Here is a 72,089-nt window from a genome sequence, read left to right on the forward strand (position 1 = left end):
AGCACAGCAGCAGCACCTCACCCCTCTCTCTTACAGCACTACAGCAGCACCTCGCCCCACTTTCTTACAGTGCATCAGCTGTACCTAGTCCCACCCTCTTACAGCACAAAGGGCGTGATGTATTAATATACATCGCCGCCCCTCGCCGCCCAGCCGCCGCGATGCACTAACATATGCGGATAGCATCGGGGTGCGGTGACGGAGACCCCCGCGATACCTGTAATGTTTTGTGAGGGGGTCTCCATCACATCCCGGCGGCTGTCAGTGTCCCCGGCGTCTCCTCCTTCCCCCTGCAGCCGGATGTCCTCCCGGCTGTGACACCTGCTGGTGGAGGACGGGAGGGGGGGTCGTGCGGACGGCAGGCAGTGGGCGGCGATAGAAGCCCATAGGCTTCTATAGGGTATCGCCATCCAGAGGTGGCGATACCCTGCCCGGCGGAGACGGGGTGGACAGGTAATGGTACATAGCTCCCATCCTATGGAATGCCCTTCCACGCACAATAAGACTCTTCGCTAGCCTCCAAACGTTCCAGCGTTCCCTGTAAACTCACCCACATATTTAAATTCTACACGCATAACCCTCTGAGGCACTTATGTATTATATAGCTTCCTTTCTGGACTTGTAACTTGGTGGGACTGCTATGCTATTACTGGTGCCTGTCCTTGTGTTTCCCTCCTATATCCCTATAGATTGTAAGCTTGCAGCAGGGCCCTCTAACCCCCAAGTCTGTCTGTTGTTACCCAGTTTGTTTTATCACTGTCTACTATTGTAAAGTGCAACGGAATCTGCTGCACTATATAAGAAACTGTAAATAAATAAATAAATAAAAACATAGGAAAATGCGTTAAAACCCCCGTTTTACCGCATTTTACCTTTAGTACATCCCGCCCAAAAGCTGAACCTCGCCCCGCTCTCCTACACACTTCAGCTGCACTTAGTCCCTCCCTCCTTTAGAACCCCAGCTCTACCTCACCCCTCTTCTACACGCCCAAGATGCACCTAGTCCCTCCCTTCTACAGCACCCTAGCAGCACCTTGTCTCTCCCCACTAGTATATTTTGGGGGGAAATTTACTAAGATGGGAGTCGTATTTCAAATGGGATGTTGCTATGGGCAACCAACCAGATCCTGTCTATTATCTTCTAGAGGGTTCTAAATAAATAAGAAGTAGATTCTGATTGGTTTCCCATAGCAACATCCCATGTGAAATACAACTCCCATCTTAGTTATACCCCTTTTACACCAAAACGCCTGGTCGCAACCGGCTTTTTTAGACCCAGGTTCAATTTACACCGGGCGGACAGCCCGGCCCGCACCCGCCCCCCCCCCCGTGCTTGGAGATGACAGGATGATGTCATCTCCAAGCGCCAATCACCGCCGCCGCCGGACCGGAACGCTGCTGGGGGCAGCCCAGCACTAAGGTAAGCTGCTAGGCTGCCCCCAGTCCCCGCGCACACTCCCCCCGCCGTCGCACAGGAGGTGAATGGATGCCGCACACAGGCATCCGTTCACCTCCCTCCCCCGCCGCCGCTGCTGTCTGCAGGGTATAGCAGACAGCAGCGCCGGCTGTCAGTGTCAGGCTGACGACCCGTCCAACCTGCGGACGCTGCGGTCCGCAGGTTGGACGTTCCCCATTCATGTAAATGGGAGCCGGGTCATCCGACCCGGCGTTCCTATTTACACCGCCCTCTACCCAGGTCCTAGCCGTGTTCTACCCAGGTCAGGACCTGGGTAGAAGTCCCGTGTACAGGGACACGGCGTTATGGATTTACACCGCGGTACTGACCCGCCGCTGACCCAGATTTTTCGGCGGTGTAAAAGGGGTATAAATTTCCCCCATTATCTTTTTGCTGATATCATTGTAACTATAGTAACCGAATCTGCTTTTATAATATGTTGTTGTTTTGGAGATATATTCTATTTTCACCTATCTAGTTTCCCCACAAACAGTCAGGTATATGAATGCTGTTTTAGTTTCAAAACTCTGAGTGTTCCATTAGCAAGTGCAATATCCTGCCCGTCATGCTCTATTCTCTAAGTCGCCGATTTCTGTGCGTAACTCTGAGGAGCGAACAGTTATAGGGGTTGTGTAATCTACCATTGCATAATATGATGGTCGGATGTCAAATAAGGAACAATTCAGTGATGCAATCCTGAATTAAAGTAAAATACTGTACATGACTAAGGGCGGTATTGAATCCGGGATTATGACCGTTGTAAAGTCCCGACAGTTGAAATCCTGGCCCGGTATTGGCTCTGCAGAACATTTACGTGACAGGCGGAATTCAATGTTCCGCCTGTCGAGTGTCGAAAAGTGGATGTGTCGGTGAAAACGTCCGTGAATATAAATATGAATAAATCGACAGCCGATTCTGACAAAACAGAAACGACTAGTTTTAAAGAAGATCTGTTTTGTCGAAATCCATCTTCAATGTTGTTGGAAACGGCAACATTGAATAGGTGGGGGATTCTATTTCTCCAGTAGGAAATAACAGCCGACATTGAATAACGCCCTAAAAGATCAAAAGGCAAGGAAAATTAAATGGATGTATAATAATAATAATAATAATACCGGTAATAATAATAATGTCTGTAGGAACAATAGGTTAAGACACTGGGATGATCTCCAGCTCATGTGCTACAGTGTCTTAAATCTGGGTGTTACATCTTAGACCCCCATGCATAGTGGAATTGAATACTCTCCCAATCTGCACCTTTAATTCTCCATTTTCAGGGGAGAATTACATTATCATACCACAATCAGATATGGTGATTAAAATCATGAACTGGAATATCAATTACAGATGATGCCCACAGTAGTTACCGTAATGTTTCCAAACTGCAGCCAAAAACAGCATCTGATTCATTAGCAGAGAAATGTGCGTTTTCTTTTTTTTTTTTTACCAGATTTAGAGCCAACCTTTCTGTAACAGATTCTAATCTGGGAAGGAGACCTTGTCCTCTTAGAATAAATATATGAAGGTTTTGCACTGAGCAGATGGTATTAATAAAAGGCTATTTTTCTTGGACTGCGTTTTGTCCTTCATCTGAAATCAATACTTTATGAATCCTAAACTAGACCTAATGGAGCTGAACTGTCCTCCAGCTCAGGGAGGAGGTTTTGCATTCCAGGACATATACTGCATTACATCTGTCTTCCACTAGAGGGCACTGTGCAACTTCCCTTTGTACTGTTCAGTTATGGAGATCACAATGTCATCAGTGGCAGGAGAGCTTGAAGCCTCCATTTATCACACTATCATCATTTGCTGGAAAGAACTCAGGTTTGCTTTTATGTGCGTGGTAAACAACAAGCATAGAACATACCCTTTATTTTGCCCCCACAAAACACTCTCCCACTATTGTAACATCATGCCAGCCCCAGCAGTAACATTTAGCCCTTTTTCCAAGGTTGATCTTTAAATTCAATAGACTATACATTTTTCTATTGAATATTTGTCTATTCAGTATGCCCTGTAAAACATAAATGTCATTCTTATTGCACACAAGTATAAAGCAATAAAAAATAGGATTTACACAATATATTATGTACAGTATAAATCTGTTTATTACCGTTTTGCTATTTAAGTTGTATTGTTTGCATATTACTTTTTATGTATAAACTTTTAGCTGAATAGCATGGAGCATGTGCTTCAGGCGATGGAGATACAACGCAGTATTAGACAGAGGGGGGTATTCAATGTGGGATTCAATGTTCTGCCTGTCGAGTGGCAAAAAGGGGGCGTGTCAATGAAACCGGACGTGGATTGTCGAGAAACGGCCACGAATTTCCGACAAAACAGTCTAACTGGTTTTAAAGTCGGATCTGTTTTGTCTAAATACACCTTCAATGCTGTCGGAAATGGCAACATTGAATAGGCGGCAGGCGCTATTTCCAACAGGGGACATTGAATACCCCCCAGTGTCTCAGTGACCTTTATGTGGCCTACACACTGAGCGATTTTGGGTCATTTTCTAATTGATCTGACTAGATTTGGCTAGATTGCCATAGCGATAGCAATGCACGTCCGGCTCATGCAGTATAAATCTAGTCAGATCGTCAGTGTTCTCACTGGAGAACACTGGCCCTACCAGATCGCTCAGCACACATCACTGGTGCGTCGCTGTGTTCTGATCGACCTTACTCAGATCACTGGCGCACATTGCCCCATGTGTAGGCCCCATAGAGTAGTTTGCCTTCTGTCTACTATAGTGTGCCCATTGCCTAGGCAGACAGCCAGACTGAAGGCCAGATGCACTAAGCTTCAGAAGTGATAAAATGGAGAGTGATAAACAGCCAGCCAATCAGCTCCTATTTTCCATGTAACAGACTGTGATTTTGAAAAATGTCAGGCAGGAGCTGATTGGTTGGCTGTTTATCACTCTCCATTTTATCACTTTTGAAGCTTTATGCATCTGGCCCAGGGTCACATACACTGACTTTGGCTGATGTACATCTAGCTTCCCTCCTGTTCTTCTCATTTCTTTAGCTCCTCCCCCTTCCTGCCCCTCCACTCTTATTCTATACTATGCTCTCCATCCTTGCACTTTACTATCTCCACAGTGCTTCAGGAATCCAGTCTGATATTCAGGAGTCGAGACAGTTTTTACCCCTGTGTTCTAGCCCCTGTCGCCCCTGCTAGCTGAAGCACATGCAGGAGGCAAGCAGGGCCGGTGTAGATGTGTGTGTATCAAGAAATTCACGGACACCTGTGCAGCTTCAATCAGGTGCGTCTTTATTCCGGCTAACACTGACTGCCCGGCCAGCCGTCTGACCGGAAGTGATGTCATCACCTGGGAACTACAAAGACCAAGATGCATCAGATACATCTACAGCCGGCTCTACCATTAGGCAGTTTTAGGCATCTGCCTAGGGCGCCAGGTTCTGCGGGGGCGCCACCAAGTCTGCCTATCAAATAATCAAAGATGTCTATGGGGATCCTTGTACTTAATGCAGGTGGCGGCTGTGGAAATTCTAAGACCTCACCTCCATACTTTCACTTGAGGCGTACTTTCCTACTTTGCTGCCCCCTCCTCCTTGTACTGATTTTTGGGAGCCTCCCTGCCATTCCACAATGTTCCCTGGAGGCAAGCAGTTATCTGTAACACATACAGCATTTTACCCATGCAGATAATATCAGTATGTAATTGGGTTGGTGAGATATTAATGGACTGTAGCGGGAACTAAGCTGGAGGAAGATCTAGGACCTTGTTGGTCTTCCCAGGTGGTGGATGAAATTACTTTTCGCCTTTTTATACTGTAGGCTTCCTCTCCTTTTCCTGATGTTAAATGTTGGATCTATTCATCCAATGCTGTTTTTATTATTATTATTATTATTATTATTATTATTATTATTATTATTATTATTATTGTTATTATTATTTACATAAGTATTATTGAACAATGTTTGTGTGTGTGTGTGTGTGTGTGCCACGATAACAGCGTCCTGCGGTCAGTTTGGAGGTTGGGACAGGGCACATGCAGCCTCCGCTGCTATCTGCTGTACTATGAAGACAGCAGTGGAGCTAAGGAGGAGGTGAATGGATGCACATGTGCGGCATCCTTTCAGCACACTGTCGGAGGCTGGGGGCACACGGGCAGTGGCTGCGTATGCCTTGAGGACCGAGGTTGGGAATGCTTGGGTTAAACCTAATCTGCATGCTGACCACACCTTCTACACATTGACCACGCCCACCCCAATAATATATGTTCCTGATTGAGAGTAAAGATCAATGGCGTTTATGAGTTGGAATAAGGAAGGACACTATTAATATTTCAAGTCCATACTGATGCATTACTTAGCTTCTTATATGAAATATTTATCTTTGAAAAGCATTTCATATATTTTTCAAGAATTAGAATAAACAAATTAAAATACTCAGCGTCAATAATTGTTCAGATCCTGGATTTTGCATCCTTGTTGGCAATGATATTGGGAAAATATGAATATGCTGTACTAAAACTATTTTCCAGCTAATGGCTAGTTTGTCATTGTGGTGTCTTATATAGAAGGCACATTCCTCTTCACAAATGATGAGTGCACCCCAGGAGCTAACACCTCCTGTGCTTAAATCTCTCAGTAAAGACCAATTATGTTAGAGAAGGCATCTGTTTTATTGCTGGATTCAGTCCAGATGACCCACATCGTGTGGGAGTCCACCAGGGATTCCTATAACGTGACTGTCAGACCTACTTTTATATATAAATACTTGGGTTTTTCTTAAGCCATAAATCTTCTCAGAGCACATAGAACCCGCTTTTACTTTTGTAGCTCTGCTTAGATTTGAATGACTCTAATTTTACACCTTGCATTATTCCATATAAGCAAATCTTAGTACTGTCTGTCAACTTACAGTATTATTGGGAACCTTAGTCCAGATCAGCGGTTCTCAAACTATGGGTTCTAGTTACCAATAATTAGTCAAAGATAAAGTGGAGAGAAATAAAGTACAAATCAATCAGCCCCTAACTTCCGTGTTACAGACTGTGTCTAAAAAAGGACAGTTAGGAGTCGGTTGGCTGGTACTTTATCTCTCTCCACTTTATCACTCTTCAAGGCTTAGTACATCTGAACCATAAAGTTTATGAATATAAAGTGCCAGACAATCAGCCCCTAGCTGCCATGTTGCAGGCTGTTTTGTTTTTGCTGGCAGTTAGGAGCTGGTTGGATGGTACTTTGGGCCTGATTCAGACCTGTTCCGTAGGGTGCATATGTTCGCAGCCTAGCGAACAGTAAAACGCAGCCTGCCCACCGGCCAACCAAGTGCCCCTTCCCCCTCCGTCAATCCCTGCATTACACATCCCCTCACATGCGGCTGCACAAGTGAAAAATCATTCACTGATCACTCACAATCCAATTATTATTCACCTGTTTGCAAATAAAATTCGGTCTAGACTGACATTTATTTCCGATGGAGGTGGCCGAATTTGGGGCAGTTACTGATGTCATTTGGCATCAGCTGCCCGTCCTGAGCAGGCATCAACACCCATAAAACGCTGGTCTATGTTATCTTATAGGCGAGAGCCATTGTGACCTTACAATTAAGTTCTAACAATATATCACTCCAACATTTTCACAAATCCCTTTAATCAATGTCTATCATATGTCTGTATAATGTTCTATGCCATAGACAAGTTAAAGCCCCCAGGTGACCTAAGCTGTTTGGAAGCATCAAAAAAAAAAAATGCTGAAAACAGGAGCTGTCTTTCACATTTTCGAAAAATGTCTGTAATCATTGATGTGTACGAACAATCAAATGATTAGCCTCCAAGCATACTGTACTGTATACAGTATGTATGGATAGTGTCATCATACATTGCACGTAAAGGATACTTACAGTACAGTATGTGTGATACTGTACTGTAGTTGTGGGATCCCATTATCAGTCTCTTGCAGATAAGCAGCTCCTCCAGATCACAGTTGGGCTTTCCAGGATATATGAGCAGTGCCAGATAGGTCATGGAATATTAGGTAAGGATGGAGCAGGTGTCAAATCAGAAGATTCAAGATAAAAAGAGCAAAATAAGGCATCTTTAGGGCCCCCATACATTAGGCCGACTTGTCCTAGGGACAAGTTGGACCCAATTTTCCTCTGAGCCACCCGGCAGCTCCCCGGGAGGCTCTCATACAATTTGGCGCTTGATGTGCCATTTTTTACGCGCAGTAAATCACATTCGATTTATCACATGTAAAAAACATGGCGAGCTGCAGTGTGGTGAGGAGCAGCGGGGCAGGCAGCGGCCGTGCCAGTGAGGAGCAGGCAGCAGCAGTAGTGGGGGCGGGCGGTGGCTCTCAAATGAGTCGCCGGCGGGTGCGGCGGTGGGTGCCGGTGATCAGGTCAAGCAGCGGCGATCATGAGTATGTACTACAGCACCACAGCGGGCAGGCAGCGGCGGCTATTTCAGCTTTATACTAATATGTCAAATGACTGTCTGGCTTCTGATTGGCTGAGATAGAGCACTCTCAGCCAATCAGCGGCCTCCTTCCGCTGATTGGCTGAGAGTGCTCTATCTCAGCCAATCAGAAGCCGGATAGTCATTTGACATATTAGTTAAAAGATGTAATAGCCGCCGCAGCCCGTCCGCTGCAGCGCTGCAGTGCACACTGATGATCACCGCCGCCCGCCCCACTGTTCTGATCAGCGGCAGCCGCCAGGCACTCATTTCAAACCTGCTGCTGCCCACCCACTGCAGGAGGGAGCCGTGAGACTAGCAGGGTGGGTGGGGGGGGTTGTTGCAGGGAGCCAGGCAGGGGATGAAGCCTTGCGAGGGACGGCAGTCGACAGTGGGGGCAGGGGAGCGGCACAGGAAGCTGGGCAGTAGAAGATGCTGCTGGGCAGCGGCGGGAGCAAAGCACGTAAAAAAAAAAAAAAAAAGCAATCGGATAGGAAGCCATTAATTGGCTGAGACATCTCTCAAGTTAATCAGCGATTGGCTGAGAGAGGTCTCAGCCAATCAGTGGCTGCCCATTCATTTGTATGGGCTTTTTTTTTAAAGTGCTTTGCTCCCACCGATGCCTGTCAGAGTCTTCTACTGCCCAGCTCCCTGCGCCGCCCCCTCATCTGTTAATGGCTGCCATCCCCCGCAAGGCTTCATCCCCTGCCTGGCTCCCTGCACCACCCCCCCTGCTCCCTCCGCCTGCTGCCGTCCCCGCAAGGCGGAGGGCTGCACATAAGACTTAGCGGTACTTGATTCCTAGAACGGCGCCCATCGCGGGCATCGCATGTACATCGCATGCCATTATAATGGCATGCGATGCGACTGATGCGATGACCGCGATTTTACATAGAAATGCATGGTAAAATGTAAATCGCGTCGGACGCATCGCATGCGGGCAAAAAAATTGCATGCGATGCGACCGACGCGATTACAGATTTTACATAGGGAACAATGTTAAATGGCCCACAGACCCCAAATAGCCACCCTGAAGTGTGAAATGGCCCCCCCCAATTGTTAACGCCACCCCACGATCAACGTCAACCCGAAGCGTGGCGAGTGCAGCGAGCCCGCGAGGGGCGGATAGTGGGGGTGGATAGTGGGGGTATGAAAGTGGATAGTGGGGGTATGAAAAGGTCGGAGGACGCGTACCGCTGCGCTCGCCACGCTTCGGGTTGGCGTTGATCGTGGGGTGGCGTTAACAATTGGGGGGGGCATTTCACACTTCAGGGTGGCTATTTGGGGTCTGTGGGCCATTTAACATTGTTCCCTATGTGAAATCGGGTCAATTGGGGCATTTAACATTGTTCCCTATGTAAAATCACGGTAATCGCGTCGGTCGCATCGCATGCGATTTTTTGGCCGCATGCGATGCGACCGACACAATTTTTTTCCTTGCGATGCCTAAGATCAATATCGTGGGCGCCGTTCTAGGAAACAAGTACCGACTTAGCAAATCTTATGTGCAGCCCGTCCGACCTCCCGACTCCGATCCAATGTTCACGGGAAAGCGCATCGGATCGGACGGGATGTTTACTTGTGCGATTTGGGCCAATTTCACAGCCCGATTCATCAGAATCGGGTTAAATCGTGCCCAAATCAGATAGTGTATGGGGCCTTTAGCTCCACTGCATAATGGCCTCACAACTAGGTGTGTCTGGTGGGCCTGACCAGCATAATGTATCCAAAAATGCTGACCACGGAGGAGGTTGTCTTTAGAGAAGATCAATTTGTCTTGGAAGGTGAACGTTCCTTGAGGTTACAAGAAAGGAAGAATGCCAGCATGTATGACAACACAATATCACTGTTGGCAGAGGTAATCCCTTAGTTTGACATCATAGATCTACTTAATGCACCTGGAAACTCAAACTCCACGACAATTAAATCAGCATCAAGGACACCTACATCTTTGAGACAAGCATATGATAAGGCATCAGCAACATAGAGGTCCTAGCCACTCTTGTACACAATACCCAGGTGGTATTTTTGGTGCTTAAGCTTGAACTGTTGGCAGTCTGTTTCAACCAGCATTGGATGTCTATAGATGAACTCATTAATCGTTTAAAAATCAAACCATCCAACCTGTGTTTTCCCCCAGGCCTAGATAACAAAACATACGTAGAATGGCGGCAGAAGGGTATTTCTGCTATACAAAACATATTTGACCCTGGTGGCACCACCATCCTGCCATTTTCAAAACTCACCACTGAAGAGATATAGGCCCTATTGAGGAATTTAAGATGGGTTTCCTGAAGGGAGGTGGATATATTGAATATATTTTAAAGAGTATGGAAGTTTTTAAAACAGAATCTTACATGTAGGAAGGGTAGGAATATCCAGTCTCCATCTGAGTTCAAGGTGATGCATTAATTTCTCTTGTGGCAAAATTATGAGTTGTTGATAAAGATTTCTAATTCTATATCCTAATATGTTGTGTATGTGATATACATAACTCCCAATTCTTTATGTACCTACAAGCCTGATATTAGGCCCAATCCCAACCAAAACCGTCCCCCACTGTGGTCTCTCCGGACCCGATCCTATCTTTACTGGCCCCACACAACATATTAGGATATAGAATTAGAAATCTTTATCAACAACTCATAATTTTGCCACAAGAGAAATTAATGCATCACCTTGAACTCAGACGGAGACTGGATATTCCTACCCTTCTTACATGTAAGATTTTGTTGAAAAAACTTCCATACTCTTTAAAATATCTTCAATCCGCCTCCCTTCAGGAAACCCATCTTAAATTCCTCAATAGGGCCTATATCTCCCAACAGCAGAGAAGCCATCATTCCTGATGATCTAGGCCTCTGTCCAAAGTGCAAAATGAGGAGTCACCTTCTTCCATAATTTCAATCTTCTGAACACTCTGTTTTTTTTAAAGCTGACATATAACCCACTCCCCTTCCTATTTCTCAACTTTTCTGAATGGGACCTAGGTACCAACAAGAAACGTATCACGCCACTACTTACAATTATATTGGTTTTGGCGAAAAAACTAATCCTGACACATTGGATTCATAGGACCCCCCTTCCCTGACGGAACTGAAAAATTCCCTTCTCAATATTCTATTTTTGGAACGTCAAGCCGCTTTATGTGACATTGAAAAGGGGGTGGCTCGCTTCTACGCAAAATGGGATATCTATATTTTGAACACTTGATACTTCAATACAAACCGCCATACAGAAGATCTTTGAGAACCCAACCTGGTTTCTGATACGTCAAATTGTCCTCCCCTCTAACCCTACCTAACCCCACCATATTCATTTAAAGCTACAAAATAGATCACATGCTCATACATATAGTTTGCTTGGAATGTTTAACAAAGTATGCTAGATTTCATTTTTTGGAGCTATCTCTGGCTAGATGTGTCTTCCCTTCCCTTTCCTCCCCCCCCCCCCTTTCTTCCTTTACTTTGTTGTTAATAATATTAAAGTAGAAGTTTTATGTTGACCTGATGTTCCAATAATAAGTATTCTATTATTGTCTGTCCTCATATTTTATATAGCCAATCATGTGACGTGTTTATATATTGGGACTGTGAAGTTAGCCACAAAGACTATGGGTGACATTCTATGCTCTGCGATTAGCGCGATTTTGCGGTAATTAGACCACAAAATGGCGCTATCGCATTTTCCCATTAAATCATTGATTTAATGGGATGCGCATAGGGGCTGAAATCGCATATTTTGTGCGTAAAGGTCTGGTGAATAAAAATGCGAGATTAATTCGCATTTTTATCGCATCCAGATGTTTGCGCACAGAAAAGTATACAAGTCGCTTATTTAATGCTATGCGCATTTGCACATCGCATTATTTAAGTGACTAATTATCGCACTTAATTCAGACCTGGGTCTGTTAGGCGAATTAGGCAGAACCCTGCACAGATCGCAATGTTCCGTGCAGGGTTCTGCTGTAAAAAATAAAACAAATGGTTAAATTAAAAAAAAAACGAGCGCGGGGTCCCCCGCCCGAGTGTAACCAGCCCCGGGCTCACAGAGCCGGTGCTGGTGGCATAAAATCAGGGTCCCCGACAAATCGGGGTCCCCTTGATTTTATGAAACCAGCACCAGACTCAAGGTCCGGCGCTGGTTCCCAAAATACGGGGGACAAAGTGACTAGGGGTCCCCCGTATTTTAAGAACCAGCACCGGACACAACCAGCCAGCAGGGTAATGCCACAGCCGGGGGGAGACTTTTTATACAAGTCCCCCCGGCCAAAGCATTAACCCCCTGGCTGGTCAGCATGGGCAGGGGTCCTGGGGAAGTGGGGACCCCCCCAATGAAGTGGTACCCCCCCTCCAGGACTTACCAACCCATGCTGATAGTCCGGGGCTGTCCTCCATGCCCCTGGGCTGTGGGCATGGAGCTGATGCTTTGTGTAAATAAAAGAATGATAACTATTGTTTTACACTGGCGAACTATCAGTCCCAGCAAGCCTACCCCGCATGCTGGGACTTGGGGAACCACAAGTCCCAGCATGCGGGGCATTAAAGGGCCCGCTGGCACTTGTAGTTCTGCAGTGTAAAAAATAGTGCACAAAATCATTCTGAATATAGATGCCGACGGAGTAACATCTCAGCGCATCCAGAGCAGAGATGTTACTCCGTCGGCGTCTATATTCAGAATGATTTCTGGCCAATCAGGAGCCGAGTTTCTCGGCTCCTGATTGGCCGAGAAATCATTCTGTTCACAGATGGCGAAGAGGAAACATCTCAGCGCCGGGCAAAGTCCTTCAAGCCGGGTACCAGTCGGGAGCAGCGCTGTCACCGGAGGTCGCCGCCGGGGAGCAGGTGAGTAGGATTTTCCTCCTTAGGTACCCCTCTGGACTACCACGGATCCCGGACCCCGGATTCTTCACGGCAGGAGCCCCGGAACCCCAGGACCAGCCCCGGAACCAGGACCAAGGCCCCGAAACCGGACTCTTCTGCCCTGGAGCCCCGGAGGAAGAATCCAGGATCCAGGGACCGACTTACGGGCTCAAGGTAGGTAAGTATCAGTGTGTTTTGTGTGTATTAAAGTTTTATTTTACAGGGTGTCAGTGTGATTTTGTGCACGATTTTTTACACTGCAGAACTACAAGTGCCAGCGGGCCCTTTAATGCCCCGCATGCTGGGACTTGTGGTTCCCCAAGTCCCAGCATGCGGGGTAGGCTTGCTGGGACTGATAGTTCGCCAGTGTAAAACAATAGTTATCATTCTTTTTTTTACACAAAGCATCAGCTCCATGCCCACAGCCCAGGGGCATGGAGGACAGCCCCGGACTATCAGCATGGGCTGGTAAGTCCTGGAGGGGGGGTACCCCTTCATTGGGGGGGTCCCCACTTCCCCAGGACCCCTGCCCATGCTGACCAGCCAGGGGGTTAATGCTTTGGCCGGGGGGACTTGTATAAAAAGTTTCCCCTCGGCTGTGGCATTACCCTGCTGGCTGGTTGTGTCCGGTGCTGGTTCTTAAAATACGGGGGACCCCTAGTCACTTTGTCCCCCGTATTTTGGGAACCAGCGCCGGACCTTGAGTCTGGTGCTGGTTTCATAAAATCAAGGGGACCCCGATTTGTCGGGGACCCTGATTTAATGTCACCAGCACCGGCTCTGTGAGCCCAGGGCTGGTTACACTCGGGCGGGGGACCCCGCGCTCGTTTTTTTTTTCCAACCTTGCGCTGTCCTGCAAATGTGCGATTTTCAGACATGAAAATCGCACATTTTCAGGACTAAAAACAGCGCACTACATCGCCGCAAATCGCCCCTATTCGCACTTTTCAGCCTCCAATGCGCATCACATTAAATATGCGCATTTAGGCTGAAAAATGCGATTTGAAAATAGGCGATTTGCGGCGATATGGTGTGCGAATTAAACATGCGCAATTAGCGCAGAGCATAGAATGTCACCCTATATATTTTTTTACCGCAAACTATTCTTCTGTAATGTCCTTTTGTCAGTCGTGGCATAGAACCTTACACGATACAGTCTCCCTGTTGAAATTACGTCACAATGTTAATAACCGACAGACAATTCTGTTAATGTAGAACTTCTTTATTTGTATTGTACAACCTCTTTTTTTTGCAAAAATTCATTAATTAAAAAGTCTTTAAAAAAAAAAAAGCAAACTGTTCTTTTCAGTTTAAGCATAACATGATTCAGAAAGGGACATGGAAGCAGGAAGGGAGTACCAAGACCATGCTGAGAGGCATCGGCAGAGATTACAACAGGAAGCACACCCAATAAATTGTAGCACTAGGCTGGAAGTGAACATAGGGGCTGATTCTGGTTCACTCGCAGTGAACCGAAATCGGCCCCTGTCCCTATGGTCGGGGTTTGCGCTTGTGCATTTCTGCAATTTGCAATGTTGCCAGGCCATTCCCATGGAGAGGTGTGGGCCAGGAGTGTGTGGTGGCAGGTTCAGGTGTCACCCATGCAAACGTCCAGCATTTCATGGACGTCCTCATGAAAACATTGGCCATTCCCATGGGATTGCGGGAGGGAAGAGGTGTGTGTGGGGGATGGGCGGCTGATGACATCAGCTGCCCGCAAATATGTCAGTCTCCACTGACTTATATTTGCAAAGGCAGGAGAAAACATTCAATGGTCTTTCGATCTCCTTGCATGTTTGCAAGGGGAAACCATGGTGGGGAAGGCGTGCATTCACAGGGGCGGCATTATTAAGGACTCGGTAAGCTGTGAGCTTTGTGGCTTACCAAAGTCAATTAGAATCACCCCATAGTCTGTTGGCTAGAAATAATAACCACAGTCAATGTCATCTTACAAAATCGGGAAGAGCTGGGCTTTGACCTTATTGTAGTGCGGCTGAAAGTTAGTCAAGTTACAGAACCCTAGAGCCTAGTTCCTACTCACCAGGTAAGTTGGTGCTAGTCTGCTGGGCAGAGTGGTGGCTCTATTGAGGGCAGGGGCCAACCAGTGCCCCCTTTCTCTGGGTGCTGTGTGGACCTCTTGAATCTCCTCTTCCCTCAACACTGCTATAGGTGATTCTCCACCCCATAACTTATGCAGGCAGCTATGACTAAGGGCATCTCCGTTATGGGTATGTTCTTCACTGCTTAAAGTGATAGGTATTCCAGACATGATGCCACAACTGGTGCAAAATTTGAATCTCTTCCCTGTAAAGGAAGCCTCTGGCCAAGGTACTAGGCTCACGTGCCAGGATACTAGGATCACTATCTGATCTCCAGTATACTGTAGGTTCCTGTTTAACTATATTGCTTCTATTGACTTCCTAATTCTGACTTTAGTTATTTTTCGGACATGTTTTTGTTTGCCCTTTGTAACACGTTGGGACAAATTTAATAGGGTGTGAGTATCATCAAGAGAGATTTGGGGAGAGTATTACCATTTTTAAAAAAGCAACAATCATTTACCAAGAAAAACAAGGAGGATTTTCCTCTGTAATTTAAAAAATTGGGAAAACTTGCCCAAATTCTCACTTGTCTCCTTGATTACAATGAGTTTCTGTCCAGTATGATTTAGGGTGAACTATCTTGCTGTGTACCTTCCTACCCAACATCCTGTACATAGGGAAGCATTTAGATGGCCATCATCCTGCATATCGAGCAGTAAAGCACAAACATCTCTACGGAGGCCGATCCCGTGTACGAAAGCTGTTGTATGAAAGCTGCCCAGCAGCCAAATACAGAGAAGCATAAAGCATCGTATGGACCAGTCAAATCTGTTCAATGCTTCTCTGTGTAAAAATATTAAATAAATAGTATTTAAAAAATGGTACGGGGTCCCCCCCACAAGCATAACCAGCCCTGTGCTCATTGAGCTGATCCTGGTTGCAGAAATACAGGGGGAAAAATCAAATGGGGTCCCCTTGTATTTCTATAACCAGCACCAGGCTCTTGGCCTGCTCCTGGTTCCCAAAATATGGAGGACAAAAGTTGTAGGGGTTCCCCATATTTCGGAAACCAGCACCAGGCTCCAACAGCCAGCGTTGCCACGCCATAGCCAGGGGAAACTAAATTTATAGTTCAAAATATGATACCCTGGATGATCAGCCCAGGCCAGGTCCCTGGGGGAGTGTGGACCCCCCATTAGATGGGTCCCCCTTTATAGGGGACTGCCAGCCCAGGTCAAAGCCTGGAGCTGTCCCTGGAGTCCCTGAGTAGTAGAGCTACAGGGCCAGCAAGCCTCCCTTGCATGATGGGACTTGGAGAACCACAAGTCCCAGCATGCAAAGCATTAATGGGCCTGCTGGGACTTGTAGTCCAACTATAGAACCAATACTCAAAGAACATACACACCGATATTAAAGTAAAACTTTATTGCACCCCACATACATCCATACTCACATATAGGGTCCCACATAGGCCTGTCATCTTCTCCAGTAGATAATCCATAGGGTACCTGTGAAAAAAATGTACTCACCATCTTTTCAGTGTAGATCGCGTCCACTTTGGTCAAAATAGCATCCATGGATAAATAATAAAGTACCAATAGCCATTACTGCACTTTTTACAAATAGAGTAAAGTTGAGTTACTGTACAGATTGTGGTGACACCAGGTGCGCCCTTTGTATTAACACCGCTACCCCCTGCTTCACCAGAGGCGTGGCTGCCCAAAAACTTGAAATGGCTTAATTAAAGGGCATGGCCTCAGCACAACCCCATTTTTATCACTCCGGGGGCATGTCCAGCATCCTCGGAGATGGGTATTTATGTGTGACACTAATAAAGTGAGATCTTCTCAGTACTATATCACTTGGCCATGCAAGATTGTGCTAAATGACGTTATGTATGAAGAAACATTTCTGCAACTCCCACACTTCTGGCTCTTGGATCACTGTACAAATCTATTACTGTAAGACTCAAGTCATCAGAAGAGGAGTTAGATCCCAGAGGAAATGACTGTGATGCAAATGTTATCTCATACATGGGATCCCACAGCAGTAAGTGGGCTGCCCGTGTTGTGAACAGCCCCAAGTTCTGGACTTCATCCCATTACAATCTAAGTGAAAAAATAAATAAATAAGAGAAATAATTAGATTAGGTTTTATTACCTCATAACACAATATGGCCATCTTCAGTTTAATATAGTGGGAGCCAAAGTGAGAAATGACTCAGATACTGAATATTCAAGATCACAGTTTTTTACAAATGGTAAATGAAATTACAATATGTACTGTTGTGAATCGTAAAAAGATAGCTAAACAAACATACCTCATCTGTTGTATGCCACATTTAAAGAGTGTTCCCAATAAAAGTGAATATTTTCAGAATATTTTTTTCTGGGAGATAAAGGGAATGGTCCTGATTCTGAGTCGCATGAACTTATTCACAGCTCCGAATGCGCATATTCATGATTTTAGCAGCATACATAAACATGTAGGGCTTTATTTACATTTAAGAACACATTTAGCTAAAGGGAGAATGGCCCTTATTCTGATTGAGTCGGACGGCTCCGTGTGCGGTCAGACGGCCGATGGTTGGTGTTTGCGCATGTGCAGAGGCGTATCTGCGCATGTGGGAAGGCGTCGCACGGCCGAACACGTGATCGGTCAGAACCGTCCGAGCAGGGGGGTGGAGAGGGGCATGAAGGGCTGTTTGGGCTCATTACCATATGCGTACGCCCCGCGTTTCATGGGCGTTCCCATGAAAACGCTGGGCGTATGTATGGTAATGTGGCGCTGATGCACATGTGGGGGGCGGACAACTGACATAGCCAGATGTCAGCTGCCCGCCCATATCCCTGCTCTATCATACGGGAACATGTCCGAGTGGTCTGGAGCACTCGGTGCTGCCTGACCGCTCGGTCCATCATTCGATGGTCGGCGACTATTGGAGGATGGGGGAGGTTCCCACAGATGGAGGAGGTGTTCACACCACGAAACATCCACTCGCGGTCAGTTCGGTCGGCGTCTTACCGCGTTCGGACGGTGTCAGCAATCCGTATGGTAGGCGGGGCTAAGAACACTTGGTTCTTGTCCGAAATAATGCATCCGTCCGAGTCAACTAGAATAAGGGCCAATATTTGATCCTGGATAAATACTGTTTTGCGAAGAAAGCAAACACTTTTTTTTTCAGCATGCAGAAACAACGCTTCCTGTTTTTACATGTAGCAATGAAAGTCTGGGTGTCTTTATTTTAGGACTGCACCCAAGAAGATTGGGCCCATTCTAAATCTGAAGGTGTCTATTTGTCACTTGCAGAATTGTAAGAAATATTCTATTGCTGCAGTGTCATAGTAAAAAATTAATGCTCATCTCACCATGACAATACTGGTGAGGAGAGACTTTCTTAAGCCAGTCCTGGTTGCTTAAGTGCATGTGTGACCTGTCTTTGCCCATTTACAGATTTACACTGCACTGCGATCGCATTCAAGCTCCATGCAGGTTTGCTGTGCTCTTCATGCTGTGGGCTCCATTCTACTCTCCCTCTATGGGGGTCGTGGACCCCCACGAGGGTAAAAAGCCAGTGTGAATTGAAATTCCGACTGTCGGGCTCCTGACAGTCAGAGTTCCGATGTTGGAGAAATGACCGTCAGAATACCATCTGTCGGTGAGTCATCTGGAACCCCTTTATTAAGAAGAATCCCTATTCCCTATGGTGAAAAAAAAAAAACAATGATTTATCTGTCTGCACATTTTACACTTGACACCCCCCTCAGTGCCAAGGTGGAAATTCCACCTTCTAAATCGGTTTACCTATAATAACATTAAAACCATCTTCCTAATATTGTGTATGTACTGTACCACTCATGTCTCCAAATCAGTTCTGACCCATCAAGGCATGGGCTCCACTGATGGTGTCATGTGGTATCTGGCACAGAGAATTTAACCGCAGATCTTTTAAGTATTGTAGGATTCAAGGTGAGGCTTCCAAGGCTCGGGATTGTTTTTCAATGACATTCCAAAGATTCCCAAACAGATTGAGGAATTTGAAGGCCAAGTCAACACCTTGAACACTGTGGCCTGTGCCTCAAACTATTCCTGAACAATTGGGACATGGGTGCACGAGGTGCGACACAGGTGCATGCCAGTGTGTGCACATACCACATTGCCACCACGATGAGAGTGGCTGCATCTGTAACATCCATATGAAAGCCAGGAACCAGGATTTCCCATCAGAATATTACACAACCTCCGCTGGCTTGCTCTATGCCCATAGTTTTTCCCATGTGTCAGGTAAATGACACACGCATACACATTCAGCCATCCACATGATGTAATAAAATGTGATACCATACCAGTATATCAGACCAGTACACCTTATTCCATTGGTCCATGGTCCAGTTCTGATGCTTACTTGCTCACTGTATATGCTTTCAATGGTGGATAGGATACAGCAGGGGCACTGTGACCAGCAAGCTAGGATGCAGGTTACTGTGTTTTCTGACACCCATTATCATAGCTAGGTGCTCTTGGTTCATGGTGGTCACAATGGTAGAAGCAAATACAGTATTGGATTACTGAATAATGAACAAAAGCATGATGAGTGGTTAGTTGGCAGACATAAACCATAGAAGCTCACAGGAACACAAATAACCAAAGACATTAGATGATCCAGCAATTGGTGCTAGATCAGGCAGACATAAATATCAATGTCTCAGGTGTAATCCATGCTGGTAATGAGTGAGTCATAACTACAGCTCAGATTACTGGGTCCCTATACTCATGAGAGTATCCCCCCCCCCCACACACACACACACACACAACCTCCTACAACGTTTATCCGGAATGGGATCATTTGTCAGACTGCAGTTAGGTCTACAGTCATTAGGTCGACCCCACTAGGTCGACTGGCAGGAAGGTCGACCTGACTTAAGGTCGACATGGGCCAAGGTCGACATGACTTAAGGTCGAATTTGCATAAAGGTCGACATGAGGAATGTCGACTGGTCATAAGGTCGACATGGGTTTTTCACTGTTTTTTGATCCGAATGTCGACACAGTCGACATGGACACAGTTGGCAATGAGAATCGGACCCTCGCATCGCTCGCTTCGCTCGCAATGCTTCGGGCACGGTGCCTCGCTGCGCTCGGCACACTATTTTATTCTCCCACCACGCCCTAGTGGATGGTAGGGCATGAAATACCGCCTGTCGGCACATGTCGGCTCAAAAAACAGTGAAAAACCCATGTCGACCTTATGACCAGTCGACCTTCCTCATGTCGACCTTTATGCAAATTTGACCTTAAGTCATGTCGACCTTGGCCCATGTCGACCTTAAGTCAGGTCGACCTTCCTGCCAGTCGACCTAGTGGGGTCGACCTAATGACTGTAGACCTAAGTTCATTCTAATAGATGACCGCATCCCGTTTATCCTTAACAGAAATCATAGTTCGGTCATAAGTTACAGAACAAATGATCTCTTCATGTTGAATGGATCAATTAGTTGAGTCACAGAATTTTGGAGAGGAGCTCGTTTTTTTTTTATCTCATAGATGATTTTTTTAGCAGTGGCAATTGTCAAAATTGAAAGGAAGCACAAACACAAATTGATTGCTGGAGACTTGGAACGTGTAATGGGTATATCATACATAGATGTGGCTCCCTCAGCATAGGATCTTGAGTGTATAGTGAGTGAGAAGGCCCACGCCCAAACTTTTCTTTTTAAGTATGCAAAAAGATAACATTCCTCTTCCATTTCTGGAAGCATTTGGGTATTTTAAGGTAATACAGCAGAGGTGCATTAACCCTTTGAGTGCCAAGGGAGTTTGTCAAAAGAGGTGTCAAAATAATTTTCTTCTCCCAGTGTCCTCCACATTGGTTGTCTGCCAATAACATCTTATCTACTGTTGTTATTCCATTTTACTGAGGCTCTTTAATAAGGGTGTGGTATAGGGTACCGACAGTCGGTTTCCTGACAGTCATTAGCCCGATGTCGGGATCCTGACTCCCCGGACTCAGACAGCATGCCACGCTGCTCCCACCTATTCTATTCTCCCTCGTGGGGGTCATGGACCCCCACGAGGGAGAATAGCGAGTGGCCGTCGGGCACCCGTCTGTCGGAGTTTTGGCAGTCGGGATCCCGACTGTCGTGGACTGCGTCCGGCACCCCTTTAATATGCTCTCTGGACAGTTCTAGCATTTCTCCTAGCTACAAACAATGTAGTTTGCCAATATAAGAACACAAACTATTAATGCCTAAGGAGCATGTAATATCATGGGGGTAAAGCACCCGCCTCGCACCTCTCCAATCCATTCTTAACGCTGCTGCTAGGCTCATCTTCCTCTCCCGCCGCTCTACCTCCGCCTCCCCCTCTGTCTATCTCTTCACTGGCTCCCCATTCCTTTCCGAGTTCTCTTTAAACTCCTCACCACCACCTACAAGCTCTCTCCTCCTCCACCGCTCCTTACCTCTCTTCACTGATCTCTATCCACACTCCCTCCCGTCCTCTTCGCTCCATCATTGACCGCTGAATGACCTCTCACCTAATCACCTCCTCCCACTCCCGTGTCCAAGACTTCTCTCGCGCTGCCCCCTGCACTGGAACAACCTCCCGCCACCCATCAGGCTTTCTGATTCCCTTACCTCCTTCAAGCGCTCCCTCAAAACCCACTTTTTTCGACTAGCCTATCCCTCCTCCTAACCTCTTTGGATCCTCCTATCCTGCCTCCGTTCCCCTCCGTTCCTACTTATTCTATTGTTTTTCGTTCGTCCACCCACCCAATTGCAGACGCAGGGTACAGCGATCTACATGTTTGCAGTTCCACTTGCCCTAGCAGTTCGGGCATGGGCCCATGGGAATGGCCAGTGTTTCATGAGCATTCCCATGAAAACGGTAGGCGTTGCCATGGTAATCACCCAGTGACGCAGGTGTGGGGGCGGGCAGCTGATGTCAGAGGATGCCAGCTGCCCACCTGCTTCCCGCACAGGGTACTTGCAGATTAGAGTCACTATAGGGGTGTCTCTGATCTGTGAGCACTGGGTGGCCTTTGGTGGACTCGCATGGCTGTGAAATTCACAACCTTGCGAGTCAACCAGAATAAGGTCCATTGTGTGTGTGTGTTTTAAACTGATGATTACTGTTACTAAATGGCCATTTCCATATCATCTGATCCTAGCCATTTTCCGGAATATAGACATACAGTAGCATAGCATTAAGCATTGTCAGTGGTAGCACATTAATTTTACAGTGCAGTAAATAATGAATATATTGGCTGCATTTCCAAATGTCAGATGCTTAACAGCTCAACTTCAGAGAACAATAATATTGTGTTATGTGGATCATATTTTTAAAGTAACAAAAATGATATAATGCGCAGTAATGTGTTGTTTTGCCATTGTGACGAGAGCTCTGTCAGACATCGGTTCTAGTCTTATAGAAATCTTATAAAGGTTTATCAAAATGGATTTCTAGCTCTAAATCGACACATAGAAACTTAAGTCTATTTCCCCAGAGTCTTAACATGGATTATTTCATTGTGTACCATCTAAGTAACAAAAGATTTGTAGAGTAAATTTGAGGCCCGCACGACTAATGCCCACGGTGTACAGCTGTTTATATGACGGATCGAAGTGATTGTGAAAAATATTAATCAGCCACCAGCTGCACCCAACAGTAGGATTTAGAACACACAGAGTGTCCTGAGCTTGCTATAGAATACAAATGCATAGAATCATTTGTTACTGGGCTGGTATTACGGCTGGGCTAAGAAGGGATTCCCAAATCTAACATTTGCTTTAACTGACTGAAAACATTTTACAAGTTTAAAGGAGTCCTGTATATCTCATTATTACTATTTGAAACTATTTTGGAATCTGCATGTATTTTCGGGGTTCCTAATCCCTTCTAGTTAAATGCCACTTCTAGTAGAGAGTTACAGTACAGGTCGAGTATCCCGTATCCGAATATCCGTTATCCGAATTATTCCGAAATACGGACATTCCAGAAAGTGAAAAAAAATATTTTTTTTGCTAAAAACTCACTGGGGACATTTGTAACTGCATCACTGGGGACATGATATGTAACTGGCACTATATATGTGCAAGACAATGATTGCTTGGCATTCAAATTCAGTGCTGAGATAGTACACAAATTTTGTTTCACGTTTTGAAACCTTGTTTTTTGAACAATTAAAATATATTTGTGTGTATTTTATGTGGTAATAAAATATATTTGTGTGTATATTATGTGTTTATACAGCATAAATGCAAGATACTTCAAAATACATAATTGAAATATTAAAATATTCCGAAATACGGAATAATCCGTTATCCAAAATTCTCCTGGTCCCGAGCATTTTGGATAAGGGATACTCAACCTGTACTAGCCAAGTAAATGATTCTTTAAACACCCTAACATCTGATGTGTGACCTTTGGCATGTGTACAGTTTTTGCATTCAATAACTTACTTATCTAAACCTGAAATAAAGACTCGGAGACTTAGGTTTGGCAGAAAGTGTTAGCTGAATTTATTTAAAGCACTTTAAGCTAATTAATTGTATTATAATTAATTAATGGTGGCCAAGAAAGAAAGGCCTATTTTCTAAGCTCCACCCCACAATTGACATACGTAACCGAAAATTCCCTAACAACAAGCTGTATCCGCTCAACCTTACACATTGACTGCCCACCCGTCCAGGTGGTGTCGCTGTCCCCGAGCGAGTGATCCAGCGAAGGCCTATAGTTTACGTAGGTGAGCGCTCCGAAAAACAAACCATGTACACAGAATTACCACTTAGGCCCTTATTCTGGTTGGTGCGGTCGAGCCGCATATGCGGCTCCGACCGCACCAGACGAATCCCCGCCCACCATACGGTTCGCCACGGCCGTCCGTACACGGACGGCTGGCGAACCGCACGAAAATGGTGGAGGCGTACGCCTCCACCATGCTGGGAGCTGCCCCCTGCATTCGATGGTCGACGACCATCGAAGGCAGGACCGCACGCCGCGGCAGCTCCCGCAAGCTGAGACCACACGGACAATCGTCCGTGTGGTAGCTTGTATGGGGGCTGAAAGCTGACATCCGGCGACGTCAGCTTTCCGCCCCCATGAGTGGCGTCATGCCCTCATTACCATGCGTACGCCCCGCGTTTGCATGGGAACGCCCATGAAACGCGGGGCGTACACATAGGGAAATGAGGGGATGAAGCCCCTCACGCCCCTATACGCCCCCTTTGCGGCGTCTAAATTTTTACCACAGAGAATTCCCCTGCACATGCGCAGAGTGACCTCTGCGCATGTGCAGAGAGAAAACATCGGCGGTACGGCCGCACGCGGGCCGTACCGAGCCGATTAGAATAAGGGCCTTAATGAAGACCTAAATTAATTAAAATGTCGTTCTTTCCCGCCAATCAGCCAACGCAATTAAACACCCACCCGCCAATTAAGCCAACAAAAGGGGAGGGAGGGCGGGGAAACTTTCAGGATTGAGAGGAAGACTCCTCCTTTTCCTGTCCCTAATATCCCAGCTAACTCTGCCATCCCCTGGTTCCATATTGGACCAGTGTTACATGCTGCCCTAGGTACACACATCCTTGGATGTTTAACCCACTACATATCTATGGCAGTCATTCCGTTATTCATTTGGTTACATAGCAATTTACGGTTATTCGGCCAATTGACGGCAATTTACGGCTGCAGTCTCCCCGTATGTACGGGCTACAGGACATCGATCCCCAAATAATGTTCTCTTGTAAATTTGAAATATTACGGAAATGCCTACTATGTTATATAAATAATTTATAGATAATATCTAATGTTCAATGTCAATATGCTCTTTTTATTCTCTTTAGAAGTAAATACATGGAAGGGTTTTTTAATGAGATTCAGTTCCACCCCAAGCTGTTACAACTCCCCACATGGAGGAGGAATGGACAGAGTCCATAACATCATGATATTCTTGCTTGAATTACTGGGTGCATATGGCTCAGTGACTAAGCATCTTCATTACACATCACACATTTGATGAGCAATAATTCTAAGCTTCTTGCCCACACTTGCTGCTTAATCGGTGTACAGCGTGTATTTTGTATAACCTTATAATATTTTGCAAGCTCTTCATGGGTTAGCTAGAGATTCACAGATGCTATAACCAGGGGCATACGTTTATACCAGGCACCTAGAAGAGGATTCAAAGTTGGTGGTGACCCCCCCTCCCCCAATGGCTCTGGCTTGCTCGTGTTTACTCTAGCGCCAATGGTACATCCGGGAGAGTAAAGATTGCTAGATTAAGCTAATTATGATGATAAGCAATCTTTATTTTAGTGTGCTGGCTGCAAATGATAATAAAACAAAATCCCAGCCAATTAGCTTCTGCCTTACATTTTACAATGTATATGAAATATAACAGAAGCAGATTGGTTGGTACAATATTTCTCACAATTTTATCTCTCTGGAAGCTTTGATAATCTCCCCTCTAAATGTTATTATAGTAAATCCTTTTGGCCCGATTCAGACTTGCTTGCTACTGTAGGTTTCGTATATTCGCTGCCCCCGCCTGCCGGATCCCCTCGGTATGCTGTGAGCAGCTTACACATCCTCTTGCATGCGTCAGCACAGAGGAAAAATCATTTGATGGTTACTCACCATTTTTCCTTTGTTCACAGGACTTATTTTTAAAATGAACGGTCTTTGAGGGCGGGCGCCACTGGAAGATTGGGTTGGAAAACCAGCCTGGGAAATTTCTGGAACCAGCCCTAATCAGGGGGTGGGGTCTGATGAAGGGCAGGATCTGATGAGGAGGGAGAATGCACTCTGCTCAAAAGCAGTCAAAATTCCCATGGAATGAGCCAACACAGAAGGGACATAGGGACAGAGAGAGTGACAGTGGGGATGCAGGGACAGAAAGAAGGACATGGACAGAGACAGCGGGGACAAAGAGAGTGACAGTGGGAACAGAGAGAGTGAAAGTGGGGACACAGGGACAGAGAGTGACAGCGGGGACACAGGGACAGAGAGAATGATAGCAGTGATGCAGGGACAGAGAGAGGAACAGAGAGAGGGACAGCAGTGACATAGGGATAGCTAGAGGGACAGCAGTGACATAGGGACAGCACAAAGTGAATTTATTTATAATGTGTAATAACTTTTTTTTCTGATGACATCACTTCCTGTTTTGTTGATTGGCTGCTCTGCATTTAAAGAGAGAGTGACAGCAGGGACACAGGGACAGAGAGAGTGACAGCGGGTATGCAGTGACGGAAAGAGTGACAGCGGGGACAGAGAGTGACAGTGGGACAAAGAGAGTGACAGCAGGGACAGAGAGAGTGACAGCATGGACAAAGAAAATGATAGCAGTGATGCAGGGATAGAGAGAGGGACAGAAAGAGAGAGAGCAGGGACATAGGGACAGGAAGAGTGACAGCAGGGACAGGGAGAGTGACAGTGTGGATGCAGGGACAGAGAGACTGACAGCAGGGACATATGGACAGAGAGAGTGACAGCAGGGACATAGGGACAGAGAGAGTGACAGTGGGGATGCAGGGACAAAGAGTGAAAGCAGGGACATTGGGACAGAGAGAGTGATGACAGGAAGAGTGACAGTAGTGATAGAGAGTGACAGCAGGAACATACAGGTGTGAGAGAGAATGGCAGCAGGGTAAGAATACCTTACCTTAGGTTGTGATCAGAAGTGCAGAGGAGGAGGCTGAATCGACAATCTAAATCCGGTGGAGGCAGCCAGCAAAGGCGGGTACTGGGGAGGCGGGAGGAAGGGATAAAAGCTGAACATCAGCAGACACAAGAGATGGACACTCCACTCGAATAAAAAAAAAATTATAATTCCCGGTCAGTGAAAACAAAGTGCTGCTGAATATTGGCCCACTTCCACACCAAAGATATCCCCAAATATATATATATATATATATATATATATATATATATATATATATATATATATATCTCCTATATATTTGGCTACATCTGTCACTCAAAGTGGGTGTCTGTGTCTATAACGCTCTGTTCCTGGACTTTCCTCTTAATGTGTGATTGCCTTCATCTGTGCTGAACACCTTTCTGAGAAATTAACCTGTTTAAAACAGGTGATGGCAATCATACATTAAGGGGAAGTCTAGAAACAGAGCATTGTGTCCCTCCTGGAGAGGGTCATGTTGGGAGGTATGTGACAGAGAACCAGCCCAGTGAGCCCACAGACAGTGCCAGACACCCACTGCCTTCCCATGTTGCCCAGCACTGCTACTCCACAGCCACCAGGTGAGCGCCCCCCTCCCGCAATTCGCGGCAAAAACACCCGCTCCCCCGCGACCCCCCCTACCGCGATTCGCAGCAAAAACACCCCCGCGACCCCCCCTCCCGCGATTTGCTGCAAAAAGAACCCCCCACGACCCCTCCCGCAATTCGCGGCATAACCACCACCCCGCGACCCCCCCCTCCCGCGAATCGCGGCAAACCCTCCCCCGTGACCCACCCCCCGATTCGCGGAAAAAACACCCCCCGCGACCTCCCTCCCGCGATTCGCGGCAAAAAGAACCCCCCCGCGACCCCCCCTTGCACGATTGGCGGCAACCCCCCTGCGACCCCCCTCCCGCGATTCGCGGCACCCCCCCCGCAATTCGCAGCAGCCCCAGGATTAAATGGCACATGCAAAACACTGACATGGCTATGGTCGACAATGAAAAAGGTTGACATGAGTTTTTGAAGATTTATTTTTAATTTTTTTAATTTTTTCATATTCATTGTCATGTGTCGACATGGACACCAATGAAATGGCACACTTATGTCAACATTTACATGTGTTGACCTTTCTGTGTTGATTTTTCTTGTGGCGATTCGCGTCACACCCCCCCGCAACCCCCCCTCCCGCGATTCGCGGCACCCCCGTGACCCCCCACCTCCCGCAATTCGCGACAACCCCCCATCGGAACCCCTGTGAACCCCGCCCTCCCGCGATTCGCGGCACCCACCCCCGCGACCCCCCCTCCCGCAATTCGCGGCACCCCCCCGTGATTCGCGGCAGCTCCAGAATTAAATTGCACATGGAAAACACTGACATGGCTATGGTCGACAATGAAAAAGGTTGACATGAGTTTTTGAAGTTTTTTTGTCATTTTTTGAATATTTTCATATTCATTCTCATGTGTCGACATGGACACCAATGAAGTGCCACACTTATGTCAACATTTACATGTGTTGACCTTTCTGTGTTGATTTTTTTCTTGTGGCGATTTGCGTCACACCCCCCCTCCCCCCCAACCCCCACTCCCGCGATTCACGGCACACACACACACACCTCCCCCGCGATTCTCGGCACCCCACCCCGTGACCCCCCCTCCCGTGATTCACGGCACACCCCCGCGACACTTATGTCAACATTTACATGTGTTGACCTTTCTGTGTTGATTTTTTCTTGTGGTGATTCGCGTCACACCCCCCCTACACCCCCCACCCCCCCCCGCAACCCCCACTCCCGCGATTCACGGCACACACACACACCCCCGCGATTCTCGGCACCCCACCCCGTGACCCCCCCTCCTGTGATTCACGGCACACCCCCCGCGACCCCCCTACCATGATTCGCCGCAACCCCCGCCCCCGTAACCCCCTCCCGCGATTTGCGGCAACCCACCCCGCGACCCCCCTCCCGCGATTCTCTGCAATCCCTCCCCTCCCGCAATTCACAGCATCCACCCCCCCACAACCCCCCCTCCTGCAATTCGCGGCACCCCCCGCGACCCCCCCTCCTGCAATTCGCGGCACCCTCCGTGACCCCCCCTCCCGCGATTCGCGGACACCCAAGTTGCAATACAGGGCATCTTTCATACAATTCTAACCATATTTCTCATATACAAACGTTCACAAATTAAGGGGGCGCAGCCCCTTACGACGGTGTGAAGAGCGCCCGTAGGGCGCGATGAATCACCTAGTATATATATATATATATATATATATATATATATATATATATATTATATATATATATACATAAACACGACAGAAGAGACTGCACATTCGACGAAAAATGCTTGCAAAAGAGACAGTGCCTTAAATGGAAATGTCACAGCGGGAGTCCAAATACATAAATATGGTAAAAGCGGCACTCGATAATAAAGCAGACTAGACACGAACGTTATAGCAACATTTAAATGTTTTAATCACATCGCCATCAGGTAAGCTTGACGACTATGTGAATAAAACATCAAAACATGTCTATGCTGCTTTATTATCGAGTGTTGCTTATAACATAGCAAAGGTTCGGCACTCCAAATAGCGGCGCTCACAATTTAATGTGAATAAACAGTAGAGGGTGCGGTACTTGGATAATTATGTAGATAACAACAATGTCTAACAACGTCTTTTAGTTATTTATAAACTCTTTTCAATTTCAAAACAGTTTCTACAGAACTGAGGCATTGTTGTTATTCAGAGTTATCATCTACATAATTATCCAACTGCCACACCCATTGCTAATATATATATATATATATGCACAAAAGTAATCTCAGTAATTGCGCTATGGGGTTGTAAGCTGCACCTCCAATAAGTCCCTCCTGTTAGTAAGGGACAGTGAGAGTATTGAAAAAAAAAAGGAGTGATATCGGAGTGCGCTAATTGTATTACACCACTCAACAGTACAATGTAGTATACAATTCTTATGTTAAAATGCAATTTCAATCTTCATGTATCTTATGTCCAGACATGTTCGGAATGAAATACATGTATTTCACGTATTACACGTATTTTATTCATATACAAAGGTTGTTTATTGAAGAAGATACCCAACGCGTTTCGTCAGATTGAATTCATCAGGGACATAAACAATAGGATTGTGGAAAACGAAATTGCATCTCTACACCATTAAGGTATTACCCTCTGCCCTCTGCACAATTCCATTACGCCATTTGCGTCTTATAAGCTTAAACGTAACTACCAGGGACGGACGTGAAACATTAATGGTTAATTCTTAAAACTATGTTCCCTTTGTCTTTCTCTGTTTGCGTGAACCTCCCTGAATAAACCCCAAATGTTGTTCTGATTTAACATCACAATTGCCGTCAACAGTCGCAAAGGTCAGTTTGGTGAAACAATTACTAAACATGACCTTACTGATACCTAGTCTGTGTTGTATGATGAACCAGTGTGCTTAAGAAACAATGGCTATAATTCCATCTCATACCAGTTCCCTGTTCCACCTCACCCCAAGAACAAAGACAAAGAATCCAGCATGGTCTGACGATATTCCCATTTACAGGAAGACGTCCCCGTGAAGCTGAGAGCCAATGAAGAGTTGCCCAGGCCCCTTTCTTGTACCCAATGATCATCCAACCTGACCCCACTCCCCTTTGCTTTAAAGGCCTAAGCGCGGGATCCAAGAGATATAAATGTGCGGTACTTGTGTAGTTTCACGGCGCCACTAGATAGGATACGATTTAGTATGCTATTTGACATAAGATATCGCATAAGATATAGTATAAGATTTACTATCCATTTCATTACCCCACTATCCAAGTGGGCATAGAGTTGATTTTATATAGCGTGGCGAGCGCAGCGAGGACACGGATGTTGTTTCAAAGCAAGTCACCAATTGATTTTATATAGCGTGGCGAGCGCAGCGAGGACACGGATGTTGTTTCAAAGCAAGTCACCAATATCGCATGCCATTTGCATGCAATTCCATAAAATACATTCCGTGTCCGCTCGCCACGTTTCGGGCTCGGTGGCTCGCTGAGCTCGCCACGCTATATAAAATCAACTCTATGCCCACTTGGATAGTGGGGTAATGAAATAGATAGTAAATCTTATACTATATCTTATGCGATATCTTATGTCAAATCGCATACTAAATCGTATCCTATCTAGTATCCTATCTATCCTATCTAGTGGCGCCATGAAACTACACAAGTACCAAATGTGCTCTAACCAGAACACATACCCAGGATCCTGGGATTTGTATCCGGCCGTGGTATCTGCATCCCTTGACGGTAATTGCTGTTCCTTATTTGTGCCTGTTCTTGTGTGTTCGCGGTACTTGCAGTTAAATCTATTGTAATACTGTTTCTATTCCATGTATAAGCTGTACTGTACTATTCTATAGTATATATATATATATATATATATATATATATATATATATATATATATATATGTATTGTGTGTTACTATGTACCCCCCCTTGTGTTCACTATGGACATCAATAATATAATGCATGGGGTCAGATCCGTGATCTCCATTTAACCAATGTCTGCGAGTATTATTTCTTTATAATCAACACTAGCGTTTCGGATGTATTATCAGCTGTAAGTGTAATCAGTGTGTGATATGATAGATGGAATTGGTGAGCTGATCGTGTACTTAAGGTTATAAAGTCGCAGACGCTTCTGCATAGCACGTTTTACTTAGCTGTGCGGCTGCATTGATCACACAGTATACAGTGTAAAAGCTTATATCTTGTACTGCAGTGAAATGGTTAATCTTATAAGGAAATCTGTACCTGGAGTCAGCAGTGTTTATTCATATGCTATTGTGGTTTACAACCATTCCCGTTGTCTGTGAATGAAAGAGCTTTTATACACTGAACTAACCATTGCTGAAATCACAGTGGCAACCAGCCATTGCTAGGGGTAACGGGTTGAATGGTTTAAATGGTAATGCATACAGTATAATTATTTTCCTATCCACTGGTTTATTAAATTATCATTTTTAATAGGATCATATAATCTGATTCCAAACATCAATTAGACAGTAAAAAGTTAAAATCAATTTAGGATTGACAAAGGAGATATATGGTGGTCTACGTTAGTCCCACTGGAATTCACCTCCACACATTTGAAATGTCAATCAGAAAATATATAGGACCACAGTCCAGTAAAACCAGCCTTCCCATTCTCGACTCTCTTTCTGTGGATGAGAGACGTTTTTTTGTGGACGCACCCATGAAACACAGAATGCCCTCTACCTGTCAATCAGGCAGCGAACACCGTGGTGAAAGAAAAATTTGCAAACCCCCACCATCAGGACGGTGACAAATTCAGACAGGTGTTAATCTGCCCCTATTTACAGTATATACTATTTTTTGGTACAGCAGACATAGAAAATGTATAATAGAATTGTCAAGAATGAAGCAGGCTACAACAACAATAACAACGTAATAAGCAGTAAAAATTACTTGACAAAAGAGCAATATACAGAGCTGTCAATTCACATTTTTGAATAGAAATATATAAATGTAAGTGCTACATACTAGAAAGGTATAAAATATACAATGAAAAATATGGGGAGGGGAAGAAAAATGTTTAGAAACCACAGTAAACCCATTTGTATGTAGAAGGGAGAAAAGACAAAGAATGAAGAGAAAACAATATTTATTCCAGATATCAGGTAAACCGTCAAAAGCATAGGCGAATCTAGGGGGTGGTCCGTGGGTGCACCATTTTGTAGCTGAGGGATGGGGCTTTCCAACGAGCCCAGCCCCGTGTCTCTAGCCCCCTGGGAACCGGAGATACTGCCAGGCAAAGCTGGCTATAGGATAACATGGGACCCGCTAATTCCGACCCCCACCCAGTTCAACGGCTGCCAGTTCCCCCTTCGGCATCACTGAAGCTCGAGGTTGATCTCAGTCGAACCCAAATCGCTGGGCCTTCAATCTGATACCAGGCTGGATTCATATACGTTAATTGGTTCCAGGGATATTGAGGTTAAACAGTTTTTTTCATTTCTTAAATGTAATTTCATGAGTTTATGTTCTTTGAGGGCAGATTTCTCTGGAACCAAACAGCCCAGTTTAACGGGACCAAAATCATTCGAAGACAACTCAAAAGTTCTTCAATATGATACTGGTCTTATGTAAATGGGTCAGTTGGTTCCGAAGATATAGCTGGTTGGTTAAAGGGGGTAGGGAGATAGGAGTGCTTGTCTCTCCCCCTCACACCAGAAAATGCAGGGACAAGGCTGGTGTATAAGGGGTCAGCCTGGGAATGTCCCTGCATGATCCTGGGACCATATTCCCAGGTAAATCCCTGCATTTTCTGTTGTGAAAGGTGTATTATTTCAAACAGCCATGACCTGCAGTGCTCTGATCCCAGCCGGGCAGCCCCCTGCTCTCTGCCCAGCTGTCAATGACTGTCACCCCTGCAGCTTCCGCTCCATTTCTTCTCCCCACTTTCACCTCAGCCCACCCCCCCTTTAATCATGTGGTGCCGGTGCCCGGCATGCTCCCCCGACGTCACGCACAACAACAGCGCGCACAATATTTAAAATGTCCACTCGGCTAGAGTGGACACCAGGAGGGGAGTGGGAGAGTTCTCTGCGCTGCGCTCTGCTCCTCTCCCCATAGAAGCAGCTGCACCGCTCTCCATCTCTCCCTGCAGCAGCAGCGAAGGCTCATATAAAAATTTACAGCAAGTGGCACTTTTGGGGGTATTGCTTAAGGGACGCTACAAGTGGCGGTATGTGGGGGCATTACGCATAATGTGTGGCTTAATGTGTAAGGGGCATTACGGTGTGCAGCATCATGTGTAAGGGGCATTATGTGTGCATCATCATGAGTAAGGGGCATTATGTGTGCAGCATCATGTGTAATGGGTACTATGGTGCGCGGCATCATGTGTAATGGGTACTATGGTGCCATCAAGCAAGAACCCCCTAGCAATGAGCACGTAGGTAAGCAGCACTTATGTGGCAAATATGTAATGGGCATTACGGTTTGTTATATAGTATGTAATGGGAATCATGATGTGTGGCACAATGTGTAATGGGCATTATGGTGTGTGGCCTTATGTGTAATTGGCATTACGGAATTTGCTAAAATGTACAATGGGCATTATTGTGTATGGTCTAAAGTGTAATACCACACATCTTTTTGTGATGCCACACCTCCTTCCCATGAAGCCACGCCCCCTTTTACCACGCGGCTAGGCCGCGCAAAGGTCCCCCTGCTATTATGTCTAGATCTGGGACCACCCATTACCATAATTCTAGATTGGCCTGTGGTCAAAAGTACAGAAATAAGTAGATGATGTCAGAGAGCATATAACAGGAGGGGAACTACCTCATATGACTCGGCATAAGAGGAACCATTCGGAACAGTATGTTCAAAAACTCTCCATATACGAACCTATTTATTGTAGCTAGACATGTAATATATGCTCCCCATTTTTTATATAAAGCAACAGCCCCCGTGTTCCATATTGAAAGTGGCTATGCAGCTCATGATAAAGTACGTCTAAGACAGCTGTATTCCAATTAGCCAAGGTCGGAGAAGATACTAAAATCCAGGGTTTAAGAATAAGGCCTTTAGCATCTATAACCATGACAGAAGGGATTTCCAGGGCATAAAGGCAAAGTAATGCCTCCTAAAGAAAAAACAGTGTAAATAAAGGCTACAGCTTATTTATGTGAAATAAGATGTAACTAAAGCTGGGCATACAGGAGGCGACTTCTCTCACCGGAGAAGTGGCAGGCGATTTGCCCTTGAGCAGAGGAGTAGTCTGCATACTACTAGTGGCAGGTAGTCATTGGTAGAGAAGAATGAACACAAGTGAGAAGAGATGGGGGCAGTGGCATAACAAAAAATGAAGCCCCCCCGCCATTAAATGTTTGTTGCCCCTCCTCCTCCGTACCCCTCCGCCTGCTGCCGCCGGGTCTGTACTGTAGCCGAGACCTGCAGATCTTCATGTCTGTAGTCCCAATGCAATGCCGCTGCTGCAATGAAAAAGGCCCTTACAAAATGGCCGCTGCCTCACAGCAGAAGGTTGTTTAGGATGCCTCTGGCTCCTCTAGCATCCTTAATAACTGTCTGCTGTGAGGGGGCAGCCATTTTGTGGGGGGGGGGGGCATTTTTAATAGCAACGCATCAGGAGTAGTGCTGGGACGACAGACAGGAAGATCTGCAGGTCCCGCGAACAGAGAAACATTAGTGCCCGCAGACCCCGAGGCCCACTCTTATCAAGTGCCTCCAAGCCACTGCAGGGTCTCTGGAGCTATTGTTACGCCACTGGATGCGGGTATGTACATGGTCTCTGAGAAAGGCAGCAGTGGGGGAGAGGCAGCTGTAGCCACCTGTACCCAACCCACACCCCCTGCTAAAAAAATGTTTTCATTTGTTTTCTACGGGGATGTAGCCATATAGCTCCCATTGACCATGCCCCCTTTTAACCGGGGACCGTCAGTGCTTTCGGCGGTGTTGCTCGCAAGCTGCAATGTGTAAGCATGGGATTGCATTGGATATGCAGTCAGTCACATGCAATTTGAGGATTTTCATCCGATTAATTACTGCAATCACATGAAAAGTGCCCAAATTACATGTAAATCGCCCTAGTGTATGGGGGCCTATAGAATCAAAATTTAATTGCAGGATCTACCGATCTTCCACAATACCATAATATATGAGAAAGTGATGCATTGAAGTGATGACATTTTAAAAATTTTCAATCATCTGATGACATGAAATGTTTTCTTTGTGTCAGAGATATATAGGTACGACAGTGGCGTAACTATGGTGTGGCAGCCCCAGCTGTGGCTTGAGGGAGCCAGCGGTCTCGGGTGCACTGAAAAATACCTGCTGTCATGTACGAATACACAGTTTGCTGTCACTCAGAGTCAGTAGTAGTTGGGGGGCGGCGGTGGCTGTGTACTGTAGCTGCTTACCACCTGAAATCGGCGGGATTTCACTTGGGTGGGGAGGCTGCAAAAAGTTGTAGCCCTGTGTACAAAATGTGTATGTGTATGTGAAAACATAATGTAAAAAAGGCGTCACATATACAGTACGTCACAACTCCAATCTTAAACTAACATAGTCAGGCCAGATCTTAAAAAATGACAGCACCAAATGTGACAACATGAGCAACCAATAAAGTTAAAATATTAAGAATATTATGAGCACTAATTTGTTGCTTATAGGTGTAAACCAAAGGGGAAATGCGATAAGGGGGAAAAAGAGGGAGAACATTGCAATTTTAACAAGTAATAACTTACTGTATGTAAGCAGTCACAGCTAAGAAAAGAAAAATATACTGTTCAAATAGTACAGATCTGTACTATTTAGGGGGGTATTCAATTTTGGGTCACGCCTGTCGAGCTGGCCCGACAGCCGTGACCCTGTCCCATTCTCGGTATGCTCGACCGAGAATTTGCAGATGAGATTCAATGTACTGCCTACTGCGAGCTGCAACCGGGAGCATGTCAATTCTCGTCCCGTTTTCGGCAGAACGAGCCCAACTGCTTGTGAAGTCAGGCTCGTTCTGCCAAGATCCCCTGTTCAATGTTGTTGGAGAAGACAGCATTGAATAGGGCCCCGTACCATGTCCCCCGTCGGGAGATAGCTGTGGGAGATTGAATACCCCCCCATAGTCTTGCCTGTTTCGAATTGAAACCTGGTCAGATACGCACCGTATGTACGGGGCAAAACAGTCTAGTCAACCAGAGAAAAAATGACTGTGACTGCAGCTGTATGGTAGCATCATATTTCAGGAGTGAGCTCATTAAAAGAAATTATGGGGTACCATATATCATAGAGACAAAGTTATAAAGAAAGCATTGAAGAAAGCAATATATGTATTCAATGCCATGTGTGAGTGGAGAAAGTTATAACATCAATCAGAAGTAGGCCACATTCAGATGCTGGAGACGTTATTATAATAGACAGCAGCTAAAGAGTTCTGCACTGAAGACCAAACCAGCAGAGTCTCCATTCAAGGCAAATATTGAGTTAACAGTCTTTCTGCTATTGATGTAATTGGCAATTCTTTTAGGAATAAGGTCACACTTATGGGCTGGTAGGCGGTAGATACTCGGAATTCCTGTGGCTATAGTAAATAGCCGATTTCTCAGCAGGCTCCATGCTGAACAGTGGCTTACTTAGAATGATTACTTTAAATGATTGAATAGAGATTTGTCCTAGTTCAGCAGCCCCCCTGGATTTTCTTTCTTGATGCCCTTTTGACAGCTGGAGCCTGGTGGCCAGTTTCCCCAATGTCCCTGGGAGTATGCCATTGGCTATAGCTGCTCTGCATTATTATAATGTATACCATTTGTGTAAGTACTGTATAAACTTCATTTTAAGTACGTCACTTACCAAAATAAAAAAAATTATATAGCACAGTTTATAATAACCATGATGTAATATTCAGAATTCCTTTGTGTCATGAGGATTACAAATGAATAATGTGATGGGACATAAATATTGAGATATCATTATTAGGTTCTGTTATACCCCTTTTCCACCAAACTTTTAACCTGGGGTGTTGCTTTGGCAACAGGTGTCGAGATTTGGTGGGTAATGCTCAGATAAAAATTAGACAAAATGAGACATAAGTGCTGCAGAAGAGCAGACTGCAAAAGTCGAAAGGGGGTCTACCCACCAACATGCCGGGTTCAGCCTGTGGTGTGAACAGTGTCTGACCTGGCTGTGACATGGGTTACACCCATGTTCAAAAACCCAGGTCGGTTCTGCCATTTTGGTGGAAAGGGGATATTAATTTGGGGACAAAGTTCATTGTGCAACTGTTATGTTTAGGTGCATTTTCCTTCTTAGACACTTTAATAAAATGGTATATAGTATACAGTACAAATGCTGAATAACTCATCCTTGTTTAATTAAGAATCTTTTGTACAAAATGACAAAATGAGAGAATCGTTAATAGCTTAAATATGATACTCATCTCCTTATACTCACTTTTTAAAGTTTCTTTTAATTAAAACATGCAGTATAATAAAGCAGCGATAAATTCACAACAGATATATTCAGTAGGTTGAAAAAATAATTGCTTTGAGATACTACACTAATAATGTATGATAAGTTCTCACACAAAGAAAGAAAAAAATGCTGTAACAAAGGCACTAAAATATAGATAAAACAACATACAGTTACATGACTATAACAAGGCACATATTGTATTTAGAAAGATAAGATTGAAGAAAACAGGCATGGGTGGGCCACCTCTAAATGCGGTACAAAAGTTTATACAGAATAGCTGGGTCCTTCCCATACTGAGATGTGTTCCCCTACACTAAATCTGGGTACACATATGTACAATTTCATTTTTCTTGCGACCGTTCGATCGACCGAATACACGTTCGGCCGTCCGAAACATACGACCGATCTGCGCGTACACATATGTACAATTTTACTTGCGACGTCCGATGTACTCCCGTCCAAACAATCGCAAGAAAAAGATTGTACCACCGTACACACTCTCCCGTTCTGGCTATTCACACGATAAAAATGTACACAACATTATCATAATGGGCTGGATTAAAAGAGCATACCAAAACGAGGCGTGATCACGGAACAAAGAATCGTTCGTGTAGTACAGTGAATAGAGCCGTGACTATTCAGATCATTGCTAGCTGTACAGGATATACGTACGTACGTTCGTTCGTCTATCGGTGCATTTGGGCCTTTTTAATTATGAGCTTGAGGAGAAGGAAGGCTCGTGCGTGCATTTTGGCTGCTATGGCCATTAGATTGCGGGCTATTAAAAAAAGAAAAAGGACCAAGAATCGGAGCTGCTGGACCAGAGACTGGCTTCTGAGGAGAGACACCTTCTCCCACATGCCATTGCTACAGGAGATACGGGAGAACAATCCTGATGATTTCAGGAATTATCTCCGTATGGATGACGCTACCTTCATGGAGCTGCTGACACTGGTTACCCCTTTAATAGAGAGAGAGGACACCTATTTCAGGAGGCCTATTTCTGCAGAGCAGAGACTGGTGGCAACGCTGCGTTACCTGGCAACAGGCAGGACCCTTGCCGACCTGAGATTCACCACCGCAATATCATCTCAAGCGCTGGGGTTGATAATACCAGACACCTGTGATGCCATCGTCCAAGTTCTACAGGACAAATACATGAAGGTAAATATGGAAATTACATACATGTCCCCCATATGTATAGCTGTGCACATACCTGTACCCTATATGTATATCTTTACAATGCCTGTTGATTTAATCTTTTACACCAGTGGGTGGGGGGTCATTTTGATAAGGCGGGTAATAGCTTTGAGGCTGCAATGGGGGAGGGCTGATGGGTCTAAAATCAACCCAACAGATTATTAATACGCATATACTTTTATATTGCAGTTTCCATCGACCAAGGAGGAGTGGCAAAATATTGCACGTGATTTCCGTGATCTTTGGAATTTCCCTAATTGTGGTGGAGCTATCGATGGCAAACACGTCAGGATCATGCCCCCTGCAAAGAGTGGATCTTTTTATTATAATTATAAGGGGTTCTTCAGCATTGTTCTAATGGCCATCGCTAATGCCCGATACGAGTTTGTATTTGTGGACATTGGGAAAAATGGTAGAGTTTCAGATGGAGGAGCCCTGGAGAATACCTTTTTCCACGACCAACTGAAAAAAAATGAACTGAATCTGCCAGAGCGGACTGAAAATGAGCACGGTTTGAACTTTGTTTTTGTGGCGGATGAGGCCTTTGCATTGCACCCTAATGTCCTTAAACCCTACCCACAAAGGGCACTGAACAGGGAACGACGCATTTTTAACTATCGCCTGTCACGTGCCAGGCGAGTGGTTGAAAATGCGTTTGGGATTCTAAGTAATAAATTCAGAATTTTTCACAGTCCCATCAATCTGCGCCTAGATAAGATTGACAAAGTGGTGCTGGCCTGTTGTGTGCTGCACAACTACATGCGCAGAAAAGCGGTGCACACACAACAACTGGGGGCTACAGTGGACGAGAGCCAAGTTGTTGACGAGCCTATTGGTCTGACAGCTTTGGCAACTAATTTAAACACCAGAAATGCATCAACGCAAGCAAAGTTGTCAAGAGACGAATACTTGAATTATTTCAATGGTGTTGGGGCTGTGGAGTGGCAGAATGACATGATTGCTTAAAAGTGTACCTTTTTGTCATTGTAAATATATTGTTTTTTGGTGTGTAATAATCAATATTTTGCCAATAAAATTTGTATACTCACAGTTCCGCACAAGTTGTCCTCTGCGTCTTCTTGCAGCAAGGAGGGGGAGGTGGAGGCCGAATCACGGCAAGTGAGTGGTAGTACTCAGGTGCCAGGCATTCCTGGAGGGCACAATGCCACGGCACCTGGAGTGCAGACTGTACCCAGTACTGGTGTTTATGTACTAGCAAGTAGTTGCTCCACCACACCTATTTCTATGCCAATTTCTCCTGGTACTTTTGTACAGTCTCCAGGAGCAATACATGAAGGTAAATATTGAAACAACATGCATGTACCCCATATGTATATCTGTGCCCTATAGTCACCCTGCATGGTAAATGATATTTTCACACGGACACCAACTAGATTACAGAATTTTTAATTTTTATATAAATTATTAACTTATAAACTTATAAAAAATATAACATAAATAACAAGTAAATAAATAATAAAGAAATACTTAAACATAAAAATATTTAAAACAATAATGCACTTAAATAAACTATATAAAATATTTACATATGGTGGTAAACTTGTCCCACCCCATAATCCCCTGTATCCATCGGTGGTTGGGAGGGAGATGGACTTTCCACTAAACTCTGAAAGGGGCCACCAGGTGGACCTGGTGGGAGCGTATTAGCCGACGTTGCCGGTTGGTGCTGCCTTTGCCCAGTTGGTGGCTGGAAATGTTGATACTGGGGATATTGCACCGGGTGAAATACCGCTTGTTGGGGTATAGGAGCTGGGCTGATGGGTTGAAATTCAACCCTAGGCAGAGGGGTCTCATCGGTGAGCCGTGTGTGCCGGGACAGAGTCCCCACACGGGCCCGGTACAGCGTCTCATAAAATATGCGCTCTACCTCCACCCTTGTAGCCGGGTCCAACTTTCGCAAATTGTCAGCTAATACACTCCCCACCCGGTCCGCATCATCCTCCTCCATGCTCATCAATCTGTTGGCAGACTCCAGGATCTTGGTGGTTGCCACGTCCGCAGCATCTGGAGTCTGCCTCGGCCTTTTGCGCCCTCTTCTTGATGGTGCTTCTGCTGTACTTTGAGCGCTTGCTTGAGGTTCAGCGCTGGTCGTGGCGGTTGGTGTGGGGGTGGAGCAGAGGGCCGGTGAAGGCAGCTGTGATGCCACCTCCAGCGATGCCGAAGATTCCTCCTCGGCAAATAGCGATGGCTGTAACAAAACAAGATGATGTATCACTATCGATTTTTAAGACTTCCATATATTTTTATATCTACGCAGAAGAACGCAGCCCACACACCACCATGTTGCTGCCATGGATGAAAGTGAGCTAGTTGAAGAGGCGTTATGACTGGCATCTCTGGAAACTAATTATTTAGATACCAGACATACCAAATACTAATTTAAACACCAGAAATGCATCTATGCGTGCTAAATTAACAGGGATGAATACATGCAGTATTTTATTGGTGTTGGCGCTGTGGATTGGCAGAATGATATTATTTCGTTAATTTTAGACAACAAAAAATATTACAATAATCCGCGCCAGAAAGACTACAACAGTGTAGATACCAGGGATTACCAATGCCGACCAAAAGTTCCAAATACAAAAAATGTGGTAAATGCACTTGCGATGACTGAATATTGATCACTGTGTTCTCAGGCGGATAAGAGTATAGCTCCACCACTGAGAAGAACCAGAATTAGGGCCACAGAGAAGGTCAAATTGACGATGTATAACCAAAAGGGGGGGGTATCGCCCCCTGCAACTGACCTCTCTGTTGTGCCCAACAGAGAGGTCAGTTGCAGGGGGCGATACCCCCCCTTTTAATTTTACATGTTCACAATTTTTATACTGTACTTGCTGTTATATTTATCTGGTTTGAAAAAAAAAATTAAAATAAAATCCGTCTACTTACTGTGCCGCAAATGGTGTCATCAGAAACCTCTTGGTTGCACGCGGAGGTGGAGGGGGCAGGCTGGTTCCTTGAAGTGTTGCTGACCGAATCCCTGGGCAGCTCCTGGTCCACCGTGAAGGCCAGCAGGTCGTAGTACCACAGCCTGGGCACATAGACTTGGTCTGCCCCTGCCCCAGACCGCTTTGAGGACTCAACCTTATTCAGTTTTTTTTAAAGACGGTCCTCATATTGGCAATCCGAGTCCGGACCCACTCTACATTTGCTGTGGGGTAGTATGTTTGGCTCACCCTCACCAGCTCCTCCAGAGCAGATAGCCTCTTCTGCCGATTGGAATGGTCTCTGGATTTTGTGTTCCAGAGACAATTTTGATCCCTGTAGGCCTCAATGAAGTCCTTCATGAACTCGACATTTTTTTCTGCCATGGTTGAATTTCTGTTCCAAAAAATAAAATAAAAAGGCATATTATTTTCTTGATACACAAAGCACACCATAAACCATTTAATGTACAGGTGTTCAGTCTGTGGGCCACTAGATATACTGTAGCTATAGTACAGGAGTTGAAACTATGTGGGACATAGGATACACGGTCACTACAAGCCCCAGCATACCCATGGCCCACAGATTGAAGTCCCTGTCATAGAAAACTACACATTTTGTTTTAATACTCACCGAAATAAATGTCGATACAGTCCGGAAAATTCGCTGCGCTGCTCCGATCAATCCAACAGCAACGACGGAATATTCTTTCGTGCTGAACGTGGCTTGAAACACAGTGATTGGATGAGCACAGGAATCTCCGCCCCACTCACGTGCTTCGCGTCACACAGACACGGGACATCGAGGAGCCATGTCGGAGGGTCTGGCGCCACCGCATATGGGGGAGGCCAGTACAGCACCTTTGTTTTCCAATTCAGCACTGATAACAACAGATAAAGAAATCGCTGACAACAAGGAGAAAAAAGTGACGCGCGCATCCGCCATGTCATCTGCAGAGGTGGAACTGATGGTCAAAATGCTGGATAGAAGGGACTACGATTGTTCGAGAAAAACATACCCCAAGACAAATTATAGAAAAGAAATTATTATGCAGCGTGTATGCAAGGAGATAAAGGAGAAGTTTGGGAAAAGAAGGTCCAAATACCAGCTCCAAAAACGGTGGTCGGACCTGAAGCACAAGGAGCAGGCCAAGCTCAAGAAAATTCGTGGAATTATTAAAAGAAGTGAGTCCAATGCCCTAGGTGGCTTTATTAATATACTGTCTTGATCCATTACATTTTGTGTGTTTTGCTGACATGTTGCTTGTTTTTACTCAGAGGAAATCCAATCCAGGAGAAGACATGAGGAAGGCAGAGACAGGGCCTCCAACCTAAAAATAAAGAAGGAGAGTACAACAGGTAAGGTTTTGTACCAGCACACCAACAGAACAACACATGTTTTATACACACAACAAGGGGTAGTAATATGTCACTTTACCTTGTCACTATAGATGATATCCAGGCTGCGCAGCCGATGGAAGGGACCACAGAGGGCCACCAAGTGATTGCGATCACCAGCAGTGTAGATGGTGAGTGTATACTGCAAATCATCTTTATGGGATAGTGACGTATCATTTGTGGAAAGGTAAACATTTCTTTATCTGTACTTATTATAGATATCATCGAGATTTCAGATGTCAGTGCAGAGGGGGAGAAGAACACACCATCACCTGACACGTCCAGCGACGAAAGCACAATGCAAGAAAACATGACACAAGTCCATAAATGTCTACAAGAACTAAGCGGGAAAGTCCATACCGTAGCCCAAAAAATTACGAAAATCCAAAAAGGCGTAGCAGTAGTACACTCTTTATATGAAAAAATTTATAACGGTTTGCATTATAAAGTCAAAAAATAGTTTGTGTACTTTATTTTACTTTTTTCTCCTTCTTGTTTATTTGGAGGCCAGCAGCATGCACCTTAAAATGGTGCATGTCATGGCAAGCAGTCCCACGGCAGCAATGCATCACATGTGAGCAGGCCGGGATGTTCCCATGTGATGCGTTGCTGCCGTGGGACCGCTTTCCACTACATACACCACCATGTTCAAATGTGTTTTTATGTTTTTTGGGTGGGTGGGCGTTCCTGCTAAACCTTCACACGTGGCACTTATGTCATGGCAAGCAGTCCCACGGCAGCAATGCATCACATGTGAGCAGGCCGGGATGTTCCCATGTGATGCGTTGCTGCCGTGGGACCGCTTTCCACTACATACACCACCATGTTCAAATGTGTTTTTATGTTTTTTGGGTGTGTGGGCGTTCCTGCTAAACCTTCACACGTGGCACTTATGTCATGGCAAGCAGTCCCACGGCAGCAATGCATCACATGTGAGCAGGCCGGGATGTTCCCATGTGATGCGTTGCTGCCGTGGGACCGCTTTCCACTACATACACCACCGTGTTCAAATGTGTTTTTATGTTTTTTGGGTGGGTGGGCGTTCCTGCTAAACCTTCACACGTGGCACTTATGTCATGGCAAGCAGTCCCACGGCAGCAATGCATCACATGTGAGCAGGCCGGGATGTTCCCATGTGATGCGTTGCTGCCGTGGGACCGCTTTCCACTACATACACCACCGTGTTCAAATGTGTTTTTATGTTTTTTGGGTGGGTGGGCGTTCCTGCTAAACCTTCACACGTGGCACTTATGTCATGGCAAGCAGTCCCACGGCAGCAATGCATCACATGTGAGCAGGCCGGGATGTTCCCATGTGATGCGTTGCTGCCGTGGGACCGCTTTCCACTACATACACCACCATGTTCAAATGTGTTTTTATGTTTTTTGGGTGGGTGGGCGTTCCTGCTACACCTTCACGCAAGCACCTGTATGTGATACTCTGTTCAGGTCCGACCACCCAAATAAACAAAGTGTTCACAGTATTTTTTGTCAGTATTTCTTAATAAATCTATCTTCTATAACTATATCTGTCAGGAATGCACACACAACGATTATTTATTTCAAAAGGAATGCACACACAACGAATATTCTTTAACAGCATGGCGCGGAAAGTACGGGGGAGAAGACTTCCTGTTGTTTACATGCTGCGCTGATGGAGGGATGACGCAGCTAGTCAACACCCACATGGGCGTGCTGCTTTTGGGAGGAATGATCGCAGGAACGGGCTGCATATCGATCGAACGTGCGTACACATGTCACTTTTCTTTCGATATGGAGCCGTCCTGTCGGAAGAATATTAAGCAGCAAAGAACCTGCGACCGACCGACCGTGGACGGCCAAGAGCGTTTTTGGCCGTTTATCGATCGCAACGAAGGGATCGGGACAGCGTACACATATATACAATCGAACGGCCGTTCGTCCGCAGATCGGAAGAACGGCCCGACGATTGTACATATGTGTACCCAGCTTTATTCTCAGTACACCGTGCAGTAAGCCAGATGCACTAAGCTTCAAAAGTGATTAAATGGAGAGTGATTAACAACCAGCCAATCAGCTCCTGCCTGACATTGTTCAAACACATGGCGGGATGCTCTAAACCAGAAATGTGGTAAAAACTCTGTTATCTGGGTTTTTACCGCATTTCTGTATTGTCTAACCCCCTTCCGCAGTGTCAGCGCTGTGGAGGGAATCACGATTCCCTGCAGAAGCCTATGGGCTTCTTACCGCAGCGCTGCGTAAGAGATCCGTCACGGATCCCTCCCAGCATGCCCTGCGGGCCGGCTTCGGCGCTCTGCACATGCGCAGGCAGACTCCCAGGTCTCAGACCCGGTAGTCTAGCTCCGTGGCCGCATTGCAAGTGACAGCTCTTATCACAAGAGCTGTCCCTTGCGTTAACAATCGCATATGTTAGAGCATATGTGATTATTAACAATGTGAAGCCCAGCGGAGGGGGGCGCTAGAGGGCTGTGGATGTTAGAGCATCCCGCCCCCTGTCTGTGACAGACAGGTAGGAGCTGATTGGCTGGTTGTTTATCACTTTTGAAGCTTAGGACCTTATTCTGATTGACTCGCAAGGCTGCAATATTCGCAGCCTTGCGAGTCCATTAGACACCGTCCATCGCCCGTAGTGCTGCCCCCCCCCTCGCACTCACAACCCCCCAGAATGATTAACATAATCATCCATTCGCAGACAATGAGATGGTCGTGATTTCTCCAGTGCTCACAGTTCAGAGATACCTATATGGTGTCTCTAAACTGTGGGCGCCCTGTGCGAGGACAGCTCAATACTGGCCAGGCCACTCATCTGCTGGTATTATCAGCAGATGAGCAATGGGGTTGATGGCTTTCTTGCTATGGAAAGTCATCCATACCCAGGAAAATCGCTAAAATGGTCAATGCGTACAGTTGGAGCCCCTCTCAACTATCTTCCTTAGGTCATGGCTCACCATGGCTAGCCATGGCTATCCTATTGTTCTCAGCAGCAATACAATAAATAGAACAATACAGTAGGGTATTAGCAGAGTAATCCTATTACTCACTTAATCCTATTAAAGGGCTAGATGAAGAGGGCTCCATCTGTATGTACTGAGCGATTTTCAGCCCAGCGGTTTTCCCATCGCTATCCATACACTCTGGGCAAAAACGCCCAATGTGTATGGACCTTAACTCCGCTGTGTGTATTTAATTTATGGGATACGTATTTATTCAGGCTTAATGCTGGTTAAAGGCCAAGTATATGTCTTCTTACCTAAATATATTATTAATAAGCCCCATGTTGCAGGGATAATATATATATATATATATATATATATATATATATATATATATATATATATATATATATATACAATACAAAAAAATACCAGCGCAAAGTCCTCTGAGAATGTCAATGGAATCAAGTGGTAATTCTTGGTGTGTGCAGCTTTTTAGGGGATCCTCACCACAGGATCCAATAAAGTACTTGTGGAGAAAAGGAAAAAAGCGTACTAGTGAGTATCAGGTAGTATAAAATTTACTAAGGTACATCTGCTCACATACATCGAGAAAAGAGACAATCAGCTTGCCAGCAACAATGGAGGTACATCAACCGATCAGATGGAAATAGTCGAGGAACGTCAGATGGTGACAGGAACCAGCAACCAAGGCAAACCGCTCTCACCACCGCACTTGCAAGCCAGAACCTGGGACGTTAGCACCGTCAGAGCCTCGGGACCTCTTAATTCACTGCTGGAAGCGATAGCCAAAGACGTCAGGAGTCTAAGCCAGGCCGCGTTTCGTCACCGTTGGACTTTGTCAGTATATGTCTTCTTACCTAAATATATTATTAATAAGCCCCATGTTGCAGGGATAATATATATATATATATATATATATATATATATATATATATATATATATATATATATATATATATATATATATATACATATAAATGTTTTAACCTCTTGTGGCTTCTACAAATTAATGTAGTTGAGCTGGTGCAGCCTAAATATCCTAAAATGTGAGTGTGGAATACAGTAGTTCTCTGCTATTAATTCAACAGCTACTGTAAATGTCATTCTCTCACTGACATTGCAGTGTAGTAGGACATGTGAATGTTATTTAGCAACAATATTTCCTATACTACTTATTGTTGCAATCAATATGTAACAGTATCTAATAATCCTGTCAGCATATATACACAGATATTTCTAATCACATATGTACTGGCACATTCTTTATTCGTGCCTATGAGTGACTAATGCTTGTCTTAAATTGTTTTTTCAAATAGTACCACTTAAACTACTATTTCCAATAGGTGCAGGCCCATATAATACCAGTGGTTAAACAGGGCAGAGATCCATATCATTTAGGAAACCTCTTCATGAATTTATAGGGAAATCTGTGCTTAACTAGATCGCTCAGCACAGGGCCAAGTGTCAGGCTTGAAAGGCAGTTGTCCAAGGGCCCCAAAATGCTAGGGGCCCAAAGTCTGCCACCCTTTTCAGCAAGGTCTGGGCTCCCTGATCGCAGCCTTTACCCCACACACCACCCAGGATAAAGGGCCCCAGTGCACTGGCACATACCCCCACTGATAACCGTTGCAAACTGCAGGCCGCACGCCCACAGTGCATTACGGGAAATGTGAGTGGGGACGCAGTCATGTAGCGGCCTCACCAACCAACGGAGGGAGAAGGGATCCCTGCCTGCTTCAAGTTCCACTCTGCTCTCAATAGAATCAGAGTGGTGGGGTAGCGCAGCAATTTCCTTTGACTCCCATCCCAACTCCCATACTAAATCTTGGCTCACATCCATGCACCACTGTCACTACAAAGACACTACTGAGTGTCAGTGACTGAGTGAGTAATGGCCTATAAAATATGGCACTCAGTAAATTATCTAAGCAACTGGCACCGGTGCCTAGAGCGATAGTAGAGCAAATGCAAAGAATAATGTCACTCCAGAGGCAACAGGTAATATAAACAAGAGCGGAACTGTATAAGTTAACAAGCTTTCGCATACATTCCTACAGCAATTTTATGAGTTCAGTAGGACCCATAATTCTGGGTCTCCCCACAATACTTGTTGGAGTATGACATGATATCTGTGGAAGTATAATGTGCATTTATATTTCCATATTTCTTCTGACAGGAATATAAAAGTCTATTATGTTTCCATAGCTCCCAACTTGTGAATTTCCTCAAGTGAGATTTGGTGCACTGGAGACATGCAGCCATGGCCAAAAAGGGGTAGGAATTCAGGGGAGAGGGTGGAGCCTCAGGTGAAGGGGAGTTGACTGAGCGCCACTCCCCCAGTTGACTTTAATTCAGGGGAGTGCCCAGCCCTCCCTGGGTAACTGGGCAAACCCCGGCTCCCCTTCCTACATCGTCACACAGGTCTCTCAAGTAGCAAGAGTTATTGCAGCTACTAATATATGTACGCCCAGAAAATTCTCTCTGGATGGCCATGACATACCTGCGTTTACCCGACCACTTCCCACTAGCACCCCCAAATGCTGACTTCCTGTCAATCACTTTGTGACTAAAATTTTGCTGCAACCGCACTGCATATCATTCACTGCGTGTGTGCATTGTGGCTCACATGCATGTACAGTGCTTAAACATTGATCGATATGCATACAATAGCATTAGCTATGCTGACTTCAGCACCCAACATTGCAGGCACCCCAGGGGCAGCTATACTAGGGCTGATAGCAGTAGGGCTATTCCCCACACTCATCTATTGGCGGTGTTTGGTTAATAATCAATATATGCCAATGCATTAGATATTCTTACTTACTGGCAAGCTACAGTACATCTAGCCCTGTAATGTCCACTGTAAGGGCTGGCAGGGCATGCTAGCATTTGTAGGACCATATGTGCCAGTATTGTCTTGCCAGGCAACGCCAGCTGGTGCCTGAATTGCACCTGCAAAGAAAATGTTATAATAAACCAAGGACACACACACATTCAATTGGACAGTACTTTATTGAATAATAACACCCCAAGACACCTCATTCACCAAATTATTACATACACTTCTGTCCATGCAAGCCATTCCACAGGGGAGAAAAACATGACACATTCCTACTTCCATAGGAAGCGCTAGAACTCATGACAAGTCACTATCACACAATGATAATGATAATAGTTACCAGTCGCATTATTAAGCAGATCTTCTTTTTAGATGGGTGTTGGGCAACATTTCCTTTCTCAGAGCAGATTTATAAATATTCCTTTGTAGTATATAGCACAATACTCCTTTTGGTATGGGAACAAGCTCCAGGTGCTAGTAGTAGTTTGGGTACTTGTGTACTAGCACGGCGCCCATCACATCGCAGACCATAACGCATGCGATGGTATGCGATGTTATACAATTTTAAATTGTATACCATCGAATTGTATGGCATTGCATGCCATTCTATCGCATATACAATGGTATGCGGTTTAAAATTGTATAAGCTCCCTAATGGGGGCTTACAATGCTAAATGCACCCCCACGCAACCCCCACTATAAACATGAACCCAAAGCGTGGCGAGTGCAGCGAGCCCACGAGGGGCGGCGGTACGCGTCCTACAACCTTTTCATACCCCTACTATCCAAGTCAGTGTGGAGTAGATTTATATAGTGTGGCGAGCGCAGCGAGCCACCGAGTCCGAAGCATGGCGAGCGCCACCTAGATGTGTCAGCATATTGCTGCTACCACTATGTAGTAGTAGTACGTTTATTTATAAGGCGCCACAAAGTGTCCGCAGCGCCGTACATAGCAAACAAAAAACAAATGACAAGGTAACGTACAGGGTGTGTTGATAAAATACAGCATAAATAGGGGTATAGCTGGTAGAACTAAAATCAGCCTCAGTTCTGAAGTAGGTGTCGAAATTATCGAGGAGACTGAAGATGAAGTAGAGGAAGGGAAGAACAGGACAGGAGCACAGGTGAGCTTCTTGCTCCGATAGAAAGTCACTGCCGGTCACAGTGAAGCCAGTGCAGTCTCACAGATTGCATCTGGTTTCACTACAGTGGCGGAATTTACCTGGGGATCTGCAGCCCTGCAGCCCATAGGTAAAAACCGCCACTGATCCCGGGTTTAAGTGGTTTAAGTGTTGGACTGTACAGTTCTTCTGATCCTATCTATCCATGATATGTAAAGAACAATGCTTTTACACACCTACAGTAGGTTTTGGTAATAAAAAAAAAAAACATTGCTCTTTTCGGGCATAAATACAATCAGGAGTGATGGGTTTTACATACCAACACTCTGGAAATAAACCCTGTAATATTTAACAGCCAGCTTCTATTACCAAGATCCTTCATTTCATCTTTTAATTATACTGCACATCAATGCACTGATCTCACTGAGGGTGATGAAGGACTGGCACCCAAAATAATATGCTAGGTAGGGGTCCAGCTATGAACTTGAAGAGAGCTAGGGTCATTATGCCCTTCTCCTGTGTTCTAGTACAACACTTTGCACGCACAGCCTGACCAGCCTTTTTCTGATTCTGATTGACACTCAGTATTGCTGCCAAATGTTTTGTCAAGAAGAACATCAAAATGTGCTCCGGGAACAATGAAGCCCCTAAGTGAATGTCAGTCAACGAGTAAATAACATTAATGGTCTTTATCCCCTGATGTACTGTACATGAATCTCATCTGCCATTTATACCTTTAAAAAAAATCCATCCCAGTAAGTTTCATTTGATTAGTTTGATGTGTTTCCCCATTTGCCAGTCCTAAACTAGGTCTAATAGACCTGCTTTTATTAGATCCAGATTATAGTGTCAACGCTTGCAAAGAGCACTAATACAATTTGCCGCCTGCTGTTTATAAATGGTGGCGCAGAGTTTCGCGGTGGCGGTTTCACTGACCGTACATCGCAGGCAGTTGTCAAGAGGATACAAACTTACTTTCCTCTTCAAGAAGTTCGGAAGGATTTCCAGATTCATATTAATTACATGTCTCCAAATTCGGTGTTATCAATATAGAAAATGTCTACCATAAAATGAAAGCCAAGTAAATTCTCTTTGATGTTGTTGCATAGCTCAGTGCAGGGGCATTCACGGATCTCCGGAAAGGCAAAGTATAATTTCCAGTCCAAAGAAAAACACTTGAACCTTGAAGCTGTACAAAGCCGGCAGACATTGGGCCTAATCTTATTGTAATGAAGATCCCTCTGTACTGCTCATTTGCACTTTAGCTGAGAATCACATTTCTGAACGCACCTTATACAATGACACTAAAGCTTCAAATACACAAAAACATCACATGTAATGAATGCAGTTCTTCTGTTTTCTCAACTTGATGAATAAATCAGGCTAAATCAAGCCATATCTTGAAAAATAATGGAAAAACTATAATTGAATGACCATGGTGGTAATAAAGCGGATGGTGTCTGGTTTGATACTATTGTATTGCTCGTGGCTTGAGTGGTGCAGTACTGCAAAACCAAAGCCATTTTCAATATGCATCTGATTCTGTACCCTGATTGCTGCTCTGTTCTTGGACTTCTCCTTTCTCTCTCTGTACATAATCTATAGGTAAGCTCGTTAGCTCTTTTGATCGTCAATATCTCTATGCTGATGATACTCATTCTACCTTTCCTCTCCGATCTCTCGTCACTCATAACGGCAATTGGTTTTCTGCTATCTCTTCCTGGATGCCAAGAGCTTAATTAGGCTTAACATGTCTAAGACTGATCTGATCATCTTCCCACTAGCTTAGACCCATTCTCATCCTGGATGCTACTCATCCACTTACTGGACATCTCCAGATTGGACTCTTATAATATTTTTCTATCTGGTCTCAGCGATACTGCCTGGCTCTACTTCCTTTTTCAAACATACTACGTACACCCTACTTCACTTACAAGCCTTTCCACTGGCTCCCCTTCACCTTCACAATTAATTCAAACTTCTCACATTACCTTAAAAAATGCCCTCACCTATTCCTGTCCGAATTTACATCTTTGACCTTATCTTTCTCTTTGCTCATCCCATTTGCTTCTCAAATGCACATTACCTCTCTGTGTACTTGTCCTTTAATGACTTGTACAGTAAGTCACCATTTTCTTGTTTAACCATTTGTTTTTGTACTTTGGAAGGTGTGGATGAACCCTTGTGGCCCAATCTAAAAAAAATTAAATAAAATAATAATAATTAGAGATGTGCAGGCTCTGATTTACTCTGATTTCAAAGCAGGATCTTATTGGATATCAGCTGTCAACAACTGTCATGTGATTAGGATAGCCAATAAGATCCTGCTTTGAAATCAGAGTAAAGCAGAGTAAATCAGAGCCTGCACATCTCTAATAATAATAATAATAATAAACATTGTTCGGCAGATCTACGGAGCTTTAATTTGGTATATGATGCGCACTGCTCAGAAAACTGCATTACACATAAAAATCATCATTCTGCGATTAATATAATAATATCTACTCAGCGGTACTGTATCACACCAGTTATAGGGCCACATTTTTAATAATTACATACCATAGTTTGGTCCAAGTCACATTGATCTATTAGAAAAATTGAAAATTGTCAAAAAAGCCACAAGAACAAATGATCATTTTCATAAAGTATGTCGTGAAATTGTATGTTTATGTTGCTTGCTATGGTACGTTAGCGTTATTAACACTACTTAAAGCTGATGACCCACAATCTTTTATTGGAACCGTGGTGAATCTAATTAATTTGCTGTCCACAGAAATAGTGTTTCCAAAGCAAAATAATGTCAAGCAGACTTTGCTGAGGCTACCGAATCAGCATTCCAGTAACCTGACTTATAACACTGCTCATTAACCTCTCCTCACTGCACCCGTTTACTAAATGCTAATAAAAGACATTTTGTGCAAGCATAGAGCTTTTTAAATGACTTTGTCCAGCACTCTGGACAGCAGCCCCAAACAAATGAGGGGCTGGAGCTTTCAATCTGAAATGCACAGGGCAGTAAAGCATTAATAAAACTATGATGTAACCTTATACAGTATTATGGCAAGATTAAATCTTTCTACTGCCGAATCTTTAAGGTCAGAAAAACAGACATCGCTTCATGGTCTGTCACTCCTTCAGTTCCCAAGAAGAATACTCTGCAGGGTCATGCTTTCTGTAGGATTTATTTCAAGTGGTAAAAAGCCTGTTACACTATCTATCTATCTATCTATCTATCTATCTATCTATCTATCTATCTATCTATCTATCTATATATATATATATATTGTTTTTGGTGCGCCATATTCTTAAATCCAGCACCTGGGAGGTACTGTAACTCACCTATCAAATATATGCAATGCCTTCTATTGCGGTTAAAAACAGACTGTGCCTCAAAAAATAGTGATCTACAAAAACACTACAGAGGCCTAACCACACAGACAAAGTGATCTCACTTCATGCACATACAAATTATGTCAGTTCCAGCTATTATACATACACAGTATTAAACAATGCACTGTTTCTGTGCTGGGACTGTCAATCATTCTGATATACAGTAGGATGGTGCTGCTGATTGCCAGTGGGATGACAATGACATCACTTACAGGATTGTTTGTAATCTATATATATAGAGAGAGAGAGAGGCTTTAAGGCTTACTGTTCCTCACCTCTATGAGGCGAAGTGCCACCACTGAACACTACAGGCCACTCGACGGAGCAAATTCTTCCTTTGTGTGCTAAAAGATGTCATAACAGAAAACGAAAGCTATTTTTGCAGGGACACTGATCTGTTTCAAACTTTCTGGATATGGAGAGAAGGAGCTGTAAAAATAGACAATGGAGGTACAGTAGGAGCAGATAGGGACTAGGGTTGGGGTGGAGAGTTTGTGGCATAAAAACCTTCACAGATCAAGTTGAAAGTAAAAACTGTCACAGCTCAAAGTGATAGTACATTGCAGAAGCCGTCATTTTGACGGGCTTTTAACTAAATAGGAATATAATTGTGAGGACATACTGTAGCAAATGACCTATCCCAGTGGTAGCCAACTCCAGTCCTCGAGAGCTACCAACAGTTCACATTTTCCAGACAACCTAGCTGCTGCACAGGTGCACTCATTACTTACTGACACATTTTCAATGATCCAATGGTGGAGCTAATTACTTCACTTGTGATTCTATGAGGAGATCTGGAAAACATGCACTGTTGGTAGCTCTCGAGGACTGGAGTTGGCTACCCCAGACCTATCCTTTAGGAATGGTTATACATGAAAACATGCATTTATAATATCTGAGAGCTGTTTAACTTGAAAATCTTTTTTTATTTTTTTATTTTTATTTATTGAACTGGTGAATGAACTTGGTGAAATGTGACATGACCTATATCAGGCATTTCCAACCACGGTCCTCAAGGCACACCAACAGTGCAGGTTTTAGAGATATCCAGGCTTCAGCACAGATGGTTTAATCAGAATTCCTAAGATACTAATTAAGTCACCTGTGCTCAAGCCTGGATATCTACAAAACCTGCACTGTTGGTGTACCTTGAGGACCGTTGTTGGGAATGCCTGACCTATATGTTATGTATCTTATTTAACCAAAGTTTTTATAATAATAATAATAATAATAATAATAATAATAATAATAATAATAACTAGCTGTTTTGCCTGGTTCCAACCCCTTCCTCACCCCCTTTAGAGGCGATATCCTGTAGTATCCCTGCTTAGTGAGTTGTTGCCCATACCTGTGTCAGTTTGCATACCACCTGTTACCTTAACCAGTTGTTCTCAAACTTGGACGCTCAGGAATCCACACAAGTCACGTTTTCCAGATCTCCCGGCAGGAGCATTGTGTGTTACCAACTGTCACATTTCCGAAATCCACAGGTGACCTGGAAACATGACCTGTGTGGGGTGCTTGGGACCGACTTTGAGAATCTGTGACTTAAACTATTACTTCTGGAGCTTGGTAAAACTGACAGTATAACAGCTCATGGGGTTTCATTTGAGGTTGAAAATGGAGGAACTGTGGCAGATACAGATACAGTATCGGAGATATTTGCTGCAGTTCCCTTTTCTGACATTTTAAGGAATGTTTGTGGGGATCTCTGGAAATTTTTCCCACAAAATGAATAATGATAAAGAATGGTGACCTGAGGTGGGCTATTGTAGCGATACACTGGAGACAGGAGAAACGCTTAAGGTAAAACTGCTCTTTACATCTCATTGTCGGAACAATTTGTCAGTGTTCTTTGTTTGAAATAACAGTGATCACCTCCTCTTTGTGATTCCGGAAATTCCAGCATATAATTTCCCTTACCTCAGGATGGCCTCCCTCTTCTATAGCTACTTATCACATTGCCATTCAGCTGTGCCATTATACAACGTGGCTTCAGTCACATCAAATAGCCCCTCTCAGTGTACTAATGTATCAAGGTTTAGATATGGATAAAGTGGAGAGTGATAACCAGCCAATCAGCTCCTACCTATCATTTTTCAAATCTAGCCCACAACTAGGCAGGTAGTAGCTGATTGGCTGGTGAGTTGTGGGGCAGAATGAGAGGGGCTCCATCTCTATGTGTGAGGGGAAGGGAATGGAGGACACCATCAGAGTGACTGAGAGAGATGGAAGGCTGAGGCGGGGGCTAGTGGGCCTTTGGGCCCCTCAGGTCATCGGGGCCCGGGATGGCTGTCCCCCTTGACCCACCCTGTCGCCGGGCCTGGCCGGAGTATGGGAGTGAAAACTTCCCCCTCCAGTGATCCCTGTCTGAGCCCACAGCGCCAGTGGCGGAATGTATGAGTTTTTGGCCAAGGTGCAAAATTATAATTTGGGCCCCTCTCATTCACTCCATCCCAAATTCAGAATATGCCACACACCAGTGGGTGGCAGCATTGGGCCCTTTAGTCCTCAGGGGTCCTGGTGCAATGAACCTGCTGCATCAATGGTAGTTCTGCCTCTGCACAACACATCACCCTAGTGCGTGAGATCTTGCAAGCCTTGTGATGCGCGAGCTCTTGCAAACGTTGTGCAAACTCTCATACAGGGGGAGATTCTCTAAGAATCTCCGCCCCACTTCGCCGCCCATCGCATATTTAATTATCGCATATGCTGTAACATATGCGATAATTAAGGCAAAGGACTGCTCTTGCGTTAAGAGCTGTCCTTTGCGGTGAGAGTCGCCGGGTCCCAGCAGGTCCCGGCGGCTCTCCCCTCCCTCCCACACCAGGTGCTGCTGCTGCTGCACCGGGCTCTCCTCCTCCCTGCACCCGGAAGAGGATCAGTGCAGGGAGGAGGTCACAGGTCCGGGCAGCACTGCGCTCTGCTGCCCGGACACAGGTGAGGGGGGAAGGGGCGATGCGGGGCGGCGGGGGGTCGGCGCGGGGCCACGGAGGGTTGCGATAGAAGCCCATTGGCTTCTATGGGGCATCGCCAGACTTTTCTGGCGATGCCCCCCGCCACGGTAACCCGGCGGGGGATACTTACAGCATCCCAAAATGCAGTAAAAACCCCGATAACGGGGTTTTTACCGCATTTTTAGCATAGAGAATCCCGCCCACAGCCCTGAGCCTGGCAGCCAAAGCAGCCACTACAGCTGTCAAAATTGGTAGCTGCAGGTGTCAGAAGGGTCAGTGCTACTTCATACATTTGTGGGGACATCAATGTGTGATCTTGTAGATAGCAGTGCCAATTAGCACAGGAGAACATAGCGCCCCCGGCACACATCACACACTGTCAAAGTGATACATGGCGGGTAAGCTGTATCATTTCAAATAATGTGCGCTGATACCACTTCTCCGTGAAGTATGGGCCTAGGGGCGGCACCTGTTATGGGCAGCACTGCGGCAGGCTGCCTGTCACCAGACTGAATGACCTGACTAGCAGCATGGATGAGTGGGCAGCGGCAAGAGACTAACACCACCAACATGATTCATCCTGTCCCTCTCTCCTGTGCTGCTCGAGATCCCCGGGGACTGATTGAGTGTGTGTAGCACTGCGCTGTCTGGACACACGGGGGTGGAAATAATGGCAGTGTGTTCTGGGGCTGCTGCCACTGCCTGGGACATGTAGTAGCCAAAGTCGACGGGCCATGTGTGTGACGGGCAGCAGGGTGGGACACAGTGCACTGGGGACTCTCCCCTTGATGATGCCGCTGGTTGATGTACAGTGCATGGCAGCCAGCGACTCCTCGGCTTCTGGCCACCGGCACTGTGCCTGCTCCTCCTCCGCCTGTATGTCTCTTGAGTCCTGACACTGCTCCCTGCTTGCACTGCGCACCTTGTAAAGCAGAACCAAGCTACTGCTCCTCATTATTCAAGGTTAGCCTTATAGTTGTGTGCCTGATCTCAGTACTTATGGGGCATGGCCTGCGATCGCGGCCACTCCCCCTATGACATAGACCACACACCCCCTTTGTGGGCACGGCTACATGATTTCTACAGTAACAATGTTGGGAGATATGGCAAATCTACTACCCAAGGCTCTATAAGTGTTTGCATTAAAAAGAACATCAGCAGCCTATGGGCTGAATCACAGCTTACAGGGCTCTGCAAGATCCCCAATATAATCGCTAACATTTTTTATCCCCAGGGCATCAGCAGCACCTACCGTATTGCAAGTTTGCGAGGATTCTGCTGCCCAGAGAGGTGCCGAGTGAATGCATGGGTTGCACCCAGTGCCCTATTTTCTCCTCCTGGCATCCTCTTCTATGATGTCATATGCACTGGGCACTAGGGAGGCCCACGATGCAGAAGTAAAGTACAGGACTTTTGGGTAGATATGTAAAGCAGTGATAAGGGAGGAAAAGTGATAAAGTACCTGGTACTTTATCACCGGCCAATCAGCTCTTATCTGTCCCTTTTAAAACCCAGCCTGTAACTGGGAGCTGATTGGCCGGTGATAAAGTACCAGGCATTTAATCACTTCTCCTCCCTTATCACTGCTTCATACATCTACCTCTGAGTATCTCATTAACATGTATTGATGTATATACCACCTATTTTGCTCACCGGCAGTATCATACCCTCCAACTGTACCGATTTACCCGGTACAGTACCGTTTTTTAACGGCCTGTACCGGATAAATTCCCCTGTACCGATTGTACCGACTTTTAAGCTTCAGCCGCAGCACCTCTCAGTCTCAGCCGCGGGGACTCTGGGAGCTGTAGTTTCCGACTGCTGGCTATTCCCCAGGGAGCTTGAGGGGGAGCTGGCAAATAAAACTACAACTCCCAAGGTGCACCAAGGGGGGACACGGCCGGCCCGCCTCCTGCTCGGGGTAGACTCTGGAGAACGTGCTGTGTCTGGAGTGTGCACTGTACAGGGCAGCAGGTTCAATAAAGCACAGCAGGAGAGGGCCAGCGCTGGGCGGGGGGATGTGGAGCAGGGCAGGTAAAGTGATTAGTCTCCACTCTCGCACACACAGGTATTGAATATATGGCCACGCCCCCTTTCCCATAGCCACGCCCCTCTCTGATACATTTTTAAAAAAAATTCCCCCATTTGCACCGATTTCAGACCCTCACATGTTGGAGGGTATGCAGTATACTGACAGCATATTTTCCCTGCAAAACCAATCTGTTAGAGGTGTAAAATATTCTGCATCCGTCGTGTCGGTAAGTGAAACACTCTCGGGGCCTAGTACACTCCAATCAAGTCTGTCACTGCAGACATGCAGCATTTTCCCAATACCAACCCCTCATTCACAGGCTTCACACATTCCCAACGACCACCGATCGCCAGTCAAATTCAGCCATCAAATTATTATCGAGATCGGATATCTGGTGTTAGCTGCAGGGCTGGTAATTTCCAGCTATACGAGGTCAGTGCCAGAGTATCAGTTTTACATGCAGAGATACAAGCAAAATCTGAGTGTGAAGAATCCATTTAACAGCTTTAATTAAATGTACAAAGGAAATACTGCTCATATTCTAATTTCTAATGAGTGTATCGAGAGTGTGAGCAGCTATGAAAATTGATATGTAAATTGAATCCAGCACGCTTTGCTGTCTCATTACAGTGTGTTGCTGTGTAAGCCGGGGAAATACCAGCATACTGTTATTTTGATGTATTGGCTCCTGAATGCAGCGTGTCAGTATAAAATATATAATATCGCAGAGGTCAAATTTTCCTTCCGAAATCTGGAACACATGCACAATCCAGATAAGTTAATGTCACCTTGTTGTAGCGTAGGCAAATCATAGCACTAGCGAGTGATATAAAGTATTGCATATTATTAAGATTAATGTACAGCATTCCCTCTTATGTAGCACTGTTCTAGGCATCCACTCTTTCCAGTAACTTATGGTATTACTCCATATAAGAGCGCCATATAAATCCTTCCAGAAATCTCCCTCTTACAAGCAGCCAGAACTACTTCCTTCTCTAATGGTGTAATAATTCTCCAATGGAAAGTAAAGAAGTGCATTGTTAATAAGTCATTATTTGCACTGAGAAAGGGCAAGAAACACAAAGTGATGTAACTTTTTGTCAATTTATTATCCTGAGGAGAACAGAAAGGTCAAAAAGGATATGAGTGAGTTTGAGCTCAAAGCAGATCTGTTTACTCATCAAAAGCCGCCCAATGTGTACGGGGCAGCAATGAATGGTGTGCGCTAATGCACACTCCCCCATCAGCATTGGCCCTGCCGCTCATCTGCTGGTATTACCTGCTATGGGAAGTCGTCCACCCCTGGGAAAATCACTAAAACAGGCAAAATGCTCAGTGTGTATTTACTGAGCGATTTTGAGCCCAGTGATTTTCCCCATCATCATTATCTATACACGATGGGCAAATTCGCACAGTGTGTATGGACCTTGAGATCAGGGCTGCTCGGGGGGGGGGTACTAATTTGGGATCCAGGTCATGCTGGAGGGGCCCGGTTGGGGCCCTGGTCTGACCCCCCTCTTCCCCCTTCATCCCTCCCGGGCAGCAGCAGCACACACCTACAGCATGTGCTGACAGCAGGCTCACCATGAGTGTCTCACTGACAGCGTGAGAGCTCATGCTGAGCCTGCTGTCAGCACAATACATGCTGTAGGTGTGCTCCTGCTGCTGCTGGGGGGGGGGGGGGGGGGGGGACGCAACAACACTCCTCCCTTGATTTTAGAGTGGTTTTTCACCCCCTAAACATTTTGGGGGAATGACCTAATTGCGGAAGGTGGCCACGCCTCCCGTGGTTAGGCCACGCCCAAAAAATTCAGTCTCTCACTAAGCCGATTGGAAAAATTTAAGACTTACAGCATAACCCTCCTCTACTTTCCAGTAATCGATCTTCATACGATGTCTGAAGAACGCAATTTATTATTCAGTAAAGGGATCATGATTATATGCGATGATTGTGTAATAAGCATAACGTTGCCTAGATATGAAATGGTTTTATTGATGCGAAGTTGCATATACATGAAGACAAGTGGTAAAATTGTAAACAAAACATAAACATACAATTACAATTTGCACATAGGAAAATGCAAGATAATCATATGCAATACACATATCATTGTGCATACAACCTGACACTATGATTAAAGTACATGCTTCAGTCTAACTAATACAGCAGGCATGCCTAACTGTCTAATTAGGTTCATGGTGACACAGCATTGAGTGATAAACTCACCATCTAACGCTGTATCAGGCTGGACAATGTGAAGTACAGTATGTCTGCCTGAATCCATGTGGAGAATTAATATGGCTACTTGCAGCATCTTTGGCCCAGAATGCATTGCTAGCTAGCTACAGAGAGCTAAGGGGGACAAACTACTTCTGGGATAGATCTGTGCTGACCACTGGAGGGAGTCAACTATGCAAATCACAGAAACAAGTGAACACAGCAGAAACCTATGCTGAAAGGCATGACAGCAATATTTACAGAGTTGAACGATTATATGCCAATTGCACATGCGCCAATGACGCCCTGTGCCCACGCCAAAGTACTGTAGTGATGCTGCTTGCAGTCGCAATATTTTTGCAAAGCAACAGAGAGACAGTGAGTATCTGGATGGGGTAACTGCGAGAGACGGCAAAAATGTATGCATTTTGCAACCATTTGGGTGCGTGTCTTAGCTTACAGTGGCGATCCCGTACACATGGTGCCAGGACGTCTCAGAAATCGTTCTCTGTGTCATTTGCATATTTAAGTAGCTACAGCATTAGCATATTTTCACACAACAAATCTGCAGCTGTGACTGCATTACCGCGCAGGTCCTAAGTTAGCTCAAAGGTACAAACCTGCAATGAAACAATATTGACCAATCAGCAGTTAGATTCTGTACATCTTCAATACAGGTTAGACAATGAAGTATTGTGCAATGATTGGTGTCTACAGTTTAGCATAGACTTGCACCTTTAGCAATGTGAGAAATTAATACTTGCTGATATATTTACAAATTGGCGGCTATTGGGAGCTGATGTCTGTTAGTAGATCAGGCTTGAGATCAGGCTGGGGGGACCCCCATTCTCCCCCCCCTTCTCTACCGCAGGACACTGCCGGCCCGGGTAGGGGGTGGGACTGGCCCAAAAACGGGATGGTCCGCGAAAAACGGACAGTTGGGAAGTATGTTTTTGTGTTTTAATGTCCCAGAAATCATTTTTTTTACAGTTTGCTTCTTGGAAAATAACAACTATTACAAAGACAAAACTGATCCCGGTAGAGACGCAATTTTAGGAAGTGGAAATGTTTATCGGCAGTGCAGGTGCACAATGTTTTGTTTCCCCACCTTTCCCCCCTTGTTTTCCCCTGTACACAGAGAAAGAGGGCTGCTGGGTAATAGGGAATGTTTGAATCTAGTGAAAAATCTCCTGTTGCGTGATCATGCATCTATTGACTTCGCAATGAATAGTTGGGGTCAGTAGCTGCGGTAGAGCTTGAACACCAGCGTCATTCACACAGAAGCCAGAATGGAAATTGTCTGTTTGCAGATGTGTTCTATACTGTAGCTGAATGCTGAATTTAAAAGCACGGAGCTATCTGTTGGCCTCTGTGATTCAGAAGAGGCGTTCATTAAGCTACCGGCCTGTGCTGGGAAACAATTGCAAATTTGATCATATTTAGAGAGGATTGTCTGTGAAGAAAGATAGCACTATCCGTGAGACTGGCAGTTATATGAGAAAATAATAGCAAGCGAGAGGAGAATTCAAAGTGTTTACTAAATTTAATGCAGTAATAATATTATAGGCTTCTTGTAAGAACAACCCTAGGAATTCTGGACACAGATAAATATTATGAAGAATACAATTTACTACAGCGGATCATAATTATGGCAAAGAACTAAAGATGAGCTCTGTTGACAAACGCCATCTTCAGATAGCATTAGCCTGCTGTTCTCTGTGGGGTGGCCAGGACAGAGAGCAGTCATGTGATTACTCCATGATACTGCTAAATCTGAGATAACTCTTTTAAAATTACTTATATACAAATGTAGATGAGCCCCAAAGCATTTAGTAAGAGCTACTATACTTGCTAAAGAGCTGGGAAATGGCACAAATGTCACCAGGCCATGCCACCTTTTTCACCCTCTGTATCGCTAAATAGATGCAGCGTCTATTCCTTCAGGCTGGGGGGGGACTCCCAACTGCCCCCCCAACCGGTGGTACACTGACGGCCCCGGGCCGGGGGGCGGGACCGTCCCAAAAAACCGGGACGGTTCCACAAAAAATGGGACTGTTGGGAGGTAGCCTTGCTGTACAGTACATCTCTCTTTAAAGTATAGTGTAACTTTGAAACAAGAGGAAAGATGTGTTTTACAGCAGCTAGATACCTTCAGTGGAACATTTTGGTTTTTTCCCCCCAAACAAATCATCACTACCATAAGCACTTCCATTACCCCAGTATCTGCTACAAGATGGGCATGTTGATATTTATTGCCAATACAATATGTAATCTCAAGTGGCACACTCAGGGGGGGGGGGGGGGTTTCTGAGTACCCAGAAACCCCCCTGACGACCAGGTTTTTTTTCTTTGGAGGCAGAGAGGCAGCTTTACGTACGCAGCTATAGTGACTTCCGCCCGCAACTCCTCAGGATGATAGCTGAGGGGAGCAGCAAGCACTGAACTGAGCACTCGTAGGCGGCGGGACCTCGCTGTGCTGGTAGCAGCTGCAGAAGTTTTGGGCGCTCGGCAGAGGCTGCTAATCAGCAGAGCTGACAGTAGGGGGCAGCCAGAATGGCAAGACTTCAGCAGCGGCTGGCAATTGGCAGTACATGTGTAAGAGGCTGCCGGAAGTTTCGGGAGCTGCGCGAGTTCAGCAATGGCCGGTGCTCAGATGTAGCGGTATCAGGTAGTTACTTCCTACCTGCTGGACAGCCTGATGTGCGGCACACAGACTCTCACACTCACTAACTGTTTGGGTTCTGGATAAATAAGGTAAGCTAAGCACTTTTGTCAGTTTATTCTATCTTTTTCTACTTGCACACGCACCTTGCACTTTTGCAATGCTGCCATCCTGAATAAATGGCCTGCACGGCCATGAAACTGAGTGCCGCCTTATTTTTCTCCTGTGGACTTAGATACCTATATTTAAAATCTAGGAGGGCATCCCGGCAATTGACTTTTTATCCAGAGTCAGTGTCTCTCTCTCTCAAAATCAAGATGTGGCACTCACAGCATGAATAGCAAAAGAAGAAGTATTTAATGCCACATAAATAGCAGATGTTATCATTTCCGTCCAGAACCGAATATTATGGAAAGAAACAAGGCACCCGGGACTGTCTAAATTTAAGGAGTCGAGTGCCGACACTTTTGTCACTTTTGGTTCTTATGCTATCTCTATCCACTGTACAGATGGAGCACCTCTCATACAGCTCCTGAGCTCGCCAGATCCCATCCGCTGGCCAGAGCTGGCGGAGAGGCGTTCCATCTGACGGGTAATTGAGAGCGTCTCAAACGTACGCGCGTGCCCGTTGCTCTGCGGTGTGCGGTGGAATCCTTGCCTGTCTCTACTTCAGGGAGACGGGCAGGGTTGGGGGAGGACCGGTGGGGAGGCGGTGCAGAGCTCCGTCGGAACAGGGCTTGTGAGCTTCTCATGCATATGTGCCCCGATTCTATCACCAGCCCCCGGCTGAATGAGCTGCGCTACATCTATATCTCTCTCCAAACCTTGATAAATCTTCCCCTAAGTAACTTATGAATAATCCAATTCTTCCAAGATACAATGATACCCGCCGCGTTTCGTCATAAATGACTTCCTCAGGGGTTATGTTATCTAAACCATTAAAGATGGGTTTAGAATTTGAAAGTAGTGTGTCCACTTAATTAAGTTCTTTATGTATATGGAAAAACACTTTTTTCCAACAGGATAAATAAATAAATAAAGATTTTTGCCAATGAGTACTGGGTGACTCTGGGCCACCCTGCCAGAGTAAAATCCTGCCCTTAGCACAGCTTGTAAAAAGTAGCTGAATGGGCGATTCACTGCAAATCCATTCGGAAGCCGTTCACCATCGAATGAGTTCCCAGTGTGTGCAGTCTGTGCGTAGCCCAGGACTTACTCAGTGGCTGCGATAGAAACAGGCTGATCAGGGGTGGAGCTGACGTTACACACCCTCCCTCCAAACAGCTGGGCACGCCCACGTTTTCCCTGACACTCTTTACCACCCCTAAATGCCGGCTTCATATCAATCACCTTGCAAATAGCCGGTTAGTAAAAAAGTAGCATGCTTTCATCACATGATTGCCTCATGCATACTACGCATATGCACGCACAGTCTATCAATAATAGTCCTACCAGCGAATTCGCTACCCTGCGATCAGATCTGAATCAGACTCAAAGTTAGTGAATTGTAATGAATATTGGTTTAGTCAATTAAAATGCATTATTGGTAGTACAAGGATGGGGAACCTTCGGACTTCCAGCTGTTGTTGAACTGCACATCCCAGCATGCCCTAATACAGTTTTACTAAGTCATACTAAAACTGTTGCAGGGTGTGCTGGGATGTGTAGTTCAACAACAGCTGGATGGCCTAAGCAGTGGCGTAAGTTCATCCCAGTTGCCCGGAGGCAAGATGTATATTGGTGACCCCCCCCACACACACACACGTACGCGCACACACACAACCTTATTTAAGATATGTTTAGGTCTATAATGAATTATATATATATATATATATATATATATATACGGCCAACGGACCAGCACTCTCCACAATGGTGCACACGCTGCGTGCCTTTGTCGAAATCAAATAGATAAGATGTTTCCCAGCTCCCACCGGACACCGGAAAAACAGACACGTCACTGCAGCAATATCTTCAAAACGGTGAAGTATTTATTAAGGGCGCTACTTAATAAATACTTCACCGTTTTGAAGATATTGCTGCAGTGACGTGTCTGTTTTTCCGGTGTCCGGTGGGAGCTGGGAAACATCTTATCTATATATATATATATATATATCTATATATATATATATATATATAGATATATATATATATCTATATATATATATATAGATATATATATATATATATATATCTATATATATATATAGAGAGAGAGAGAGAGAGAGAGAGAGAGAGAGAGAGAGAGAGAGAGAGAGAGAGAGAGAGAGAGAGAGAGAGAGAGAGAAAGCATACTGTATATTTCAGAACTCTGCCACGGAAGCAATATTGTTGGTTTTCAATTAATGGATTTAAACTTGCCGGGGAGGAGAGGTGCCCCCTTTTGAGCAGGCGCCCGGGGGCAGATGACACCATTGTCTCCCAGAGTTCTGCCTCTGGGCCGAAGGTTCCCCATCTCTGGTCCAATATGTTCTAAAGAACCATTGGATGAACTCGGAGACGGATCCAGCCCATACATGGTTAATGTGTAATATAGGATTTGTAAAACCATCAAGTTGTTCAAACAAGACAAATGATGACCTGATGACCTGATGACCAGATTCCCCGCAATGCAGATCAGCTTCTTTATTTCTGAACCGTGGGATGTAGTTTCCTGTTCAAATATTATAAAATTAAATTATACTTCCCGGTAATTACAGAATCCTATACGTAGTCAGAGTCAATATTATCTGTTAAGCCAGTGACAGTGCCCAAATGTGACCTTTACATAGACTAATCAGGTGGTAATTATTGTCAAACATGCAATCTAAAAATCTTCTATTGTACCATATAAATGGTATTGAGGTATATCTAATGTTATAGAAAAAAAAGTTCACAAAACAAGAGTAAGAAAATGAATATGAAGCTAAATTGAGCAAGGTATAATAATGTGGGGATTTCTCCATCGGTGCAAATAATTATACCTGTTGCCAATTGAAATCTTTAATTTTACATGAAGACACAATCAGGTCTGAATGTAACATTTGCACATGCATTTCTTCACGGAAATGATTTCCTGTTCTATGGCAATTAGATTAAGCCTCGGGCTACCTAGTAATTTTCAGTTTTGCTATGAAATCTTTGGCGAATAATCAAGGTGGATAAAACACAATGTGATTATGCCATGATTCACATCTTATTAATTGCCTGAAACATAAGGAACAAAAATATGTATTATTTTAAATGAGCAGACATATCTTCTAAAGAATATTCTACTATCGTTGTGATCAGCGATTAATGGCTTATTCTATTACATTGTATGGGTGAGATTAATCTCCTGGAGATTATGCATGGCAATTAAATTACAGCAGTGGTTGATGGAATCAGACCAATAAGCATATATTTAAAATGGGGCATACTGTAAACAAGAACCAAACAAGCAACCGTTGGTGCTCAGTGCAAAGCAATCATAGCTAGGATCTTATCCTGTATAACTAGTTGATTCTTATGAGCTGTGCTATCTCAGGCCCCTTTCACAACGACCTCCGATCCAGGATATTGATGGGTTGCTGATAGGGTTGCCACCTCACTCATCTTGGATTCCTGGAGACTTTTCCCTCGCCCTCATTAATGCGCGCTCCCGGAGAAGTGGGCGTGAATGGCCTATTCGATACAGTGGGCGTGGCCCCCGTAATAGCTAAAAACTAAAAAACAACCAATTTTTGCCCGTCACATCTACACATATATATATATATATATATATAATATATATATACACACACATGTATATATATACATATATACATATATATATATATATATATACATACATACATACATACATACATACATACATATACATATATATATATACATACATATACATATATATATATATATATGCTGGCTGTTAAAAAATGTACTTAAGGTTGACTGGGCTGGCTTGCGGCTGGCTGGCTTGCTGGCTGGCTGGCTGGGCTGGCTTTCGGGCTAGCTTGCTGGCTGGCCTGGCTTGCGGGCTGGCAGACGACACCAGCGGTGAGCGGGGGGCAGAGGGCGGATTGCAGCGGGCGGCGGGCCTGCAGACAGGCTCGCGAGCGGTGGAGAGCATGGAGACTTTTTCAAACACCCGAATTCCTGGAGAATCCCGGAAATCTGAAGGAGGTGGCAACCCTAGTTGCTGATGTAGTGACCCGGGTTGAGGTGTGGTGTGAAAGAACCAAACCTTATAACCCGGGTTGAGCAACCCCGCAATTCAACCCGATTATTAGAAGTGTTAAACTCAGGTGGCCCTCTGTATAATGAGCGACCCAAGCTTAATGTGAATGCACTGGTCCCGGGTCAGAGTCGGGTTAGACCCGGGATAGCAATCTGAAAGGGGTATCAATGTTTCAGAACTGGGCATTACGATAACCTTGTCCAGTCATTCAAGTTTGCAATTTAACCTCCTCACGTGAGTTTCCATTTAGTTTTATGGTGATCACTAAACACAAAATATGTTTTTTTTTTTGTGTATGCAGTCTTATAAAATAGCTATTTATGGTCCTATTTTTGTTTGTATGGAACTTCACAGCCACAGCGAAGCAGCTGTGCAATTCTAATTAAATTTCTAATGCAGTATTCTCCATTTAGCATAAGCGAGGACACAGCCTCGGTTCACCATCGCGATCATCAAGGTTTGTAATTAATACAAGCATAAGCATATCACAGGGGGGGGCAGGCAGCCCATGCATCCCATGTTGTTACTTTTTTTTCTAATAGAGAGCAGCAGTCGATAGCCACCGGACACTAGGACCCAACATCATCTTCTGTAAATGTGTGTCACTTCTGGCGCACTGCAAATCAGTGGTGTCTGGTCAAGTCAACCCTGGGAGGGATGTGATGGTAAATTAATATGGTACTGTGCCTGAGCCGACTAAGTAGGGAGTGGGCAAAAGTGGAAAATATGAATTGTGAACTTTAGTTGAAGCTTGATACTTCTGGCCGATAGTGTCAACCCTGTGCATGACCCACTGTCATCCTCAGTAAATGACCCACTATCACCCACGTGTTTGTCCGTCTGTCACCCTGGGTATGTCGTCTGTCACCCTGTGTTTGTGCCTTTCACTGTAACCCCATTTAATATATGTGCCAATGTCACCCTGTGTATGTTCCTCAGTCACCTATGCCACTTTTTGACTCATGATAGATTGACTATAGGTTGACAGTCATAAGGTCGACCACTATTAGTCGACAGTCAAAAGGTCGACAAATTCTGGCAGCCATTCATACAGAAGTTCTACTGCTGACGTCTATACTGAGTAGCTCTAGACAACAGCATAGAGAGGTTGCGATTAGACTGTTGGCAGTAGGGTTAGGATTAGGCTACAGGGAGAGGTTAGGATTATGTGGTGCCCTGCAATTGGAGTACCCCTTTATTGTACTTTAACTTCATATTGGTGGCCAGTGCTACCGATAATTAAACACACTGACAGCCATGCTGCGCTCTCCAAACTCAGTGTGTGTGTGCTTGCAGGGTTTAACGTGCACCTGGGTTACTAAGCAACCAGCCCATAATGGACTACAAGCAGGAGGCCACTAGGACCCTGCACTGACCTTTGATCTTTGGAGAGCGGGAACGGAGGAGCCCTCGAGTGATTGGTGTCCCAAGGGCGCCAACTAATAAAGAAGGAGCTGTTGTGGGAGCGAAGCTGAAGAGGGGGCTGCGTAGCTGAGGAGTCCACAGCACTGTGATGGCGCCGAAGCAAGAGAGAGAGACCCATCGCAAAATGCATCTTAAAGCCGCCGGAATACTCTTTGGAATAACTTCTCATACAAGCCTGTCAGTTTCTTCCCCAGTGTCTGCCTTGTTTGGTCAGTATTGACGGCCTTTACCTGTAAGCCCAACAGGGACAAATCCCATCAAGTGGACCTCACTCTGCTTCCCAGGAACTTGCTCATACATGTGCCCTCTCTTCTATAAAGGACTTCAGGCACATACAGCAAGGTAGTTAGCTGCCTCATAACACAAACATCACCCCAGTCTTTATTGGCACCATTTTGTGAAGTCAACTTTCAGTGTTCGCATTGTGCCAAAGTTTGGAATACTACCTACAAAACAATATGGTGCACCTAGGCCAAAGGTACCTTACATTATAGTGTTCAAGGACTCAGTATTATAAACCAGGACACTTGTACTTGTTAGTGAATTGATCCAAGTGCACTGCACTATTGTGATTTTGTTAAATGACACTGCATCGTATTCTTTATTGCATACCTTCTTTATTGACAAGAGAAATTTATTGTATTGTTGCTTAAATTAATTAATGATCTTTCAGATGTAACATATCATGGTAATTGCGGCCTATGGTGTCACAGTGGCTCCCTCGCACACAATATCATCCAAAAAGTGGAACATTCTTTAATCTTTTGTCATTGATTGCCAATTGTTGTTACTGCTATTGCATTGTTTAATCTTTCTTATAGCGGTGATCCGTGATTCTTTTGGCTGCATAATAAAACATTTTATCACCGTCTTCACGTGTGTTGTGTGGTTGTGTTTGGGGTATTGCCTTCCTGGGGTTCTGTGGTCCCTCTGCCCTCTGAATTGCAGGCGAGTGAAGCAGGCAGGTTGCAGACAGGCGCTTCAGGTACTGGTCACACACCTGACTGCAGTCTGACAACATCACATTTAGCCTGTGGGCAGGAGGATTAGGCTGCAGGTAGAGGTTAGGATTAGGCTTTGGGCATGATGGTTAGGATTAGACTGCAGGGAGAGTTTAGGACAAGGATGCAGGAAGAGGTCACAACTAGGCTGCTGGCAGGATGGTTAGGAATTAGATTAGGCTGTGGACAGGAGGATTAGGCTGCAGGCCGAGGTTAGGATTAGGATGCAGGAAGACATAATAATTAGGCTGTTGGCAAAATAGTTAGAAATTAGGATTATGCTGTGGGCAGGAGGGTTAGGCTGCAGATAGATGTAACGATTAGGCTGCAGGGAGAGGTAACGATTAGGCGGTTGTCAGGAGGGTTAATATTAGGCTACAGGAAGAAGTTAGGATTAGGCAGCAGGGAGAGGTTAGGATTAGGCTGCAGGAAGAGATTAGGATAACCCTGAAGGGAGAGTTTAGCATTAGGTTGCTGGCAGGGTGGTTAGGATTAGGCTGCTGGGAGGGGTTAGGATTAAATTGAAAGGAGAGGTTTGGATTAGGCTGTGGGCAGGAAAGTTAGTATTAGGCTGCAGGGAGAGTATAGGATTAGGCTGTGGGCAGAAGGCTGCAGGGAGAGGATAGGATTAGGCTGTGGGCAGGAGAGTTAGGATTAGGCTGCAGGGAGAGTATAGGATTAGGTTGTGGGCAGGAGGCTGCAAGGACAGGATAGGATTAGGCTGTGGGCAGGAGGTTAGGATTAGGCTGTGGGCAGGAGGTTAGGATTAGACTGTAGGTAGAGGTTAGGGGAGGTTAGGATGTGGCTGTGGGCAGGAGGTTAAGATTAGGCTGTAGAGGGAGGTTAGGATTAGGCTGTGTTAGTATGTTAGGGATAGGCACTAAGGGAAGGTTTGGGGTAGTGTTGGCATTAGGATTGAAAGCCTGACCCAGAAGTGGCAGTCACATGACCGCCAGTGCCTGATGCTGTTGAAACCACTAGGAGCAGGTAACCGCACTGAGCCACCAAGAATGATATGTTGACATTATTTCTTACATATCAATATCTCATCACTGTCTACATCAGTGGCGTAACTAAGCCTCTGCAGCCCCCGCCATGGCGGGGAGGCACAGAGTAACTATGGGCGCCTGGGGGGCTGCGGTGCTATAGTTACCCGTTGCGCTGCTGCCCGGCCGCATCTGCGGTCACTGTCCCGTCACTCGCTCCTGGCGCCGGCTACTGCTGATAATGAAAAGTGACACTTAGAAAATGGCTGCCCCCGTATTGCAGACAGTTTTGGCAGCCATTTTCTAAGAGTCACTTTTCATTATCAGCAGGAGCCGGCGCCGGGAGCGAGTGACGGGACAGTGACGCAGATGCGGCCGGGCAGCAGCGCAGCGGTGACTGAGGGAGACTGGATGGGACAGTGACCGTCAGGTAAGAGTATGGGGGGGGGGGGGGGGCGCCGAAAATTTTTGGCGGGGGGGGCGCAAAATATATAGTTACGCCACTGGTCTACATGATGAATGATGACTGTTGACATAACGTACCAAACCCTTATGGGAACATATAGGCTGAAAGATTTATTTTCATTTAATTTTTACAACAAATGCTCATTAATTTCCCAGGCAAATGAAATGCATCAAAATATAATGTATGTCATAACAGTTTAATGTGTTAGTAGTAACGTAACTTGTGTACAGCACAGTGGAACATCTGTTATGTGCAGGTTGCACACATATTTAGGATGGCTGGTATAAATTCAGCGGGGGCCAGTGGGGAATGGGCCGGCGCTCAGATGTGGCGCGGTGCAGGCAGGAATCTGTTTCTGTACTCCGTGTTCTGAAACACTCTCTGACTCAATTATGCCTGGCGGACCCAGGAGACCAGTTTGTCGGATCTTCCTGTGACATGAACGGACTGAGCATCACGTCTGATGCAATGCATTATGGATTGGCTTGTTTAATGCCCACACGCTTTAGACTGTTGACAATTTAAAAACAAGTGGATCTTTTATTGTGTTTTTGCTTCAATAAAAGATGTCACATGTAATGGCTGCTGTAAGATTTAAAACTGATGATACGGCTCGTGCAGGAAAAGCCAGGGAGAGAATAAGCTGTGCGTTAAAATAGAAGGAAGAAAAGGCATTTTCCTTTGGGCTTTCTGACAAAGGGGATTAACAGAAGAGTACAGAGCCTGTCATCTATTCCATTTAGAGTACTGACAGAATAACACAGGCGCGAAGAGAGAAAAAACCCACACAGACTGA

This window comes from Crinia signifera, chromosome 3, assembly GCF_055691185.1.
Source record: "Crinia signifera chromosome 3, ASM5569118v1, whole genome shotgun sequence".
Lineage (NCBI taxonomy): Eukaryota > Metazoa > Chordata > Amphibia > Anura > Myobatrachidae > Crinia > Crinia signifera.